At 41.0% G+C, this 72,089-nt stretch overlaps 1 protein-coding gene across 4 annotated transcripts; it reads left to right on the top strand.

Annotated features, from left to right (window-relative positions):
* The first annotated feature begins 33,171 nt into the window (after window positions 1-33,171).
* LOC148025461 (protein CLP1 homolog) lies at window positions 33,172-54,405 on the top strand. Of its 4 annotated transcripts, none has more exons than XM_087692597.1 (10): window positions 33,172-33,491; window positions 51,241-51,309; window positions 51,714-51,854; window positions 51,946-52,069; window positions 52,297-52,424; window positions 52,514-52,570; window positions 53,175-53,309; window positions 53,381-53,595; window positions 53,699-53,732; window positions 53,829-54,405. In XM_087692597.1, the coding sequence occupies exons 1-10, from the start codon at window positions 33,321-33,323 to the stop codon at window positions 53,961-53,963; spliced, it is 1,209 nt and encodes a 402-aa protein (XP_087548723.1). In that variant the 5' UTR covers window positions 33,172-33,320; the 3' UTR covers window positions 53,964-54,405. The 4 variants fall into 4 exon arrangements, with proteins under 4 accessions (XP_087548723.1, XP_087548721.1, XP_087548722.1 ...); XM_087692595.1 differs by having other exon boundaries at window positions 51,946-52,187; window positions 52,286-52,424; XM_087692596.1 differs by having other exon boundaries at window positions 51,946-52,187; window positions 52,286-52,424; window positions 53,688-53,732.
* The last annotated feature ends 17,684 nt before the right edge of the window (window positions 54,406-72,089 follow it).

The raw sequence follows: 72,089 nt of genomic DNA, 5'->3' as shown, positions 1-72,089 counted from the left end.
CATACGTGGGGTCGTTGAGGACAAGTCTGTTGATCTTGTCAAGATCTTGACTGACCAAAATCCTGCAGATCTGCTCACGAAAAGCCTCTCTACAAAGCGCTTTGCCTTCCTCAAGAGGTTGATGGGCATGGGATGAGATGCCGTCTTTCCTCATCCTGTTGTACATGTGTACATGTTGTACTGTCTTTTTCTTTTTCTTTTCACTCCTCACTAGGGCAGATTCACCTTTAATTGGGAGGTTGTTGGGGGTAAAGGTGCCTCCGCCTAGCTGCCTATGTATTACTACAATGACAGTCACCGCCACTGCACACTGCAGGTGGCGAGTGCCTGTCATTGTCACTTTATTCCTTATTCTTTTAGTGACAGTTTGAATAAAGGAAGGCCCGGTCACACATTGTGACTGTTGGAGTTCCCATTTCTTGTCTCTCTCTTTCTTGCTCTTGTTCTTCCGCCACAGCTCTTGAGTCCAAGCTTCGATCCTTCTCTCCCTTTTATGTCCAAGCATGTTTTAGCGGTCCATCGAGAAACGATTCTAGGCATCACCGCCTAGCACTCCCATGGAATGTTTCGAGGTTTGTCGCCTAGGGTTTCCCGAGTCTGCCTCACAACAGAACGTCCACGACCGAACCCACTAGGATCGACTTGAAATTTGGGTTCCTAGTAGACAAAGTCTCTTGATAGCATCCTAGCGTCAGGTTTCAAATATCCTACTTTACGCAAAGATACCCAATCCAAAGCAGATCCATACTGCACTTGGTTCAAAGAGAATGGGAAATGAGAGGGATGCACCGCCCAACCTCTCTACCCATAAGGCCTAGTCCCATTCCGGTCCCCTAAAATGATATGAATTGGGTTCTATTCTAATATTATCTAAAGGTCGTTCATCTATAGAACCTTATGAGAAGCCTCCCAGTTCTTTGGGACCACCCTGCCGTAGGATAGACCCGTAAGGGGTTCCGCCCACCCGCTTCCCTCAATGGACATTCTTTAGTTACCTAATTAAGTCCTATCACATTTATGTGGGACATTTAAAGATAGCTTCCTTAATTAAGCCTTTTAGGGAACATGATTCATTTGCGTAACTTATGGCACTGACACAAAAACAATCCAGGCAAGTTCTTTGGAAGTAAACTTTATATTATTATCTTAACTCAAATATAAGCCTCATCCAAAAGGATGAATTCCGCAACCCGTGGGGATGCATCTTATTTCCTCCAAGTTTTCTGCCCTTGCACTAGTAACAGGGCATCGAGAATCCATTTTTGAGTCACATTGATCGTTTGAGTAGGATCCAAAAGTCAGGAATTTACACCAGAGCCCCCTGGCATCCAAGCATTTTCCTACATTCAAACTGACCCACGGAGAGACCTCTCGTGGTGGGTTCGGTCCATGTTCCCGCCATGGTTATTTGGAACCCCCTTGGCTAGGGTTGGTGACCAGCTGGGGATAGCTTGGCCCCCCCTCCTTGAATTAACCTGATTCATTATTCAATTTTTTGTTGTGAGCTTGGGTCATTCATTCCTTTCACAGACATTGAACCTAGATTTACAAGCACAAACAAACAATGAAGGCAAGTGCTCTCAAGTCATTTGCTAAGGTGGAGCCCTCATCTTTGACGTTAACGTCACCTTTCTTGATCATTCCTACCTTGGCATCATTTTTCATTATTTCCCAGGGGATGGAGAATACGCCCTGCTCGACCTCACTACTATGTATTAGGGTAGAGCAATTTCACTATAGTTTTAAATGATGGCTTCCCTAGGTTACTATCCTTTGTTCCCCTCTATCTTAAGATCTTGGTCTAGGGTTTTGTTGGGTCAATTGGTAATCATCTTTCCCTATCTTAGAACTCTATCGGGATCTAGGTTCACCCTAGGGTCTCCTCATCTTCAAGATAACAGATACTTATATTTACTCTTTTTGCAAGACAACGTAAACCAAGTCTACTTACCATTCCGAGATAGCTACGAGCATCGAATGTAGCTTGGCAAGTAGTCATTCTCCTTGTGGGTACTACATTTGAGCTTCCTTATGTTAGTTTTGGGATGTTTCTATTCTGGAAATGATATACCTAAGCGGGTTTTGGGCTCATCGCGGTTGGCTATTGGGGTAGAGACCAACGAGCGTGTTGACTTCATGTTAATATATGGTCGTAAGGACAAGCCAATTTATTTTGTGACTAAGGTCCTAGGTGGGTTGAGCTAAACCTTGACTTCACTTATCGGCCATGACCTTATTTACCAAACTATTCCTTTCAAACAAGCTCAACAATTCACGTGCGCATTCTAATCTACCTGTTTAGATGCATACACCATTATGTGGTGTAATTGAAGCTATTCATGATGCCATGCAAGTCCCAATGCAAGTCTCCCCTGAGTTGTCAATGCAATCTGAGGTCTCTATTCATAGAAATCCCTTCCAGTACATTTATGCAACTCAAAAGGCATGACTTAATTACTCAAATGCGACTGTACATGCATTCATTGGAAATGCAAGTTAATTCTCTAAGATGGTCTATGGAGTACAATTGACCTAGACGGAATATTTATGTACCCCGACAATCTATGATACATCTGTGGAAGTTAGATCTTATTTCTTGACTTGTTTTCGCTATACCCATAGATACTCAATCTATTTTCGACATCCCATGATTATTAAACCCCTTTTTGGCTACCTTTCAAAATATGCAAACTACCTGATGTGAGGCATGACTTTATTTCTAATAATGCCTATGTTTAAATATTTGATTTCAGTTTTCTAACATGGTAGCGGTAGCTAGTTTTGGAGAGTTGAGTTAGCGTCTTTGCCTGATAAATCATTCGTGTTGATAGTGGCGTCTTTTCTCGACCCTTCCTCTATAGTCGCGACTTTTCCAGTATCTTGGGAGAGCTTACGCTTTGGGGCCATTTTGGAGTTGGAGGCGGCCTTCACTTCCTTCAAAGGACTCCTTGGTGCCGGAGTTACCTACGCCTTGCCTTGCCTTTCACGGTCTCCTTGTCAATTTGAGGCAATCAATGGAGAGGTTACGAGGATTGCAATGGGGGAAGACGGTACTCGAGCCTTTGCTCAAGGAAGAGGTTTGTTCTCGAACCTCTTCTCCTCTCTCTCTCTCTCTCACTCTCTCCCTCTTACTCTCCTTCACTACCTCTCCTTCTCCTCTCTTTCTCACAAGATGGCAGCAAGGGGAGGGGAAAAATGGTGTATTCGAGGTAGGGAAGGTGGAGATTTATAAGGGAAGAAGGGTAATAGGTAGGGAGGAAAGGAAGAGAGGAAATTGTCAACCCTCTCAGGGAGGGGGGTTTTATAAGGGTGAGGTGGGTAAAGATGGGGGGAAAAGGAGAGGAGGTGTCATGGTAAGGAGGTCTTAACTTCTCTCTGTGGTCCTCGGGATACTTTTCAGCTTGTACACCCACTTGCATGGCAAAGCCTTCTTACCCTAACGCAAGGAAACCAAATTCCAAATCTGATTCTTATGCAATGAGTCAAGCTCAGACTGCATAGCCTCATCATAAGTGAGAGGCTCTCCTACATCTGTAACCAGTACATAATACTTGATTGTAACCCGAGAAACCATCCAGAAAACTGTAGGCTTCCTTCCCTGCTACCCTCTCAAGCATGTGCTCAGTGTAAGGTAAAGGATAGTTATCCCTTTTCATAGCGGCATTCACCTTTTTGTAGTTTATGCACACTCGGATTTTTCCATTTTTCTTCATGACAATCACGATAAGTGTTACCCAGTCTGTGTGCTCGATCTCATATATGAATCATGCCCTCATGAGTTTATCAATCTCCTCCTTCACTGCATGGGGGTGCTTGGGATTCATGGGGTAAGGTCGTTGTTTTGTTGGCACTGCATCTGGAACCATTGGGATGTTATGAGTCACGACCCTAGGGTCGACTCCCTTAAGTTCATCCAACGTCCAGGCAACCACGTCAATGTACTCTTGCAGGAGCGCAACAAGTTTGGTCTCTTCCTCCTCCCCCAAGTCATCTGCAATGAACACTGGTCTTGGTTTTTCGCCTTTCCCAGCCAAGTTAACCTCTTTGACTTTGGCGAGTCCCTCGATCGGTTCACTAGTCTGACCTTGTCTTTTTGCACCTAATAGGACCACCACTCTGTCACCCTTTTAAAATTTTGTAAACCGTTTGGGTAGATCCTGTGGTTTCCTCTGCCTTTCCGCTTCTGAGTCCCTTGCTTGCTTCCTGGCCTCCTCTTTTAGTCTCTTGTGCCTCAGGTGGACTGGCAAGTCTCCCTTGGTGCGTTTGACCTTAGAGGGTTGCGGTATCTCGGGATCACTCTCAGTGCTAACTTCCGACTCTGAGTTGAACTCGCATCCCTCACTTGAGGAAGGTGTTTCCCCGGGGAATCGTAGTTTCGTAGGTGAATCTGTCTTGAGCACTGGGATTACCCATGGTTGTGTTACTCCAGCTTGCTCGTAATCTACGGCTTCTATTCGTTCTAGCCAGGATCTGTCACACTCCATTAGCATGACTCCTTTTTCGTTCCGACTGATCCCTTCTTTCCTAGGCCTTAAGTCTGCCCTGATTTGCTCTATCGCTTTTCCCTCCGTGTCGTATTCTGTTGTGTCTACCTCTTCTTCACTCTCTTCTCCCATAGAGTGACAGTCCTCATACTCCTCATCATCCGGATCCTGTCCTTCTGACTGCTCATCATCCCCTAAACTTCCCTCTTTAATCTCCTTGTCGTCAGTAACTAAAGCCTAGTTTTATAACAAGTTCAGGTCATGGACCTTGGTCCATTTCCATTCTGGTTTAGCTAAAAGGTCATGTAGAGGTTTTAAGTTAGCAGTCAAATTGCCGTTCAATTTATCGGTCAGATATTCTACGATTTCCTGAAGCTCTAATTTGTTGTTGGGGATGCGGGATGAGGTCGGTTTGCCTGGGTTGAGTGAGCTTCCTACCATCATGCAGAGCGGCACAACTGGCTCCTCAGTTGGCATGGTAGTGGTTTTAGCAGCCTGCTAATGTGGTCCTTCCTCATCCGAGAATGGTAGGTCAATGGTTGCCAACATGTGCATCCAATCCCTCTCATCCTCAGGGCAAGGAATATATCTAGCGAGCGATCCATAGGGCTTGGTCGTTTGAGTATCGCCTTTTAGCATGGCTGAGATGGCAGCCAGGTCAACAGGCATCGTCGTCCAAGTGTCCATCTCTACCCTCACTGCACTAGTTCTGTTCCCTAGGAAAATCAATCCATTGCCCCAATCCTCTATGACTCGTGCATTCCTCACCCAAGGTCGGCCTAATACTATGTCATAATCCACTCCCTTCATGACAATGAAGTTTACCGAGAATTGCACACCGACAATCTTTACCGGCCAATTCTTTAAGACCCCAAATGGTCTTACCCTCATTCTGTTTGCTAGCGTGACATTGAATCTAGCAGTCTCTACAAGAGGGTTTCCCCATGCCTCTAGGACCGCATGGTTTAGCACACTAACACCGGCGCCTGTGTCTACAATTCCTTTCCAAGTCATGTCTCCTAAGGCTAGGACGGGCAAAACTGCGTGCATTTCAGTGCCTTCCCAAAAAGCATTGATGTGCAAAGACTTAGGATCTGAGTATAGAGTTAGACTTGGGATCTGTGTAACTGCATCATGATCTTGCGAATCATCACCCGCAAGTTCTGCGTGTCCCTCGATCGAGTCTTTTAACTCCTGCCACAAGGAGTGATTTTGCCTAAGCAGATCCTTCAAGCTTAGAGTTATTAGAGTGGATAGCAAGGTTGTGAGGAGGCTACTGGACCCTTGTCTTCCTCTGAAGCTAGCAGTTCTAGGCCATGCATTTTGTCTGCCCTGGTAAGCTTCCCCCCGGCCTTGCTGCTAAGTCGCTCTTAGTGGTGCAGGTATGCTCCCAGCCTGTGGTTTTGAGGGTGAGACTGGTGTGCTAACACTGGAGAAGTCATCCATAGGATCTTCCAATATGGGTTGAGCATCTTCGAGGTGCTTTTGGGCATCCTTGACCCACTCCTTGACATTGGCTATAGCCTCGAGTTGCCGTTTGGGGTGGGGATATTCCCCCACTTCGGCACTCCCTAGCTCCGCTGTCATAGGAGCCGAGGTCTCTGCCTCTGCGTCTGTGACCTTCTTTCCCGTTACCAACGTAGTCATTTCCTCAGTTTTAAGGGTTATCTTCGCATCGGTTTTCTTTTTCCGTCTCCTCCGGCTTTTCTTCCCTATTGAGGTTGCATCAAGGTTACTTGGCCCTGGCATCGATTTTCTTTTTCCGTCTCCTCTGGCTTTTCTTCCCTATTGAGGTTGCATCAAGGTTACTTAGCCCTGGCAAGGAGATGCCTGCTTGTTCCGTTTGAGCTCGCGTCATAGCATGTAGTGGGATGGACATATCCTCACTACCAAAAGTTTCAACTCCAAAGAGCCCCAAAGGCACCGATGGCATGTTGGCAGTGCTCGTTGATGGCTTCCGCCTAGGACAGTCAGGAAACAGATGTGTGATTCCACACTCTGTGCATCGGAGATCCGCTTTGTCTTTGTTAGCTTGTTCTCGCTCTGGGCAGCGCAATGAAATGTGGCCTGGGTGGCCGCAAGTCCAGCATGTGACTAGATCCTGGCTAGGCCCTCCAAAGCCTCTGCCTCGTCCTCTTCCTAAAGCCATCACCGGCACTGGCCGATAGTCCATCAGGACTGGGTTTCCCTCCTCATCGAAGGATATGTACGGATTGACATAGGTCTCTTCCTCATTAGGCTCCTCCACAAAGTGAACAGGAGCATCGCTAGGTGGGTGAGTCACAAAAGGCCCTGGTGGCGTGGGTATACTAGTTGGGTTCATCTCCAACCTAGGCACAACAGGTCTTGAGTCAGTTGGTACTAGAAGAGCTAACTAGGTTCCCCTGCCAAAGAAATTAGGTAGCCTATTACCTAAGTATGGAGAGTTGTACTGCTGCATATATGGGAGTCTCCTTGGCATTCTGCAATGCGCTGCATCATGTCCGAATCGCCGAGATCTAGGATCCTGGCACTCCACTGGGAGGTGATTGCCGCCGCAGTACACACATTGTACATGCGATCTCATAGGCTTTCTAACGAGCTCTTGCAACCATGCAATCTCCATTCTCATCTCTGCCATCCCTTGGTCATGGTCTGCACTCTTTCCCTTGTCCTACACGCTAGCAGTTGCTTTTTCCCTTGATGTCTCACAATGGGAGGCTCAAAAGCTAGATATTTTTTGGAAACCATATAGGAAAACATGTGAGCATTACTTGGGAGAATTGGAGAGAGCTGTGTCGGATAACGACAAACGTTGCAAGCACACCATGACTTGCATTTCTAAGGATGGAGGTTTGGAGACACCTCGATGTATTCTTAAAGATCCTCAAGCAACAAACAAAACCCTACACGTATCCACAAGAGCTCAAATGTTTGATTACAAATCTTGCTTCTCAGGGTCCCTCTGGCTTGCACTATCTTGGTTTTTGGTAGTCCTCATGCTACGTTCCCTGAGTTGATCATCTACACATATTGCCTCCTCGAAGACTCGAGCTAGCACGTCTCGTTGTAAGGTGGAGTTACTTGCCAAAGCCTTGTAGAGCTCCTCGCTCTGAATCCCGTTCATGAACACTGTAGACACTGCCCTCTCGGTAGGTCGCTCATTGACAGGGGTTCTCTTGTAGAGGCTACGCACCTGAGTAACGTAATCCCTAACGTCCTCCTTCTCCCTTTGACTGATATTCATCAACTTAACAATGAGGTTATCCGAATACCCTGCCTCCAAAAACCTCTTGATGAAGAGGCCCTTAAGGCGAGTGAAGTTTGTACGTTCTGCGTCATCCAGACTAGAGTACCAGGTCCTCCCCTTGTCGCCTAAGCACAGGCCGAAGGCTTGAGCTCATTGCGCAGGGTCAGTAAGACCGTTCGCCTCACACACTTGCTCGAACTGCTCCATGAAGCTGTACGGGTCACTGCTAGGTTCATATCGAGCTAGTTGTTTTGCTACTATGGGGATTCTAGCCTGCCCTTTAGCCCCTTGCGTGACTCCCAATCCTGACAGTAGCCAGTGGCTAGGGCAATAGCACTCTGTTCCACGGATGTATTGTCCATGAGTCGCTTTGCCACCAGTTCACTCAACATCATGCCAGCCTCTGCTGCCCGTTCCCTCTCCGCTAGGTCTAGTACTCGTCTAGCCTCGTACATGTCCACGTCTTGTTGCAGCCTTCTAGCCCTTTGCTCATGGTTGTAGGCAATTATACCTTCCAGCGCTCTCTTGATAGCTCTTCTCTCTTCTTCCAGGTTAGCCACTGCTTCCTCTACAGGTCTACCTTGGATCACGGTCCTGGTGAGTAGATCGTAGTCGTGGACCAGTTCCTGGACCGAAGTTGGAAATTCTCCTAAGTCTAATTGGTCTTCCCCTTGGTCGCCTCTTGATCCCGACATTGTTTCTACTTCCAGCTCCACGAGATTGTCAATGAATCCAATCAGCTCCGATAGCTTCCACTCCTCTATCTTGTTGCTTCCCGTGTCTTCGTGTTCTCTCCAGGTACTACTAGTAGGGCGCTCAAGCACCTGTCTAAGTCTAGGGGTCTTCTCCTACTAGTGGGTTCCTTAATGTTATTAGGTATCCACATGTGTTCCTTGTTATTTGAAAGCAGCGGCGATCCTTACTCACACATTGTGCTTAGTGCTTTCGTGGTGCTTGGTATGAAAACAGGCTTTTCTCTTTTCTTGCTGTGCAGGTTTAGTGGAGCACAAGAGTGAAATGCCGATGCAGAAAGCGTTTAATGAAAACTCCACCTTGTTTCTACCCACGTTCTTAGCCTAATTTGAGTTTTCAACTCGGTTCCCGACTATCCTACGGTCTTTCCGCACCCCAAGTTCGATTAGTCTCTGTGGTCCTAATGGTCAAACTGGGTCTTGGGGGTGTTCAGGGTTACATCCCGGGGTCAGGTCTGTGGCAAGGTCAGCAAAAGATCCTTATCTTTTTGTTCTAGCAAGATGGTCCGATTCTGGGAATCGGACAAGGCTGGTCCGACTCTGGGAGTCGGACGGTCCGATTCTGGCAATCGGACCGGTCTGGTTCGACTCTAACAGTCGGACGAGGTTGGTCTGATTCTGGGAATCGGACCAAGAGGGTGGTCCTATTTTCGAAGTGGTTTGACTATGGACTGGTCCGAGTCCAGCTCCAATGTTCCGACTACGATGGTCCAATTCTAATGGGCAGTCTGAATGCCACGTGGCACGTCCGATCGGGTTGGTCCAATTCTGGCAATCGGACCAGTCTAGTCCGACTCTCTCTCAATCGGACGGTCCGATTCTGGGAGTCGGACGGTCCGACTCCAGAACTCGGGTGGTCCGATTCTGGGGATTGGACCACTGTGGGTTGGTTCGACTGCGTTGGTGACGGGCGTGATTTCGGCGTATTTGAATCCTGCTACACTCAATCACCACAGACTCCCCACAACTGATTAGAGCACTAATGGAACACATCGGACTCACCTGAAGCAGCATGAATCGAATGCGCCTAGAATCGGGGTCGCGTTTCCTCATCCTGTGAACTAGAAGCTCTCTCTCTCTCTCTCTCTCTCTCTCTCTCAAGGCCAACTAAAGAAATGAGGTCTGTCCTGGCCTCCCAAGCCTCTTAAGGTCCTTTCCCAGCACTGCAAAACCTTACAGCTAGTTCCATGTCCCTGTTTCACCCAAAAACTTGAATCTGGTCCCCTGTTTTCCTGTTTCCAGCAGCAGCCAGAACCTCTGCTTTCTCTTTTCTTACCCTAATCTAACCTTAATCTAGTGCAAGCAATATGAAAAACAGAAATGCAAAACAATAGTCCTAATCTAATGCTTCCAACAAACCCAAATACTTACTTGTTCCATGGATTAAAACCTCCTAAATCTCCTAGTTATCTCAAGCACTGGTTCAAGCTGCAAACCCTACTTCCATGCTCGATCTGATGCGCGCGGTGCTCAAGGCTCGATTCCGTCGGTCCCGGCAACGGAACCAAAATGGAGGGGAGCTTCAAGCTCTACCCTGAGACCTATGGACCACTTATTGCTCAAGTGTCTCGAACCGAGCGGCCATGACTACGTCTCACATAGCCGACGTGCAATGCCTACCTTACGGGTGTAGTGAGCTTACCTTGATGCTCGATCGAGTACCCTCCTCTTTCTTACACACCGGTAGCTCCACGATCCTTGAGGCAAGCTCAAGCAACCTCAATCCCTCTCCCATGAGCTTCATCCTCCATAGCCACGCGCGAGACAAGAGAAGGGAAGAGAGGAGGAGAAGATGAAGAGAGAAGACGGAGAGCTTCTTCTCCAAGATCCCTCGCTCTCACACAATCACTCCCTCACTCCCTCACACTCTCTCAATCCCTCTCTCAAACACAAGCAAGAAGGCAAGAAACAAGAGAAGAAGAAGAAGAAGCTTTTGCCACACACAAGAATGAGCTTCCCATTCACTTTTCAACTTTATATACATGCCCTAATTTCCATGGGCGGTCATCCCCCTTTTTTACATGGTCGGCCATTAGCCTAGGCCCATTTCCTCCTTTCCCACCATTCTAGTCGATCCTATCCCCAACTAATGCATACAATTTGCACAGGAGTGAGCCTGGCGCTCTTTTACAAGGTTTTGGAAGTGTTTTCACAATTAATGGTGTGCTTTTTATTCTTTTACTCTCCTTGGGCAACTCCAAGAATTCTTGAGGATCGTGCCCGTGCATTTAATTTTTTCCCGAGTTTGGTTGCCATTTAAGGCGCCTTTTCTTTTTCTCTTTTTCCATTTCCCGCTCCTCTGTGCTGCGATAAACACCCTCTCTCATTTCCCTATTATGTTTTCGTCCCCCTCCCTCTCTCTCTCCCTCTCCCTCTCTCATTTCCCCTCCCTCCCCCTCTCCCTCTCCCTCTCTCATTTCCTCTCCCTCCCTCTCCCTCTCCCTCCCTCTTCCTTTCCCATTTCCTCCCCCTCTCCCTCTCTCATTTCCTCTCCCTCCCCCTCTCTTTCTCTCTCTCTCTCCCTCTTCCTTTCCCATTTCCTCCCCCTCTCCTTCTCCCTCTCTTTCTCTCTCTCTCCCTCCCTCTCCCTCTCTTATTTCCTCCCTCTCCCTCTCCCTCTCCTTCTCTCTCATTTCTTCTCCCTCTCTCGATATACACAAATTATACATAAATAAATAAAAAAGAGAGAGAATACACTCTCCCTCCCTCTCGTTCTCTCATTTCATCCCCTCCCTCTTCCATTTCCTCCCTCTCCCTCTCCCTCTCTTTCTCTCTCTCTCCCTCCCTCTCCCTCTCATTCTCTCTCTCTCCCTCCCTCCCCCTCCCCCTCCCATTTCCTCCCTCTCCCTCTCCCTCTCTTTCTCTCTCATTTTCTCTCCCTCTCTCAATATACACAAATTATATAAAAAAAGTAAAAGAGAGAGAGAATGCACTCTCTCTCCCTCTCCCTCTCTCATTTCCTCCCCCTCCCTCTCCCTCTCTTTCTCTTTCTCTCCCTCTCTCTCTCTTTCTCTCCCTCCCTCTCCCTCTCCCTTTCCTCCCCCTCCCTCTCCCTCTCCCTCTCTTTCTCTCTCATTTCCTCTCCCTCTCTCAATATACACAAATTAAACCCTAAACAAGTAAAAGAGAGAGAGAATGGACTCACCGTAAAGATTTGTGGGAGGGTTTGGCGGCTCCTCTTCGTGACGGTGGCTCCTTCACGAACCACGACAGCGGCGGCGACGACGATGACAAGCCTTCTTCCTCTCCCTCTTTCACCCTCTATGCAAAATAGTTGCTCTCTCTCTCTCGCTCTCCCTATCGAAAAGTTTCACGAATGCATGAAATGAAACGCGTTCGGGTTTCGGCCCGCTTTTTTTTCTTGCATCGCTATTAGCATAAAATGTGACGCAAATAGCAACGCCACTATTCTGCGTCGCTGACCAGCATCGCTATTGCTTTGTTTCCTTGTAGTGACAAATGCTGCCACAACCTAGTAGAGTTGGCCCAAGCTTGGAAGAGCAACAACACTATCTTCTATTGGCAAGCCTAACCTCATAGGAAGTGGATGCAGTTGGGTTCATTGAAGAAGAGCAATAAGAGCCAAGCCAGGAGAGGGAGGTGGATGTGAACTTTAGAATGGGACCACACGAAGAAGAGCTTGTTCCATCGCATCCTTCCTCGTAGCCTGAAGAGTAGCAACATGCAGACACCTCTAGAAAAAGAAAGGCGGCATGGAGGGAAAGAAGAAAAAAAATGGTGGAGGAGACAAGGAGAAAATGGAATGCCAAGGGAGTGAGGGCACCCCAGGCACCTATCCCACCATGCAAGGATGATGCCCCGGCAAGCTTCCACGCTAACCTTGTAATCTGGGAGAGGTAAGAAATGTCCAGGAGCCCCTTCGACTTTAACTTCCGGTTCCCCATCACCTTGCGTAGGGTTTTTCCCATTATGGTGGTGGAGAAGGTGATTAACATCGGAAGTAGACTCGGACAGAAATGGCTGGAGGAGAGGGAGCAAACCCAACATTATGGGCCATTGAAGATATTGAATTTTAGCAGAATAAGGTTTTTGAGGTTCCAAGGTCAGTACCTAGCTACGAATGTCAACCTAAATGGAGAAGAAGGGTCTGCGACACCAACTTGGACACTTGGATGGCCTTTATGCCCTACCCTCAAAGGGTGGGAGTGGATTTTGACTCTAGTATCCACAGTCATTATGATTTCCCTATAATTTATAATCCTCATTATACTACATATGAAGATGCCCTTGTCTTCACATCAAAGAACTTGTATGATATCCTAATCCACTTCACCAAACGAATTCTCTTCATGCCCTGACCCTGCCTTTATTACTACTCGTAATTACCTTAAACTACTTAGGATACTCCTTAGGCAAGACCCCACCCCGCAGGACCGCGGCCTCCCAGTACTCCATTTTGATCCTAACATTATAGATAGTTACACGATGGCTTAACTAATGATGCAAGCTACTCTATTACCTTCATTTTACTTAGCTCTTCTAGAGGATATGAATGATAGCCGCTTCACCCATTGCAATCATCCATTCCTCTCCACCACCACCACCCTTTAGATCCACCTAAACCTCAAGGGGTATCTCCAAAGCCGCCAATTCCTTAACAAATCTATTAGGTCCTCTTTTCCACCTCACTCTGATGAGAAAGACTAACTTCTGTCACGACTATGTAACTTGGACCAAAAAAAAGAGAAAAGAGAAAGAAAAGAAGAAGAAGAAAAAGAAAGACAAGGAGGCACAAAGCAAAAAGGCAATCACAAAACATGGAAACGAAAAAAGATATCACACGTAGACACAGCAGAATGCACAAGGGCCAGAGTCACTGCACCTAGGGGTTCTCAAGTTAGGTACGCCCGGTGGCCTCAGTCGGCTAGCTCCGTATCTAAAACCCTAGCCCTTTTTGATTCCCCACTACACATGCTTAGGGCACATCAAGGGTAGGACATACCTAGAAAGGTAATTCTTGCCTATGGTTAGTAGACCCATCATATTAAGCCCCCCTGCACCGCACCTCCCTTATGCACAAACTAGGTCCTTAAGTATGGGACACCAGCGAGGGCTTGTCCAAGGACCCATCTCCCAGTTCCACAAGCATGTGCACCATGCACTCCACGGTAAGGCAGAGACATCCCCAGGTAGTGCACCTTATTTTCTTTCTAGGTACAAACAAAGGCCTCAACCACTGACTCCAGCGGCCCCACCATCCATGCAATACGCTCCCGGCCCCCACCGCGTTAACCAGGTGATTTGTTTCTTCTCAAGCTCAATTCCTATCTACAACCCCATCATCATCAACTCACACGTCTACCCTTTCTCATCGAACCCTCATCAGCTCAAAATCGCAATGTCTTAAGACTAGCAACCACCTACGAGAGGGGCCATTTTATGCGATAACGTTCCCATGAAGGAAAATCGAAGCAGAGGTAGATCGAGGAATCCCCAGTCAAAAAGTGAATGAAGAAGCTCATTTGGAACAACGCAAGAGAAGGCACCCACGGAGGGCCAAATGATGGATCCGACCAACTTTATCTTTAATTTCAAAGATGGATCCGAACATCCGCCTCTCTCCATGTAGGGATCTTTCCAACATGATATTCAATTTCAAAGGCATAAATCCCTCCAACACACTCTCAACCAGGGCTTGTATACAAACTCAAAAAGTCACCTAGCTACCCTAGTAACACCGTCCAACTCATCACCCAATAGTACCATAGGACTAGCACTAAACTAGGAGGGGGTAAATGTTTACTGCAAAGTGAAGGAAGTGAAAAAAGAGGCATCAAGAGAAAAAGCACAAGGCAGAAAAAAGGAAAAGGCACCCTACAAGAGAGTGGGATGGAAAAAAATCTAAAGGCATGGGAACAACCATCATGAATCCAAGATGCAACCATGGAAGCTGCAAGAAGTCAAGAGCAAGAAGGTGCACCATTAAATATGAAGTCGCGGCTAAAACCTCTGTAAAAGAGCATCAAGCTCCCTCCTATGCAATTTGTAACCATGAATGGGCAGTAGGACTAAGCTAGGAAGTTAGGGCAAAGGGAGAAAAGGGCCTAGCCCACAGTCAATCATGTAAAAAGGGGATGGATACCCATGGGGTTTTAGGGCATGTATATAAAGTTCAAAAAGTGAATGAGAGCTCATTCTTTTGGTGTGTGGCAAAATGGACTCTTCTTCTTCTCTTCTTCTCTTCTCTTGCTTGCTTGCTTGTGAGTGCTTGAGGGAGGGAGTGTGAGTGAGTGAGTGTGTGAGGGCGAGGGATCTTGGAGGTGAAGCCCTCCACCATCTACTCTCTTCTTCTTCTCTTCTCTTCTCTTCTCTCGTCTTGTGCGTGGCTATGGAGGATGGAGCTTCGAGGAAGAGGCTTGAGAATTCTTGAGCTTGCATCATGAATTGTGGAGCTATCGAAGTGCTTGAGAGAGGAAGCAACTCAATCGGGCATCAAGGTAAGCTCATTACACTCATAGAGAGGGATAGCGCATCGACTATGTGAGAGGTAGCCATTCATGCTTGCTTGAAATGCTTGAACAATAAGTGGTCCGTGGGTCTTGGCGGTTGAGCATGAGCTCGCCTCTACAAACATCAACCTAAAACTATTGCAAAGCACTAGGAGAACATCAAATGCAAAGCACTGAAAGCATCTCAATGTGAAGTACCTTGCGTAGCTTATCCACTCATCATTAAGATTTACACCAAGGAAAGGTGGTCATCCATCTCTAGAAGACATAGAACCTTTAGATAGGTGTGGAAAGTTATGGAGAGATGCACAACAGTATAGCCTTTGATGAGATCAATGTAAGAGCACTCCTCTTCCCTACTAGTAATGAGAAAAGGCATGTCATTTTTTTCCATATTTTTTCATGTTTATTTTGTTGCATGTTTGCCCCTTCAATTAGCAATTACTATGAGAGATTGGTTGGTTAGAGTGAGTGTAGGATTTCCTTGGTAGCATACTACATTGCTATGCTTGCAATTTGATTTCCTTAAAGCCCAATGTGCATACATTTTATGGTTTTATATAAATTCTATAACCTTGATTGTTTGGTGGGGTTGGAATGGGTGTTTGGACAATAGCACTTCCTCATTATGATACTTCTCATTTGCTAATTGTTAACTATATGTTTGAAGGTTGTGGTGATGCTACTCTTTTACTTGAGCATTCAATGAGTAAATACAATGTTGCAAGGTAGCACTATTTTAGAATATTAATTGGTTAGAGTTGCATTAGTGAGGTTACATTATGCTAGAAAATTCATTAGCCAAAGTTATATTTATTAACATAAGCATGATTTTGCATATGACCCTAGTTTAGAATTTTTCTTCAATTTTTAAAGCTTAAGCACACTCGAGTGTGAATAGCCCTTGAATGATTGCAAAGGGAGCACATCCCTATTTGTAGCAAAAGTTGTCCATGCATCTTCATTCTTAGTAAGTCATTATTTTTCTTCAATATAATCATGCCCATGTAAAGGAAAGATCTCTCTTCTTGGCAGATCTTCTATTTTGTATCCTCCTCCTTATAATACAAAGATGCACACATAGCCATAACACAAACTTATGTGGAGCTATAATAAGCTGATGCCAGGAGGCATATTCTACAGTGGATTCCGTGAGGTTTTGTAGTGGATTCTGTAAAATTTTATTTATTTCCAGGGCTCATACACAAGGTGGATTCCTTGTGCGAAAAGTCGATGGGGACGCCTGTCCTTTTCGGGCGTCTTGTTAATTTAATGTGCAAGTGGGTGATTCCATAACGGGTGATTCCGCAAAATACATATTTAAATTAATAGACGTTTATGAGTTTAGAGTGCGCACTCATAATAAATTAAGGTTAGAATTGAGTTCTAACCAATTTATTTATTTTGTAGCTGAAGGCTGCTAGGTATTCACTTTTGTCAGTTTAATTTTATTTTTTTCTAACAATTGTGAATGCTTCAGTTGATGTGTAGAGCAGGTAGTGGTGGCGTTGGGAAGCACTGGGCGATAGCGTGTATTCAAGTTATTTAGAAGAAATTATTGTTTTTAATGGGCGTGCATCTTAGGCGTAGTGCCAATATTTATTTTGACATGCTTATTTATTGAAACGCATGACATTTATTTATTATTTTATATGCGCATGGACGCACGATTTAAATATTTGTTATTGGACATTGTATTTGGGCACCGCCCGACTCTTTTGGCGTCCAATAGCTTTAATTCTTTAGTGGGACAAAAGCAAACACAAAAGCTAAAGCGTGCTAATTGTAAATTGGGCTATTTTTTGAGCTTGGAGATGAATAATTACATACTTGGTGGAGCGCTCACACAAGGCATGGAGGGAGATTGTACCCAATTAGTCTTTTGCTTGATGTCGTGTAAGCCTTCTCTCTTGTTTTTTATGCAAAAGTAGAGTTCTTTTGTTCTTGGGGACCTTCCGGCGCTCACTACGCGTGCATACAACATCCGATCTGTGCACCACTAGTATCAGAGCAAAGCTGAGATTGAGAGCTTCTAATCGCTTACCATCTCGCGTGAAGGTGGAGCTCTTGGAACGATCGAGCTCTACATTCAATCTCGTGGCAATCCGTCAATACCAGCGTATTCTTTGGTAGTCAAGAACCCCCTGCTACATTGTTGGATCGCAAAGGACCGGCCTCTACAGGCGGAGGACCACATGAGAAGCTTCTTCATCAAGTCTTCTATTCTCAGAAGAAAGAGATAAGCGATTTCAAATTACTATGGTTAAGAAGCTTAATAAGCTTTTAATAAAGCTTAATTTCTCAAAAGCTCACGGTGGCGGCGGTAGGATGAAGTCGACATTGATGATTGCGGCGTCAACATACCGACACGATTTCAGTCGTTTCATTAAAGCTTTAATTTAATAAAGCTAAAAGCTAAGCTTTGCTAAAGCTAATTACTACTCTCCTTCTTAGCAGCTGTTTCTATTGAACTCCTTCCGAATCAATCTCGAACTTATTTCCACCTCTCTGGAAGCCCCTGTTCACACCTGTGGACTGATAGAGCTAGATTCCAGCAAACAGTTTGCAACACGTAGTCTGCACACACGAATATCTTCTTGGAAGATATTCGTTGATATCAAATTTCGTATCTGCAAAGAAGAGATACTACAAAAAGCCATAAAAGAAAAAAGAGAAATAAGCCTTGTAAACTCGACTTTGAGTTACGCTCATCCCGCTAACAAGATTTCGAGTGTGTGAGGTCTTTTAGAATTTTGCAGGATGTCTGATCAAACCATGGAAGATTTTATGGCTGAAGGTGACCTACCCGAACCAACGATTGAGCAAAAACTGGATTTGATGATGATGCAACTTCAAGAGGAACGAAGAGCACGTCAAACTTTACAAGCTCAATTTGGCCAATCTGCAACAATCTACCGTCGACCAAGATGGACCGCAATCTGAAGATCTTATACGACGTACGATCGATGCAACACTTGAAGCGCATCCTATTTGGAAAGAAACAAAGATAAGTAAAATAAATTTCAAATTTCGTACTTTCAATGGGTCACACGATGGAAGGACTGTACTTGCTTTTATCAGTCAATTTGATGATTATTTCCATGAAGAATAGTATGCTGAGAAAGACAAAATTAAGTGCTTCACTAATCATCTAGTGGACCAAAGCATCCCTATGATGGACTGTTGTCCGCAAGAGCATTGATTGTCCTACTACTTGGGAGACTTTCCAAAAGAAATTTTTGTAGAATTTTCTTTCACTCCAATTCCACGAAAAAGCAATCAAACAATGGGATCTTCTGCAACAGAGGGATCGTAAGCCTATTTCACAATATACCGAGCGTTTTTGGAATGCTTTATTGCAATTACGAATGCTTGAAGATGTACCTGAGGCAACCCATAAACGCAAGTTTATGTCTGGCTTACTTGGACATTTTTATGCGAAGGTCAACATGTTCAAGCCAACGACTCTCGAAGATGCAATTTCCTTGGCCCATAACACTGAAGACAAAATTGGAGGACGAGAGAAGTGACCACAACAATTTCAAACTTATGGTAAATTTGATTCAAAACGATTCCATTCAAATTTTCGAAGATTCAATCAAAATCATTTCCTTCCATCTTCATTCCGTAAATCTTGGACACGACCACCTGCTTTACCATCAAACACAAATCCAAACCCTAAGCCATCTCTCCAGCCAAATCCCAGCATTTCTAAACTTCCCACTATTATCAATAATGTATCTAAAGCCAAACCCATAGTCTGTTATAAATGTCATCAACCTGGACATTTAGCGACGAATTGTCAAACCAAAAAGCCAACTGCTCATATCAATTATTTGGGAGCGATAGAAGATGAAGAACATGAAGAAATGCCAGATTTCACGGAAGACGATGATGATATTGGTACTACTTCAGATACTTTACCAGGTATGCCAAATCCCCATTCTTTATTAACAATAAAATGTCTTGTGCATGGTAAAAGAAAATATTGTTTTATATGATGATGGGAGCACACACGACTTTATTTCTACAAAATTGGTCAAAGAATTGAATTTATATACTGTTTCTACATATTATCGCATTAAGGCTGCATTTTTAGGCACTAGATACAATGGAACACAAGAAGTGCATGACTTAGAAATTAAAATTGGTGATTATGTTGAACATAGAAATTTCGTAGTTGTGCCTTTGCAATCTAGTGACATTATCTTAGGAATGCCTTGGCGTCATCAGTACAATCCCGATATAGATTATTCCACGCATTCAATGAAGATTCATTCTAATGGGAAACAAATCACATTGCATGGTATGCGTACTTTCGATAATTTTCCATTACTTAGTCATACTCAGGCTAAACGTGCATTATGAAAAGGTAGCAAATCCTATTTAATATGGGTGAATGAAATCGAAGCTAAAGAAAATCATATGCATCCTAGGCACGCACAATTTCTTTCACAATTTCAAGATTTTTTTGCTGCTGACTTACCACCTGGATTACCACCTATACATCTCGAAGATCACAAGATAGACCTAATTCCTGGATCACAATCACCATGCAAAGCACCATATAGACATAACCAAATTGAAGAGAAAGAAATTCAAGCCCAAATTGAAGAATTGTTAACCGGAAGACTCATTAGACCTAGTAGTTCTCCATTTGGTGCACATGTCCTATTAGTGAAGAAGAAAAACAATACATATCGCATGTGCATTGATTATCGTGTCCTAAATAAAATCAATATTAAGAATAGATATCCGATTTCTAGGGTAGATAATCTTATGGATAAGCTACAAGGATCTGCAATATTTAGCAAGATAGACCTTAAATCTGGATACTATCAAGTAAGATTGGACACATCTAATATATTCAAAACTGCATTTAGAACACAATTTGGACACTATGAATTCCTTGTTATGCCTTTTGGTTTAACTAATGCACCAGCCACATTCAGTCGTATGATGAATCGCATATTTTTGAAGCATTTGCATTGTGTCATTTTTTTCTTTGATGACATATTGGTTTTCAGTAAGAATGAGAACGAGCATTATAAACATTTATCTTTGGATTTCAAATTATTGAAAGAGAATCAATTTTATGCTAATCCAGAAAAAAGTGAATTTTTCCAAACACAAATTGAATACCTAGGGCATATTGTTTCATCTAAAGGTATTAAAGTTGACCCTAAAAAGATAGAAGCAATTTTGAAGTGGCCGATACCTAAAAATGTGCACGAATTACGTTCTTTCTTAGGTCTTTCTAGCTTTTACAGAAAATTTATGAGAAATTTTTCATTGCTTGCATTACCTTTGACAATTTTATTAAAGAAAGGCATTGTGTATCATTGGTCTGACAATCAACAAAAGTCCTTTGATTTACTGAAACATGCTTTAACTCATGCTCCTATATTGCAATTACATGACTTCAATAGACCATTTTTCCTAGTAGTCACTGATGTTAGTGGATCTGGAATAGAAGCAGTCCTTATGTAAGATTCTCATCCCATAGCCTACTCTAGCTGCAAACTTAAACCCTCTAAACTTAAGTATTCTACCTATGATAAGGAATTGCTAGCTGTAGTACAAGCTTTACGTCAATGGAAACACTATTTAATGGGATCTGAATTCATGATCAAAACTTACCAACAAAGCATTAAACATCTCCTTAGTCAACCACAAATATCTGATCGACACATTAAATGGGCTGCTTTTATTCAAAGTTTTTATCCACTCATACAATATCAACCAGGAAAAGAGAATGTTGTTACCGATGCTTTAAGTAGAAGACTGACTATTCATAATATTTCTATGATATCTTTTGACTCTCTTCTCCCTATGAAAGATACTTATGGTCAAGACCCTAGTTTTCAAGCTAATTGGAATAAATTAGTTGCAAATAATTGGATTCCCATTGATTCATTGTCTTACACTGATGGATTTATGTTTTACAAAAAAATATTATGTGTAACTGTTCCATTTCGATCATTTGTTTTGCATGAAATTCATTGTCTCCCATACCAAGGCCATATAGGAACTATTTCTACTTTACATACACTGATTGAATATTTTTATTGGCCACACATGGAATCTGATGTATCTAACTTTGTATCTGAATGCTTAATTTGTCAAAGAGTTAAACGACACCATGGTAAACGATATGGTTTATTAATGCCTTTACCAATTCCAGAACAACCATGGGAACATATCTCGATGGATTTTATCGCTAGTTTGCCTAGCACTAAAGCTAATCATGACATGATTTGGACTATTGTTGATAGGTTTAGCAAACAAGCATATTTCATTCCATGCAAGAAAACATTAACTGCATCTCAATTGTTCTTAAAAACTGTTTTCATTAATCATGGTTTACCAAAAGTTATTATTTCTAACAGTGATTCTAGATTTTGCAATAATTTTTGGATTATTTTGTTTGCTGATTTAGGAACAAAGATTGATTTTTCATTTGCATTTTATCTTGAAACAAATGGGCAAACATAAGCTACTAACAGTACCATTTTAGATCTTTTGCATGCATACACATTTTCAAAACCACAAACATGGGATATACATTTACATTTATTTCAATTTACATACAATAACACACCACATACAGCTACACATAAAGCACCATTTGAAATTATTTATGGATATAGCTTGCCTACACATGTTACATCATTGTCAAACAAAGTTCAAGCTGCTGATGATATTGCTAGTATGCATGCTACTATTTTTTATGAAGTTAAAGATATGATTGCCAAAGCCTAGCAATCATACACAAAACAAGCCAACAAGAAAAGAAAATCTATGAGTTTCAAAGTTGATGATTATGTTTGGTTACAAATTGAAAAGAGAATATTACAAAGTGTTGACAAACACCCTGTTGTAAAGTTAGCTCCTAGATTTTATGGACCTCTCAAGATCATTCACAAAATCAATGACAATGCATTTAAACTAGAATTACCACAACACTGGAAAATCCACAACACTTTTCATATCAGTTTATTACAACCTTTTAGAGACCAATTACCTGTACACTCTGTTTATGAAAACCCTCCTTTGCTAGAAGAAGAAACTGAAATCCTTGAGCCTGAAACTATTCTAGATACTAACTTTATGACCACTAGAACTGGACGTAGATATTCTAGATATTTGGTTAAGTTTAAAAATTATCCTATTGAAGAGGCCCAATGCATGCACGCTCGAGACCTAAGTGCTTACCCCTCACTGTTGACTCCACATTGAGCTACTAGCAATTGAGGATAATTGCTATCCCACCCCGGGGGTATGATGCTAGGAGGCATATTCCATGGTGGATTCCGTGAGGTTTTGTGGTAGATTCCGTAAAATTTTATTTATTGCCGGGGCTCATATACAAGGTGGATTCCTTGTGCGAAAAGTCAATGGGGACGCCTGTCCTTTTCAGGCGTCTTGTTAATTTAATGTGCAAGTGGGTGATTCCATAGCGGGTGATTTTGCAAAATACATATTTAAATTAATAGATGTTTATGAGTTTAGAATGCACACTCGTAATAAATTAAGGTTAGGATTAAGTTCTAACTAATTTATTTATTTTGTAGCTGAAGACTCCTAGGTATTCACTTTTTTCGATTCAATTTCATTATTTTCTAACAATTGTGAATGCTTCAGTTGATGTATAGAGCAGGCAGCGGTGGCATTGGGAAGCACTGGGTGATAGCGCGTATTCAAGTTATTTAGAAGAAATTATTATTATTAATGGGTGCACATCTTAGACGTGGCGCCAATATTTATTTTGGCACGCTCATTTATTGAAGCACCTGATATTTATTTATTATTTTGTATGCGCATGGGCATACGATTTAAATATTTGTTATTGGACATTGTATTTGGGCACTGTCCGACTCTTTGGCGCCCAATAGCTTTAATTCTTTAGTGGGACAAAAGCAAACACAAAAGCTAAAGCATGCTAATTGTAAATTGGGCTATTTTTTGAGCTTAGAGATGAATAATATATCAAATACATGCTTTGTGGAACGCTCACACAAGGCATGGGGGGAGATTGTACCCAATTAGTCTTTTGCTTCATGTTGTGCAAGCCTTCTCTCTTGTTTTTTGTGCAAAAGAAGAGTTATTTTGTTCTTGGGGATCTTCCGGTGCTCACTATTCACGCATACAACATCCGATCTGTGCACCATAAGCACACGTGGGGGATGCCCCACAAGTGTTCTCAACACCTGCAGTGTTCTTCTTAATTTGGTGAGTATTGTATATGATTGTTTTTTGTTGATTCTATACTATGATCTGTGGTTGTTGTCCTTATGCTTTCAACTTGGATGCTCAAATTTTTTTTGTCTTGTGAACTTTATTCTTAATTTGGTGAGTATTGTATATGATTGTTTTTTGTTGATTCTATACTATGATGTGTGGTTGTTGCCCTTATGCTTTCCACTTGTGTGCTCAAATTTTTTTGTCTTGTAAACTTTATTCTTTGTCTTGAGATTCACAATAGTTTATGATTAGAGTTTCGAGCCATTTCATCAATAGTGGTATTAGAGCCATGGTTACGTTCCAATGTACTATTTCAATTGGAGGTATTTCAAACATATGCATGATCCTACCCACATAACAAGTCCAATCATATCACCTCCACCACCTCCTTGTGTCAATCTAACTCAACTTCAACCACCCCCACTGACCACAAGGCCACAAAGCTTGGTCAAACTCATCAATGGTTAAGTGCATTGCCATGTAGCTCTATATGACCAACCCCACCTAGCCATCAATCTCTGCCTACCTTGCCCTTTACTTTAATTCACCTACACAACTATTAAACATATCAAAACATGGATACCATGCTAAAAGTCTATTAGTCGTGCACAATATGCACAAACTCATATCAAAATAATTATTTTACTCTATTAATGCTTACAGGGAGAAGGTATTTATCTCCATAACCAACATCGGAAGATCCTTGTTATGACTCCACATACCCACAAAATTAACAAGAACACTACAATGGGTGCCAGGAATGCTCATGGGGCTTCCCCCATGCATGTTTGTTATAGGTCCACATACTCACAAAATTAAGAAGAACACTACAATGGGTGTCGGGAATGCTCATGGGGCTTTCCCCATGCATGCGGGTTATGGCTCCACATGAATTTGTGTTATGTCTATACGTGTGAAAATCGACATATACATTGGCAGGAATGTGGTGCCCTCCTAGCTCGCACGTATCAAGATAGCCTGAAATGGAAAGGCAGATGCAGCCTCAACGTCTCTCTGACTGCGGCGTCCAAGTAGGGCAGGCCCTCTATCTCCACAGCCTTTAATTCGTTGCCCAGTCGATCGAGGATCTCTTCGTAGATATATTGTCCTGCTGGTCATAGGCTTCTCTACAAGGTGCGCCATAGTCCACAAGATGATGTCCATTCCCCCCACCATGAGTTCAATGCACAAGCTCATGAAGTCATGAAGTACACTATGCCTAGGATGGTCTTGAGGTAGCTTATGGGGATGATTTGCTTGAGCTACCTAAGTCGTCGGTGTTTCAGCTAATGTTTGGCCTACACCAGCTTCGGTCCTAAGGTTGCACAAGTTGCTAAAGATGAGGGCCTATGATGACAAGCTCTTTCCTAGTAGGACCTCCTAGGCCTCAAAACTAGGAAGACCTCTCTTAACTCACGTGTCAATAAAGCTAGCTTGAGCTTGTGAGGGGACCCTAGACAAGGATGGTATTGTTTTCAATGGAAATGGTGGCCTCGGCTGAGGTAGGTTAATCAAAGGAGCGGAAGCAAGGATAGGGCGAGCCATTTATGCCATCATGGCCTGTAAAGCTACAATACTAGTACACATGGTAATAGAAACATAGAGGTCGCACAACTTACAAAGTTGAAGAGCTTGTAGAGGAGGCTAGAGGTAGTGATTACTATCTCACTAAGCGAAGAAGGGGAGCTACAATTTTTAATTGGACAGTGAGAGAAAGATGAACCAACAAATGCAAGGGAGAGAATCCAAACCCTTACTAGACAAGCATTCTATTAATCGAATTTGGAGACTATGATCTTTTGAGCATTCCTTAGGCATCATGGAGATGAAAGGAAGGTCGCTCATTTGTAGCATAGGAAAAATATGGAGGCATGCTAGCTGTGATTGGCAACTAGAGTATAGTAATCTCATGGATAATAGTGGTCAGATCAACATGGAGACAATGGCAACCTTAATCGTGGAGATGGAGTCTCCTGATAGTCACAAAGGGACATGATTCATTGATCATGAATATGAATGACATTGATAAAAACCTTGTGAGGAATGATGAGAATATTGATCATGGCAACCAACATGGCGGGTCGAACAAACATAATGGATGATGTGGGAAGTTTAGGTAGTTCTCAATGGCATCAAAGCATCTTACATGGACCAAAGGTGTAGTTTTACAAGGTATGTCATCTTTGGCCGTATGATTTTCCAAAAATAACATGCCTTAGCCACTCAATATACATTGCACATAGAAAGAGAGCAATGAGCAAAGTGTGACACAAACATAGCCTACCTTTTCATCAGACTCAAATTACTTGGTGAGAGACTTACCTATCATTTACATGCTTTGGTATGCACTTATGGGTTTGCCATATACCCATGCCTCTTATGATCTGCTTGGTACAACCAATAAGTACAACAATAGATTTGACTTCCTCATCATTTGTGCACATTAGTGGCATGAGCATTTCATATGCCCTTCGAACTTATGACCTAATTGATACAATTAATAATTGCCAAGAAAAACATACAATACCATGTTAAAGAATTTGGGAATCTCCCAAGTTCTACTTTCAAATGAGGAGTAAAGATTCGACCAAGTGGCTAAATTTTAGCCCCATATTTGAGAGTGGGACTCGGGGGGATTGCTTATATAATATCCAGGGGAAATTTCACCTTCAAGTAAGGGGACAAGATTTGACCACGTGTCCAAATATTAATCACATTAGGAATTCTCGAACTTTATGAAAATTCCCAAATTCTTGAATATGTGGTTTTAACCTTTAATAGTTATTTCATGTTTGACATGCATAGATAGCAATCTTCTATAACCATTTCATAGTTCAACCCCAACAATATTTTAATTCCTAAGGAGCATCTCTTATGTGCTTGTTTTTCTATCTAAGTGTTTTTCTTTATGAACCTTCTATCATGGCATTACTTACTATCCCTAATTGTGAGCTTCATAGTAACATGAAGGATGTAGTAAATTGTTAAAGAGCTTGGTCATATGTACAACCTTTTGCATTGTGGTCATTGTGGGTAAATTTTCTTTTTACTAGCATGACCAAGTGGGATGCTACATTTGGTTATCCTCTAGTGGAACTATGGGAACACCACATCTTTTAGGAGGCAATAATACTTGTTTTATAAGACTTAATGACCATTGCTTTCCTTTATTCTTCAACATGGTTGTTACTTCAGTAGCATTTACTCAATATGATGGTGTTACCACTAGAGTCAAGCCTATTACCTTATTGATGTTGGGTTAGTGTTGGTGTAGGTCAACAAGCTTTATTTCGGAGTGAAGAATAATACGTGGAAACCAATTTATTGACAAACTAAACACTAAATATATAAGTAAGTTTTCTATTATTTGTCTTGGTCTCTACCATAATACAAAACAGTATAGTACAATCCAATATAGTAGAGTGCTATTACTTCATAAGGAAGGGCACATTCCCCATTAATTATGAATTCTTAGAGAGTATCATGCCGACCCTCCACATTGCTAACATGGTTATAGGTTCTATGTGTGTTAAGTGATTGTGCCTAGTCCCATTATTGTACATGCATATTTTTTTTAATCATTCTAGAAACTTCTTCTTTAACATTTTTCTTTGTTTCCTTCTTCTTTTTGCGAGATACTATGGACATTGATTGCACCTCTTGTTCATGTACTCAACCATGAATTATGATACTTCAATTAATACATAGTAAGTTTGCATTACCGTTTCTCTCACTTGAGCATGTTATAAATGTGAAAATCTTAGCTTGCACATAACACAATATATAATACTATGTAAAGTAAATCATATAGTTATCATTACCAAACTAATAAATATTTTCATGAATTGTTGATTTTTTCTTTAAGGTTTCATTGCCAAGGAATTGTAAAAACTATGTTACATACATGCGAAGATGATAAATTTCAATGGATTCTCATGCATTAATATTATAATATATCTCTTCTAATAATTGTAATAACTAGAATGGACTTAAGTGAATGGCATGGAAGCCTTGATATTGTGATCAATTTCGCCAAGCAATACTCAACCCACATGGAAGAGTCGGGAGTGAAGGCTTTTCTAATGGACTCCTCATGACATGGCGCTAGAGACAATCGAGGCCACTTCATCCACCAACCATGGAGGGAGATTCGTAAACTCAATCTACAGTAGGCATTGTGTGCTAGGACTCCATTAGGAGAAAAGGACGGTGGCTAGGGTATACACAAGGTTTCCTATGAAACCCATAGACAATGTGAGGATCCGATCTCCTTCCGATTTGGAATCAAGGAGAGTCAAGAAAAAGCCTTTACAGAAAATGAATCTCAACTGCACCAGGGTTGCCTTGCCTTGATGAGTGATGTCAAACTAGAGACAAAATTCATCCTCCCTCGGAGGATGATCAAGGAAATAAAAATAGACCCATGTTGCCATGAGAGAAGCATATCTTTGGCAAGCATGAGCAACAACCAAAGAGGCCAATGTCTTATGCACTCTCGCTCCTTCATGCGCTTTGGCCTTGCATGCTGTGTTATGTTTATCTTGATCACTTCTCAATGTTCAATCAACCTCCACCATGTTCAACTCATTGCATTATAGTGCTTGCTTGTAGTCCCTCAGTTGTGTTGTTTGATTGGCGAGCATATCCTTCGTTCTCTACTACTTGACCTAGGAGGCTTGCATGTAGCCCTGGCCACATGGTGCAGTTAATGCACATGAATGCATTGACTGTGCCACTTGATCAAAATTACTACACTCCAATACAAAGAGATACAAACCGCAAGTAAGCATATAAGACCTTCATTATGCACAACTATACCACGTTTTATGATGTGGATACAAGAGGCAAAGGAGGTATTATGCTACCAATATGTGATGATCTTACTCCTGTGTTGGCATTCTTTAGAGGTGATGGTAGTAGTATTGAACCCAAAGTTTTGATCGCAAAAGAGGACTTTGTAGTTTGTTTTGTATACACTTCTAATTAATCGACAACCAAAGTGATAGTGGGAATTTTTGCAATAATAGCTTTAGGATGCAATGAAAAGTTAGAGGAGACTGGAACATGACCTATATGCATGGGGATGAATCGCATGGTTCTAGGCCTATGTTTAAGGAAGAGAGAGAGAGAGAGAGAGAGAGAGAGAGAGAGAGAGAGCTTGTAGTTATTTATTGGAGCCTGTGACCTTGAAGACATGGCTATTATTGCCAATGATGGAGAGAAACTTAGCTACACTTGGCATAATTGACATACCGGGCCTTCACAAAGAGGGGCGAGACTCAATAGGTTCTACTCTACCTAGGATGCTTGGTGGATTGGGGGTAGAATGAGGTATCAAGCATTGCAATAAATTATCATGTTTGATCACATGCCAATCACAATTTCTTTCAAATTAATCCTCATTAATGGTAGCCCTAGAGGCCCTCCCCCCTTTAGAATAAATGTCTCCTTCTTAGAGGGACAAGCTCTTGTTGGATAGGCTCTTTAGGGCTTGGGAGGAGGCTAGGGACCTTCCACTTTTGCTAGACTATAGGTGGCTAAAATGCCAGGTAGACATGGCAGATGCAAAAAGGCATGCAAGAGATCTATCTCTGTATTGACTTATCAAGCTAGATTAGCTATCTTGGTGACCCTTAATGAATGCCCCAATGATGATCTCATGCAAAAGTGTCTTAGAGATATTGACAAATTTATTAGGAAGTCATAGGAAGCTACAGTGCAAGCAATTAAGGTGCAACTAAAGGGATAGTGGGAGGTCTTTGGAGATGGCCCTAGTGAGTTTTACTTTGCCAACCAAGCAAAAAAAGGAGTTGATTACATGTGTGTAAGATAAGACATGCAACTTGCTTTATGAAAAAGGACAAACAACTCAAGTCTTTAAGGAGCACTTGGCCTCAACAATTGGTGTTGAACCTTTGTACATCCCATAATTGAAAGGAGGCTCCAAAAATTCCTAAAAGAGGTGGTTTCCCCCTGTCCCTTTTGAACAAGCTTTGCTTTTGGATAGGCCGTTCTCATTGGAGGAAGTCAATGAAGTGGTCTTTAGCTTCAAAGTGGACAATTCATTGGGTGCTGAGGGCTCCTTATGAAGGATTTCCAAAAAAATTGGCAAGTTTGTGGAGAAGGTCTTGTAGCCCTACGTAAGAGCTTCTAGGAGTTTGCTTGATGCCATGGATGTAGGGGTGATCAAACTTATCCCCAAGTCACAAGATCGCTCCAAACCAACTAACTAGCATCCTCTCACCATGCTCAACTTCTCATATAAAGTGTTGGCTAAAGTACTTGCATTCCAGGTGAAGAATCTCTTTGCAAGAATAATCCATCCAAAGTAGTTTGGCTTTGTCAAAGCTAGACTCATCCATAATGCAATTCTGAACCTAATCTTATCTATGGATCTCTCACTCAACAGAGTCATACTAACTTTGTTCTCATAAATATGGATTGGCACAAGGCTTATGATCGTGTAAGCTAGGCTTTTATTTTGTTTATGCTCTTGACAATGAAATTAGGGCTAGTGTTCATAAATCTAGTGGCCTCTCTTTTCAAAGACGCCTCCACAACCATCAACATCAATGGTTTTGATGGTTCTCAAACCTTGTCTAAAATTTTCCTCATGATAATGCCTCTATCATTGAGGGGCTGACAAGGAATTTGTTTCTAATTTATCGGAAATATATGTTGAGTTTTCAAAGGTGTTTACCTCTAAAGTCAATCATGCTAAGTTTGAACTTTTTTCCTTGTCTTGGAAAGATCCCAACAAGTGGATTGTTGAGCTATGCTTTCAAGTAATGAAGCATGGGGAAATGGTTAGGTACCTAGTGGCCCAACTAGTATTGGAGTCATTCTGAAGCAACAATTCAATTGGTTTCTCAACAAATTCCAGTCTAAGTTGAAGAAGTGGGTGGATGCTCCATTCTCCTTAGTAGGGAAAGTGACAATTGTCAAAGAACTTGCTTTCTTGAACAACAGTATATATGGGCTCCCTCCTGCCCTTCAATCAAGTAGCTTGGGACAAGGTTAAAAAGGCTATCATGGGCTTTCTTTGGTCTTAACAAGATAGGAAGTTGGCACCTCAAATAAGCTAGGATGTGCTTATTGAAGACAAGAGATTGGGAGGACCTGGCTTAAAGGATCTTGTCCTCAAGTCACAAGTGCTAATAATTAAGCTAATGAGGAGGATGGTGACTAGCAATCGTGGATGGTCATACCACACAACTAGATTGTCACCTCTAAAATCCATGGCATGACTTGGAATGAGGCTCATTGGCTAGACCTTATAGTTGGAGTGTAGACACATACTAGAATTCTGCAATCTGATGTTGCCCAAGAAATAGTCAGTACGTGGCAAAGGGTGATTGACAATGCCGCATGGAAGTACAAGGGGGGTGAGAGGAGGGGACTTCTCATTGGAGCGGAGCATTTGGCTCTCACCATTTGCCTTTGAGCCAGAGACAGCCCTAGCTACCAAGGATGCGAAAGCATCCAAGTCATTATTTAGCAAAGGTTTAAGGGTCTGGGCGGATTTGTGGGACCCTAGTCCATGGCAATGGTGGCTGGGCATCCAAGTGGTTAGCAAAAAATTTGGACTAAGTGAGAGAGAAGTCAACTGGGTGGAGAATGTCCTCCTACAAATGAGGGAGAATTGGCCCTCCTCTCTTGCAAGAGTGAATGATAGTCCTCTTAAAGATCTAGTATCGCCTTCATGGAAGCAACTGTGGGCTTGTTAATCTTGGAGGGATTACAAGGCTGCTTCTCCTACAATCTTGATGAACATGCAGACCCAATGGAAGAAGGAGTTCCCCTTAGCCAAGATAACCAATTGGAAGAGGAGAGCCAAGAGGCTCTAGAGGTCCATCTCGTCCTACATGACCAACTTTTTGCATTGACTTATGTTGAAGAGGCTACCTCTATGTGTGTTGAGAATAGCAAATGATGCTTGCCCATAAGTGGCTTTGTATGAGAGATATGACAAAGATGCATGCTCTAGAAGCTCTAGGAAGAGTTATCCAAAATCCCATAAGCACAGAGAAGAAAAGTGGTACTATCCATAAAGCTATAAAGGCATGTACTTGACACTCATTTCAATGTAATAGTACTATCATTCTGTGTCACTCAAGATTATGTTTATGAGTCCAAGTTAATCTATCTTGGAACCTAATTCACTTGAGTCATTATTCTTTATCTCAATCATGTTTTATGTTTATAACCTCCGTCCGCCATAGTTAGCATAGCTCTAGATCTGTGTTTGTTAACATGGTATCAGAGCCATGGCGAGCTATGACTAGCTTCATTAGAGTAGAATCCTTCTTTAGCCCTATTTTATTATGAATGGATAGTAGGAGTTGAACCTACCTTAAGGCCCTTTGCCATCTCCATACCTTAGGCTTATTCTTTATCTCATATCTTTCTCATTGGTGGATTTTAAGTGAAGAGAAGGACGGCTGGCTCCACACTGGAGATGTGGGTTACGTCGACGACGATGGGGAGGTCTTTATTGTTGATCATGTCAAAAAGATCATCAAATACAAAGGTTACCAAGTTCCACCCACTGAGCTGGAAGGTTTGTTGATTGCTCTTCTGGGGATCCACAATGGTGCAATTGTCCTAGATCCTGATGGGTTGGCCGGAGAGCTGCCTGTGGCGTTTGTGGTGAGATCTAGCGGGTTTGATATAACCGAGGAAGAGATTAAGCAATACATTGCAAAGCAGGTGGTCTTCTACAAACGTATATGTAAAGTTTACTTTATCGAGGCCATTCCCAAGTCCTCGACTGGGAAGATACTAAGGAAAGTTTTGAAGCAGCAACTAGCTAAGGAGGCGACCCAAAGGACTAAGGTGGCATCCCAACAGTAGTCCTAATTACTCTCCCTCTTATTAAGAACCTTTACTCCATTGATTCTTTCTCTATATCATAAAATTTTTGGTGTGAGGACGACCGAAATCGGGCCTCAAAACCCTCCCAATATTCATTTTTGGTAATGCGCCTCAAGCCCTCAGATCAAGCTAAGCTAGCCTTGCCTCATCCCATCTCACAACATTCAAACGCATAAGCGCCCCTTTTAACGCATGGCTCCCTACAGGCTCAGCCATACAGGGGCTGTGTCGACATCACAAATGCTACCACCCAGTTCCTGCTTCCTCTCCTCGTCACAGCCCAAATGCCCAGTATCACCTGAAGCAACTCGCCGCCGCCTGCAACCCTCAACATTATTATTCACTTCGTTCTTTTCTTCCTAAAGGCTAACATTAAGGTTAAAGCCCTAGCCTTAAAGGCCATTCACACCAACTCAACCTCTCTCTCCCACACTCACTTGTTCACTCCTACACTTCTCCAAAACTAGCCCATTCACACCTTCACTTTCATACTTCAAGACTGAAATCTGTTTGCATTGAAAAAGGCCAATAGAACCCGACATGCTATGTATCCCAAAATTTATGTCAAAGAGAGCTTGCCAAGACAAGGCCATGAATTCATTATTGTATCCATTTGTAAAAGCATTAAGCAAAAATGAGAAGTACCACGCATCAACAAAGGGACAAGAATCACAACAAAGGCAAAGAGCATGAAGACCAAAAAGGAGTTCAAGAAGATTAAAGACTGCACCAAAGAGTGCAAAAGAAACACTAAGAAGATGAAGAAAATATTCTCCGCTGTTGATAACAAAATCTTCCTGTAGTGGATCTGGTTGGTCCACCTCGATGCCTGCTCATGGAGTCTAATTAGCATGCTTTGTGGAATTGGAATCAAGTTTGTACAATTTGGAAGGAATAGAGTAGTCTTTAGAAATGGGAGCACGATGTGGCTTGATTTGAGTGTGCCCCGCTTGAGGCAAGAGATTCTCGGTGTTCAAAGTACTCTCAAGAAAAAAGGCTGGGTGTTTAAAACTTAATATACCGTGTGAGCGCATTTTAAAAAAGTTAAAAAAATGTTTGCTTTGTTATCACTCTTAGTTCACACGTGTCTTGTAGTTTTTCTCTCTTCGGAGTGCGGGGGAAGGGGATTTTATGGGCGCGCGGAGAAGGGCAAATAAAGGAAGTGCAGAGGGGCAACGTTTCTGGGCACGCCAGCGCTTGCTTGCTTGCCTGCGTGCGTGCATCCTTGTTGTGTTGTTTGTTTAGGTTGGGTAGCGGGAGAGAGAAAATGGCTGATAACAAGCCGCGTTTCAACCTTGCGAGCGAGCATGAACTCAGGATTCAAGTAGGCAGTAGCTCAAGCGTAAGTGTGCGCCTCATCGATGGCACAGCTGAGATCTTCGGCACGCCGCTTTATCCCAACCGTTGGACGGACCTCCCTCGCGGACACAGCTTCCCGGTGAGCTCGCCTTCCTTCCCCCTTCAACGACTAAAAGGGAATTTTTTTTTCTGTGTCTGGTTTATAGACATGCATTTTGTCCGTTTCATTATATCTTCATATGTGTCTAGAATCCATAGTTATTCCTTATGCACCATGAACTTCGGAATATCTTCCCTACCATCGTGAATCAAAATTTGATGAAGGGAGAGATTATTTGAAGTATAATCACCAGTGTATTACAACCCATGGGGAAATAGGAATGTAAGTCTCTCTTTCATGGTAATCACTCTTATCATCATGAGTCATTTCTTTATTGGAAAGCAAGTGAGAGTCAATACCCCAAACTTTCACATCATATGCATGGAAATTTTCTTTCTAGTTGCCAGGGAAGGGGTTTATTCTATTAGGGACTGGCTAGATAATATCTCATGATTGCCTTTATGACATCTCATGTGGAGCACACGGTGCCTTCTCACAAAGTTAATTGCTTAACCATTTCTTGTAAAATTGATCACTTGGGGGTGGAAGGAGTATAAAATTGAGAATAGTGTTCAAGAGATGATGGAAAATTCATGAGAAACCATAATTAGTTTACAAACCAGAATGTGAAAGAAGGTTGTCTTGTTACAAAAGAGAGAGTTTTTATAATTATAAGCTTTTTTGATGCAGTCGTTACATTTGGCTTCTTGTAATCTTAATGGTTGGTGTATATGGTAACTTTCAAACTTCTTTTGAGTTGAAGATATTTTGTGTGGGTACTTGTAATGGGCCAAGAGGATGTGATTTGGTTCATTCCAAAGCATAATAAAGTGACATCTTGCAACTTTAGTTTGGGTATATGAGATGGATACATTGGCACAATTTCTTTGAATTGCCTAAAGCAGCCTACTATTGCCCTTCAAGTAGCAAAAAACAACATACCTTTGCTTTTTGTTCTATAGGGTGTGGAGTATTGAGTTGTATGTTTTTAAGCTCAAGGGGGCTATTTGGCTTTAGAGAACCTACTATTATTCAATGTGACAATCAAAGTGTGCTAGTAAAACTAGCCTTCCTTCTCGACTAGGGTGGTAGATGACCCGATTTTACATAAGTTGCAGTAAGCAATGAAATTCATAAATCTAAACTTTAAACTTTATTGAATAATCTTGGATAGCCGATACTTGATTGGCCCCAATAACTGGTGCCCCTTGCGGTACTTCTTTATTTTGTATTGCTCTAAGTTGAAGTACATTGAGATATGGATTGATCTTCTTCAAAGCTCGTTATAAATAACCAACAATAACAATAATCAATTTGCACCTTAATTTGATTGGAGATTGGATACAAATTGATCCTTGGGCTCTTGACCAAATCAAACGGGAATGGGCTAACCTTGTAGATTAGCTAAATTCTCAATTCACAGTTGTCACTTTGAGTATGGGGTCTTTAATTATTGGGCATGGATCTTGAGGTGGCTGAGAAACCCTAATTGTTGTTGTAAATTAGAATTTAGTAGCACAAATCACTGTTTCTTTTCATTAGGATCTGGAATATGCTCAGAATTGATGAGAGAAGATCAAAGAATGAGAGAGATTCTTTTGAACAACAGCTTTGATGGGGATTTTGATGGTGCCAATTGTGAGAGTGCGCAACAGAAGAGGAATATGAGAGAGAGAGAGAGAGAGAGAGAGAGAGAGAGAGAGAGAGAGAGAGAGTAGGAGATGAAGGAAGAAATACTCCATTGATTGAATAGAAAAGCTGAATAAAAGCTGACAACAAAGAGAAGGATTGATCAGTCCCTGCGCGCAGCCCAGAGTGTTAGTGAGGGCACCAGGTTAGGCTGATGAAGATGGCAACACCAAGTTAGAGAGTATCGGAGTTGGAGAGTGCAAAGCTTGGAAGATAGAACTCTGGTTGTTCACGTGCAGCTCTGTAGGTCCTAGCTATGGAAAGCCAATCTCTGCCAACAATTGACGAAGATAAATTGCCTCTATCGCTATAAAATATAAAGCTCGATACTCAGCCTTTGTAGAAGAAAGAGTCACAATAGGTTGCTTCTTGCTACTCCATGAGATAATGTGGATCCAAGAGAGAAAGCATAACATGTAGTGGATGTCCGAAAATCCACATCACTTGCCCAATCGAAGTCACTTCATCTAGAAAGAGTAACCCCCTCTCCATACATGGTCCTGTAGAATCGATTCCCTTGTAAATAACAAAGAATATGTAGAGCCGCTCTCTAGTGATCCTTAGAAGGAGTCTTCATAAGAGAGGACAACAAACACCACAAAAGAGATATCCAACCAAGTGTGGATAAGTGAGATAAGGGAGCTAACAAGGCATCTGTAAGAGGTAGCATCTGCAAGGGGAACTCGTGTTGGCAAAAGCTTGGACTCAAGGTCCATGGGGCGAGAAATAGGCCGTCTCTCGGCCATACCAAATTCTAGAAGAAGCTCAAAGATGTGATTGTGTTGGGAAACAAAGATGCCTTGGGACATCTGATAGATCTTCAATCCAAGAAAAAAGTGAAGGATCCCTAGATCAGTCATGTCAAACTCCTAGTCCAAAAACACCAGAGTGTGATCATCCTTTTGGGAAGCGCTCCCTAGAAGGATAAGATCATCCACATACAAAATAATGAGCACACAACAAGCACCCGCAATTATACTAAAGGTTGGGGTCATGAGCCGATGGCTGGAAGCCATTGTGAATAGAGAAGTGATCAATCCTCTAGTACCAAGCACAAGGAGGCTGCGTTAAGCCGTAAAGGGCCTTCCGCAATTTGTAGACATGGTCCTCCTCCCCCTACACAAGAAAACCTGGAGGCCGTGAAACAAATCTCCTCCTCAAGCACATCATTTAGAAATGCAAACTTGATGTCCATCTAGTAGACAAGCCAATGATGGTGTGTAGCAATAGCCGTGATAGTACGAATAGTAGGCATGTGTGCCGTGGGAGCAAAAGTCTCAACAAAATTAAGCCTAGCCTGCTGCACAAACCCCTTGGCAACAAAACTAGCCTTATGCTTGTCCAAGGAACCATTAGCAAGATACTTGGTCTTAAGGCCCACTTCACACCAACCACTTTTCGCCTTTGAGGAGGCGGTATCATCTCCCAAGTCTGATTCCGCTTGATAAAATCAAGCTAATCCTGTATGGTGTGACGCCAAACATCCTATGCAAGAGCCTTTTCAATTGTAGTAGGCTCACGATCCTAGAGAATCTGAGACATTAGGGCATAGTTCACATAGAGTGAATGATCTCGTCGGGCCTGTAAATGGGCTGATCTACGTGGGTCTAGGGTAGGAGCAAAAAAGTGCGGAACACTTGTATCCTATATGAGCCTTTGATACCACCTAGGAATGTGGAGAGGTTCATCTCGCTGTGAGGGAGTAGAGGAAGAAGATGAGGCCTTTGGAACCTGCAAAGCATCTGCTTTGGGAAAGGGACTCCCCTCCACTAAGTGACGGTACATCCCCATCAGAAAAGGGCTCCCCAACTGTCAGCGGATCATCCCAAGGGGAAACCCATGGGGATAGGGAAGGAGTAGGTAAATTCGAAGAAGCAACAACTGTCAGAGGTGGTGGGGAAGCTAAGGAGGGAGGTGAAGGAGGAGGAGGGGAAGAAATTGGTGATGAAGGGTGCTACGAGAGAACCTCGTAAGAAGAGGTGGAATTGAAGGAGGGAGCGGATCCTTTGTTGAAGAAGAATCATGTGCAATAGAACCATCGATTAGATCCTCGGAGGCGAGGCCTCATCAAAGATCACATCCCTGCTCACCTCGATCTTTCATCATTGGGTCGTAGAGCCAATAGCCCTTCATGGTGGTGCTATAACCCACAAAAATAAGCTTTCTTGACTTAGAGTTGAGCTTTGTGAGCCTCTTCTTCTTGTCCACATGGACAAAGGCATCACACCCAAAGATGCAAAAGTGAGACACGGAAGGCTTCCGATCAAAGAAAAGCCTTGTAGGGAGTTATGTCTTGCAATGCCGAAGTAGGGGATCAATTGCAGATATGAACCGCAGTCGCCATCGCCTCAGCCCAAAGGGAATGAGATAATCCCCGATACTCCAACATCGGGCCATCTCCAGCATGGTTCGATTCGCACACTACACCACACTATTCTTCCATGGTGTGTTCGGATGGGAATACTCCACCTGAATACCGTGATCCTTGCAAAATTGGGAGAAGAGGTGAGAAGTAAACTCTCCATTGTGATTGGCTCGGACACTACGAGCCTTGTAGGTAGTTTACCTCTCGGCAAACACCTTCCACTCGCAGGAGGAGGATTATGCCTCACATTTGTACTCTAGAAAATAAGGCCACACTTAGCGACTGAAGTTGTTGACAATTGGCATCAAATACTTGGCCTTCCCAAGGGAGGCCGTGCCATAGGTCCACAAAGGTCAATGCGCACCAACTCCAGTGGTGAAGTAGCCCTCCTAGTGGCAACTTGCAAATGTGGTTGCCGATGCTACTTGCCCCTCAAGCAGCTAGGGCAAAGGGCGTGAATCGGAGGGAAACTTGGAAGTTCCTCCATTTTCCTCCGCATAGCTCGTCAAATCATGTCCATGTTGAGATGCCCATAATGAGCATGCCAAAGCAGCCCAAGCTCAAGGGAAGTCCTTGCGGCTAAGATTGTGAGCATATAAAGCCCACCCTCCTATGTGCTTGCCCAAAGAGCCGCTCCTATAGACTTGTCCTCCACAATCACTGCATCTTGGGTGAAAACCACACGGATACCTAGCTGTGTAAGACCATAGATAAACATGTTAAAACCCAAATCCGCTTCATAAGGACCGCCTCTCGAGCAATAGAGGAATAGTCCCTACACCACAAGCGGGAACTGTAGAATTGTCACCAATGGTTACGGTGCCCCCTAAGGAACTCACATCTTGAAGCCAATCTCGATGAAATGTCATGTGGGAAGAGACCTCACTGTCCACCAACCAAGGCTTCTCTTGAGAGGAAGAAGCAAGTGCGATATCTTGCTCAGCTAACACATGCACCAAGACAGACTCCATCGTGGCTGGGGTAGCCTTTGACTCAATGGAGTCTTTGAACCCCTCCTTAGGCTTCAGATGAGGGTACTTCTGCCAGCACTTCTCCTCGGGATGAGTGCCCTTTTCACAATATGGATTTGGGCTTTTCTTCTGATCCTTCTTTTCCTCCTCCTTATCCTCCGTCTTCTTGGCCTTCTCTTCTTTTTCCTACCACTTGAACTTGTAGTAAATGCCTTGGTAGAGCCGAATCCACTGGCTCCAACCTCTCTGAGTTGCTCATCATGCTCCATGACAAGCGGATAGAGTTTCTCCCAAAGAAGCTGATTGCGGGTCCTCGAGGTAATGAGGCTGGTGTAGAAGACACAGACATCATACTTCGGAGATGGCAGTTGAGTCAAGAGAATCATGGCCATATCCTCTGATGAGTTCATTTGTTCGAGGGATGCAAGCTCACCCCTCATGTCCTTCATTTTGTTGATGTGGTTCTTCATTGAGGAGTCATCAACACTGAGCATCTGCAACTTCTTTTCAAGGGAGATCTTGTGAGTAAAAGTATTCTTCTGGTATAAGGAAGCTAGCTTTTGCCACACCTTTGCTGCAGTTTGTAGCTTGTGAACATGAACAAGAAGAGTCGTGCAAACTCATAAAGAGAAAGGATTGGGCTTGAGAGTTGAGCTGATCCCACAAGGCAGCTCAATCAAGGGATGTCCTGTTGTGAAGAGACTGTCGGGGACAAGGAATGGGAACTTAGATAAGGTCCCAATAGTCGAAAGAATCGAGAATACACTCCACTTTGCACAACTAGAGGGAATAGTTTGAGCCATCCAGCTGGTCTTCTTTGGGGAGAGAGGGCAAGACTGACACCTGATAAGGAGGAACAAGAGTCTGAGGCCGCATTGAAGGGGCCCTTCGAGATAGGTGCACAGAACGGGGAGGAGATCGAGGGGGGGGGGGGGGAGAATGAGGAGGTGACTTCGAGTGACAATAGTCGCGCCTCCACTCAGATGAGTGATGAGATTGGATCTCCTCATTTGAGTCATCAAAGCTGTTGAATCGTTTCGGATAAGACATTTTGCACACACACAAGACATTTGTCCACAAGATTTCCCTTGAGTAGAAGTTGTGGATGCCATAGAAACATGAAACGGGAAACGGGAACGGGGACATGGACGGGGATAGGAACACCAAACCTAGGGAACGGGGACGTGGGAACGGGAACGGCATTTAAAAAATTAAAATTCATGAAAAAAAATTAATATTTCACTCATAATCCATGTGGACTTTGGAGTGTTAAAACTTAAAACCAAGGTATATAATCCACAAGGACAAATCATTTTAAGTTTTAACTTTAAGATATCATGGATCATTCTAAAACTACTTATTAGAAATTGAATTGCAACTTACAAGGCTCAAGAGGTAAGCTATTCAATTATAAATAATAAAATCCATAGTATATATGCCAAAAATGATAAAACAATGAACAATGAACTAAACTTTAAAGTCTAAGCTAAAAGAACATGCTTATGGTCCCATTGCCAAAAAACTTAAAAGATTACAAATATGAAATTGAAGTCTAATCTTTGAAAGAACATGCTCATTGCCCCAAAAAAGACTACAAATATAAAGTCTAATCTCTAGATTGAAGCAAAATGCGGTATGCCAAAATAGCCCAAAGGGCAACTGCAAGACTGCAAGACTCAAGTACAAATATAATATCGGCATGGCACAACTGTCAACAGCCCAAGTGTCACACTGTCATCAATGATTATAATATCATATACAATGTAAATGTATCATGTATCATGAGACTCATGATAAGTAAACTAAATCAAAGATCATGATCATGATCTGAGGCTGCTCTAGCTACTCCTGAAGTGCCAACCTCATCATCATGTGTACCATGTACCATGAATTGCTGCATCTCCCTCAACATCAGCATGTGTCTCCTCTTCTTGCTGCATCTCCCACTATGTGAATGGATCGGGCTTTGTTGTCATACTGTTACATAACATCCTCAAATTAGTACTAACGAATACTAGATCGTTTGCCCTCTCCACACCAAGATGGTTCCTCTTCTTTGAAGTAATGTGAGTGTATGTACTCCACAATTGCTCCAAACAAGAGGAGCTAACTGACTGACTCAAAATATGGATGGCTAATTGCTGCAACTTAGGACCATTTGAACCATAGTCCTCCCACCACAAAGCTACCCCAATTTTACAGCGATCCTCCTGTGTATCCCCACAACCAAAAGAACCTTGAAAGGTCCTATAACATGAAAGGTGATCTCTGATCTTTTGTCTAGTGCCATGATCAAGCACTAGACGAGACAATATAAGTCTCCATGCATCCATAACCTCAGTGTCATTCTCCTGACCCTTGCCCTGGAACTTAGGATCCACAACAAATGCAATTGCATGCATGGGTGAGCTATAGGAGTTCCACCTCGTCACAAGTAAATGGCATATCTCCTCATACGCCTCATCATTTGGTGCTAACTCCTGCAACTTTTCATTCAGCCTATCCATAGCCTCATATACCTTGCCAATGCAAGGTTGTATAGCATCCATAATCCTCAATGAATGTACAATAGGTGATACTATAGCATCTATCCGCTTTACATCATCCCAAAAAGTGGAGTTATTTGCTTTCTCCAAGCATAAGATACCTGTAGGAGTTTTTGCCAATGTTGATGAGGTAAACTCATCACTAAGAAATAACTGCCTCAAGGCACCACTGCATTCTCTTAACTTGCCTAGCATCAAGAAGTTAAAGGCAAATCTGGTATCAGAGTATTTTAAAAGTGTCTTCTTCGACCGCAAAGAAAAGTGATGGCGAAGAAACTGGTGATTCAAAACAAAGCTAACCATTTGAGCTCCTTGCTCTATGACAGGTGCAATCCATGACAGGTTACCAATATCCTTTAGTAGGTGGTTCAAGCAATGAGCCATACAATATGAAACTGTGATATGCGGATAATATCCTTGGATAATAGCACCTACTGCTCTATTTGCGGGCTCTCCATTTACAACATATCCCACAACATGCTCTGGGCCAATGAGCTCAACACCTGTAACCCACTCTGCTGCAAGTACATCTGCTGACTTTCTTGTCCCCAATGCATCATGTGAAGATATGAAATATATTTCCCCACGAGAATAAGCAACCATACTATGAATGGATCGCTTGCGTGTATCACTCCAACCATCAGCAATCAAGAAAACTCCATTTTTAGCCCACATGCTCTTTCTAGTCACTGCTGCTTGCTCAACAAGGCGCTTTTCCTTGTCGAGCAAAGTGGTGCGTAAGGTCTCTGATGATGGAGGTACATACAAAGGGCCATACTCACCAATCTTCTTGCACATCAATTTAAAATACTTTGACCTGGCTGCACGAAATTGAATGTAACATGCCACTGATGTATCCACCTCTTCCTTCTTCTTGGGATCCCAACTAGCATCAAGTGTGCTCTGTCTACGTGCAACATGTGGCGCTGTTGATGCCATGGCCGATGCAATGCCTGCAGTAGGTGTGGAGGTAGCACTTCCTGATACTGACCCTGCTCTAGATACATCTGATGGGGATGGTGTCACAAAAGTTGCAGGGTCAACTGCAACACGTTGTGGTCTAGATGCAAGATAAGCTTGTTGACCTGCTACACAGTCACGAAGCTCCCTTTGCTTCTCCAAGGTCACATTCGGACAAAATTGTACCTCTGAATGTGGCTCATGTAAGAGATGAGCTCGGACCTGATTATGCATAAATATTAAAATGGAACAAGTGGCAATTGGTATTCCATATTTTAATATTTAAGTAACTTTGAAAAATTAAAATACAAATGCTCGGCTCAATGGATTATCTTGTTTGCTCCACTAGTTCGCTTGTACGGGTAAAGCTTGCAAGTCCATGGTCCAGATCCTCCACCACTCAATGGGCGGTCAGCATTTACTTCTTCCCACCATGACCAATCATCGGACCTTCTTTCTCGACCACCAACCCGACGAGCAGGGCGGGAAGATGAAGCCATTTCAGGCTGAAAATTGAAGGCTCAAGAGTCGAGAGAAGGAAAAATTGAAGGCTGAAAATTGAAGGCTCGAGAGAAAGGAGAAGGCTCAAGAATCAAGACTCGCTCAAGAGTCGAGAGAGAAGGGAAAAGGAGAGAAGGGAGAAGAAGAAGAAAAGAGAACTTGGAACTTGGAGAAGAAGGAAGACTCAAGAGAAGAGGAGAAGAAGGAAGAGAAGGGAGAAGGTTCAAGGAAGAAGGAAGAAGAGAAGGGAGAAGTTTAGAGAAGATAGAAGGAAGAAGAGAAGGAAGAGAAAGAAGAAGGAAGAGAAGGAAGAGGTTGGAGGTGGGAGGAGAAAGAAGAGAAAGAAGAAGAAGGAAGAGAAGGAAGAGAAGAAAGAAGAAGAAGGAAGAGAAAGAAGGCGGTTGGGATTGGCACAGGCTGCAGCGCAGCACAGAACGGGGGGGTGCAGGCGATTTGGAGCGGGAGCAGCGGCACTGGGCGCAGGCGATCTGGAGCGGGAACAGGACGCGGTTGCAGATCATCCAGGCGGGACTAGAGGGCGGCCGGCCGTAGGTAAGTGGTGCCACGTGGCATTCCCTGTCCCGTTTCAGTAGGGAATGCAGTACGGAACGCGTTCCCTACTGCGTTCCCTGTCTGAAACGGGACAAGGAACGTTCCTCCAATTCAAAACGCGGTCCACGACGGATTTGTGCTGGGGACGGCGATTCCACGTGCTGGGGGGCCGTTCCGGTCGTCTCTTGTCACTAAGGTGGATGCTCAATCTTGATGATTCCTTCTCTATGAAGGAGCACATCACGAAGATGGAGGACATGAGAGGTGAGCTTACCTCTCTTTGTCGGATGATATCCTTTGAAGTCATGTATATGATCCTTCTCGCTCAATTGCCATCTCCTTGGTTCAATATCTTCTACATCAGCCTTATCACTTCAAGGATCCACGAGACGCTTATGGGAGGAGCTTTCACTGGTTGTCTCGGAGCATGACGAGCGACTCAAAGAGGTTGGGGCAAGTCATTTTGGCTCCACCAAGGCCTTTACTACAATTATAGGTAGAGGGAAGAAGGAGACGTAGGCCAAGGACAAGAAGTAGGAGGACAAGAAGGATGAGAAGAAGGAGAAGAAGCCCAAGTGCCCACATTGTGGGAAGGGCACTCATCTCGAAGAGAAGTGTTTGCAAATTATCCCCATTTAAAGCCAAAGGAGAAGGATTCAAAGGCTGCCCCAGCGAACGACACAGTCCATCTTTGTGCATGTATTTGTCAAAGCGGATACATCTCTTGCTTCTTTTGCTCACTAGAAGCCTTGGCTTGTTGATAGTGGTGCCTTTTCTCACATTACCTATAGATAGGATTGGCTTTAGGATCTGAGTGCCAGAGGGGGCACAATCATTATTGGTGACAACTCTATCGTTGCTATTCAAGGAGTGGGAACTATTCATTTATTGCCAACTAGACAGGCTTCTTTGGCCAAAGTTCTCTATGTACCGGATTTAGATTTTAACTTATTGTTTGTTCTTGGTCTTACATGGCTTGGTATGCGTGTGGTATTTTCATAGGATGCAGTGATATTGGAGTGCTTCTAAAGATGCCGTTCTTTGGACAGGATCTCGGGAGGGTGCGCTTTACATGCTCATAGCTTTAGCTACGAGGTCTTTCCACGAGCTTGGGTTGCTTTGGCATGCTCATTATGGTCATCTCAATTTTGACGCTATACGACGGGCTTCTTAGAAGAAGATGATGGAGGGACTTCTTGATTTCCCTCCTATGCACACTTTGTGTCCTAGCTATTTGCGGGGCAAGCAACATAGGGAACCTTATTTCTAGGTTGCTACTCGGAGAGCTTTCACTCGCCTAAGTTGGTTCATACCAACCTTTGTGGACCTATGGTCTCCCTTGGGAAGGCCAAGCATTTGATGCTACTTATAAACGACTTTAGTTGTTATGTGTGGCCTTGTTTTTTGGAGTACAAAAGCGAGGCATACTCTTGTTTCCGCAAGTGGAAGGTGTTTGTGGAGACACAAGCTACCTTCAAAGTTCGTGGCGTACAAGCCAATCACGGTGGAGAGTTTACTTCTAACCGCTTTTCTCGGTTTTGTAGGGATCACGGCATTTGGGTGGAGTATACCCATCCGAACACACTTTTGGAGAATGGTGTGGTGGATCGTGCGAATTAGACTATGCTAGAGATGGCCCGATCGATATTGGAGCATCGGGGTCTTCCTCATACCCTTTGGTGTGGGGCAGTGGCTACTGCGGTTCATATTCATGATTGTTCCTTGACTTATGCGTTATAGAACATGACTTCCTACGAGGCTTTCTTTGGTCGGAAGCCCTCGGTGTCTCATTTTTGCCTCTTTGGATATGATGGATTTGACCATGTGGACAAGAAGAAGAGGAAGAGGAAGCTTGCTCATTTCATGGGATATAGCACTACCACGAAGGGCTATTGATGGTTTTGTTATAAGTGATTTTTTGTCATCAACTGACCCTCTCCCACCCTCAGTTTCTCTACTTCTTTCCATGTTGCCTCTTAGCACTCTTTCTTCGTCTTGGACTCCTCCTCCTCCTCCTCCTCCTCCTCCTCTACCCTCTACTCCAACTTCCCTTCCACCTTTGACGGATGCGACTGCTACTTCGTCACATACTTTCACCCCTTGAGTGTCCCCTTTGCTATCTTCTAGGGCTGATTAGCTGTCAGAGGGGGAGCTTTCTTTAGATGAGGAGGATTTACCTTCCCTTGGTGAGGGGGAGTCCCTTTCGCAGATAGGTGCATTGTAGGTACCGGAGGCTACTCAGTCTCCCTCGTAGTCAGATGAGCCTATTCGGATTTCTTGTTGGTACTAACAACTCATGCAGGATTCATGTGTCTCTCACTTTTCTGCTTCTCCTACAAGTCCACACAAATCAACTCGCTTACAGGCCCAACAGACTAGTTCACTTTGTGTGAACTATGCTCTTATGACGGTCCACTACAGGTTATGCCTTCTCCCTTGGATTGGAAGTTATCTTGTGGAGCAGCAAGAAGGAGCCTACTGTGGCTCTTTCTTCTATAGAGGCAGAGTATTATGCATTATGTTCTATAGGTCCAATGGACTAGCTCGCTTACAGGCCCAACGGACTAGTTCGCTTTGTGTGAACTATGCTCTTATGATGGTTCACTACAGGTTATGCCTTCTCCCTTGGATTGGAAGCTATGTTGTGGAGCAACAAGAAGTAGCCTACTGTGGCTCTTTCTTCTACAGAGGCAGAGTATTATGCATTATGTTCTATAGCCATGGAGGTGTGGTGTGGCTTCTCCACATGTTGGCAGAGATTGGCTTTCCTCAGCCTCGACCTACGGAGTTGCGTGTTGACAACCGGAGTGCTTTAGCTTTGGCCAAGAACCTTGTGTTTCAGGCTCGTAGAAACACATCGAGGTTCAGTATCACTATGTTCAAGAGCAGATTGTGGATTCCGAGTTAGCGGTGGCCTATTGTCCCACGGAGAACAACGCATTTGATCTCTTCACGAAGCCTTTGCCCCAGGCTTCTATGCTTCATCACATGGGGCTGTTGGGTCTTTCGATACTCCTAGGATTTGAGAGGGGGTGTTAGCTTGCCTATGTTAGTTATGTCAATTTGTCATCTCTTGGTTGTGAGCTCTTGTTAGAGTTTGATGGGGACATAGGACCTTTGCAGTTTAGCTGCATTTTTCTTTATTTGTTGGCTTCTTATGTGCATTCCTAGGTTAGTTATTGCTTTCCACAGTCTGCCTACACTTGTCAGACATTGTCATTGTTATTTGGGATCTTTTCGGGGTCTCCCCTATTTTTCATGGCATTTTTTCTTTAGTGACCAGCATTGAATACTGGTTGGCCAGCTTTTTTGGCACCTATTGATGCAAGTCAGCCAGATTTTGGCATTTATAACTATTTATAGCTAGTCTCCCCACTTGGTAGACATACACGTAGTCTTCAGTCTTCCCTTTGCAGGTGTACACTCTGACTCTATGACTCTCTGTGCTTGGTGCTGCCATTGTCATCAGCTTGATCTAGTGCCCTCATTGATGCTTTGTTGCATGCAAGGATTGATCGGTCCATCATTATTATATCAATATTCTTCTTCAGTCAGTGTAGTATTCTTCCTTCATCTTTAGCTTCCTCTCTCTCTCTCTCTTTTTTTTTTTTTTCGTAAATCTCTCTCTCTCTCTCTCTCTCTCTCTCTCTCTCTCTCTCTGTGTGCTTTTTGTTCGTGTTTCTCTTCCATTGCGCACTCTCACAAATGAAGAGTAAGAATTTTCCAAATTCTTTTTGGATCGATGCTATTCTTTGTGCCGCTTATGTTTTGACTAGGTGTCCCACAAGGGCTTTGTGCACCATCACTCCTAAGGCATGGATTGGCTCAAAACCCTCTCTCTCTCTCTCTCTCTCTCTCTCTCTCTCGTATGAGGAGGACTTTTAGTTCATTGGTGTATGCTGATGTGCTTTCTTAGAAAATGCACAAGTTGGATGATAAGGCTTGTTTGCTACTTACTTATTGGGTATAGTGCTGAAACCAAAGGGTACCGGCTGTATGAACCTTCTACCGGCAAGATTATTATCAATTGAGATGTTCTTTTGGCTGAAAATGCTTCTCATCCTTTGTTGAGCTGTCAAAAACAGCCTATTATTGATACTTCAGACATCTTTAACAGCCTATGACCACTTCCTACAATGGTTCCATGGCTGATCCTTCCATTTAGCCTTCATTTCCACCATCTATAGGTTTGCAGTAGTTGAATTAGCCTGATTTACAGCCACAACAGCAGCTCAATACCTTGTCCCATGAGCAGCCCACTATTGATGATGATTTGGAGCACACAAGGGTTGAACTTCAGCAGCCTCAAAGAGTCCCCCATTGGTTGCTATACACTCTTTGGGACAGTAAGTAGTCTCTTTGGTTGCTTGCACATGAGTCTTCACTCGCAAAGAACAACATAATCTTCTTATATGTGCATTAGTGGCTACAACATGCAATGAAGAATCTTTATGCTACAAAGATGCTTTTCCAAATCATTGTTGGGCGGAAGCAATGAAGGCAAAAATTGACATTAGAATGACATTTGGGAGCTATGCGACTTGCCTTTGGTAAGTGTGAAATAGGTACCAAATGGGTTGATAATATTAAAAGGAGTTAGATGGTTCAATTGACCGGTACAAAGCCTACCTAGTTGCTAATAAGTGCTATGTCCAATAGCAAGGAATCGACCTTGAGGATACCTTTGTTCCTATCTCTCGCATCCTTGCCGTCAAGAGTCTTATTGCCCTTGCTACCCACTTGCATTGGGAGGTGCATTAGCTGGACATCAAGGTGACATTTCTCCATGGATATCTCACTTAAGAGATATAAGTTTCACAACCTCTAGGATTCGAGGTGAAAGGCCTTGAGCACAAAGTTCGTCTCCTCAAGAAGGCTATGTTGGTTTAAAACTGGCTGCATGGGCTTGGTATGCCCATATACATTCTCATCTATTGCATCTTGGCTTCTAGAATAGCCCTATTGAGACTACTCTTTACATACAACATTAAGGATCTGATTTTATTATTCTTGTACTCTATTTGATGACATGCTTGTCATTGGGACCAATGCTGGTCAAATTGCAGCATTTAAGGTTGATTTACAGTAGACCTTTGCCGTGACAGATCTTGGTCTACTTCATTATCCAATTTGCCACCATTGAGGGGGGCATTATCATGACACAATTCAAGTATGTTGGACAGCTTCTTCAACGCTTTCAGTTTGAAGACTGCAAGCTTGTGTCTACTCCTTTGGAGCCAGGTTTTGGATTCACTTCTAATGATGGTAGCGGATCCTTTGACACTACTTTATATCAGGATGTTGTTGGATGCTTGATTTATTTCTGTCATATGAGACCTAATCTTAGAGTTTGTGGCCTTCTAGTTGAGCAGCTTTATGCGCAACCCTTAAGTACTTCATTGGCAGGTAGTGGAGCATGTCTTCACGAACTCTTTTGATATCTTAAAGGCACCCAGGATCTTGGCCTTTTCTACAAGGTTGATGCTTCACTCTCTTTGTGTGGATATTGAGATAGTGATTGGGTAGGATGTTTAGATTCTCACGTCTCTCATAGTGGCAATTGTTTCTTCTTAGGTACATCTCTTGTTTTTTGGTTCAAGAAACAACTATAGTTGTTACTTCTTGTTGTGAGGTTGAGTACAGAGTAGCGTTCATCACAGCCACAGTGGCGTGTGTTTGGCTTTGCAAGTTACTAGTAGATCTTCATTTGCACTAGATGGCTTTGACACTTATCTATATAGACAACCAAAGTGCTTTGGCCATTGTGTGGAACTCAATGTTCCATGCCTGCACAAAGCATGTAGAAGTTCATTATCATTATGTTCATGAATGGATGTCAATTGGAGATATAGAGTTGTCTTATGTACTCATTGAAGACAACTTGGCAAATCTCTTCATGAAGGCTCTTCCTCAACCAAGGCTTTAGTCTTTTCTGCAAGTCTTGAACTTGATTCTGTTTATTCCATGATTTGTTATACATTGTATTGTCATAGTTTGCTATATCCCTGCCTATTTCATGAGGGGTTTTTGGTTCATGATTGGGGCTTCTTAGGCATTTAAACTGTTGTTAAAAATGGTTGTTGCCCCTAGTTCCTAGATACTAAGTGATACTAGGGTCAAGGTTTCAGTCAGGGTTTTCTATGATGGTTAAGTTGTTTAGGGTTTCATTTTATTATGAAAAGATGCTTTGTGTGTCATTAGCACATAAGTGTGGCATATTCACTGTGGTTGCCTTAAGTGTTGTACTCTCTCTTATTCATTAATACATCACTTCTCTTTTGTGATCGAGTATAAGTGTGCATTGATTAATTCATTCATTCTCTTCAATTAATTGCGCAATTACTTCACACTTGGGCCAACTGTGACCAGCCACATTGAATGTGCTTTAAGTTGTTTCCAATATTAATTGGCGTTAGACTAGCATTAATTTGTCAATGAATGCCTAGTCCTAATATCATCATAGGACATTTTAAAGGCCCATTTAATGCCTTAGGCCCAAATTGACACCAAGCACTCGCAAGTACTTGTCCAGCATAACTTAATACAACTTTCACTAATGTCACCCACTGCATAATTAGGGTAATTAGGTTGTCACCATGATTGACTTACTTCACTTGTGCACCTCATATGTGCACAACTTAATAATGTCAAAGTGGACCTTGTTGCATCCGCATTCTCATAGAGTAGCATTCTTCTATGCATCTCATTGTATAGAGCACCCTTGAGAACATTGCTTACGTTGGATCTTGAGCTGTTTCCATTGGCACTACATATCTCTACACCCTTTTTCCTTTGTTGGTGACACCCTTGTGGGTGGCTAAGTGCATGGTTTCTTTTTTGTGATTTGTGAGCCAACCATCCCTTTTCCCCCTTGGGTAGAAATTTATCCAACAAAAAAAGAGAGCCTTAGTGCCCAAGTTTTGGTCAGTAGACTTAAATCCTTAGGGATGTGGGTGTTAACTCTTTTCCCTGCGAGCAGCCATGTACCCACCCAGAGTTCTTAGCATGATGTGAGCAGTGGGTTGCACCTTACGCTTCGTTGCTTCTTCCTCTTCTCATAGGTGGAGTTTTCCATCTTTCAATCCAAAACAGCTTCTTGCTATGCTTTCACATCATTTGAGATTATAGTTTGCAAGCTGTCTACAACTTTAGAGACAATAAGCACAAACTTAGTGAATTATGTGAACAATCTGACATCTTCATCTTGTCCATTGCAAAGACTCGCACTCCTTGTGTTAGTGCAACTGTAGTCAATTTGAGTAAGTGGCAGACAATCAATGATCATATCTCCGCCCAAGTACTGGCTTCAGATGCAAACTCCACCATGGATGTGCACCAATTCGGAGATTCTTCTGCCTGTGCAGAATTTTGAAGCCTTCATTTTATGATTTGGAAAGAGCACTGCCCAAGTGCTCCCTGTCTGATGAATCATGGAACTTTGGGATAGTGAGTTTCTTACTATTGCAGTTTTCTCTCTCTATCACGACTCTTTTAAGAGGGCGACTCGTGGCTACTTAATCAAGGCGATGTTAGCTCTCTGTTGAGTTTCATAGTCTTTGCTATACCTTGGGAGCGGTAAAACAATGTAGTGGCTTTTGTACAGGTTTGCAAGAGGATATTCATGTGTTTACACTTATTTTCCTAGTCATATGCTTGTAGATGTGGGCTTGGTTATACTGAAATTTAGGTAAAGAGGCGAGAAAGTGAAATAAGGTTGTTTTGAGTTGCATTTTCCCTGTTACTGATCCTGTTCACCATGAAGCTTCGGGATACTCAGTTTCTGGCTTGCTCTTTCAGTAAGACCAATTAAGAGAGGGGACTCTTGCCTCGAGATAGTAGCACTATTTTTTGTTTTCTGTGCTATGTTCATAGATTCCTCGGGGCACCAGAACCTTTTCCATTTTGTTTGGTGCTCTGTTTGTAGACTCCTTGGATGCACTATGAAATGGCCCATTGAGAGTATAGGTTTTGTCGATGGTTATGTATGGTTTTACAGCAGGATATGTCATTTGTTTGCTTATGTTTTTCTAGTCATTTTCCATGTTAGGACTGTGATACTGTAAATTGACTAGGAAAGGCTTGCTTATGGCCAACTTGCAGCAAAGAGGAGGGGAAGTGAAAGGCAACTGTTTTGAGTGTATACATTCCTTGTTTGTCTTGATTTATACTTGACTGGCATGAACAATATCTTGGTCTTTGCTTAGGTGTACACTTGGAATGGAGCTGTCATTGAGATGGCCGGAAATGCAGAAAAGGTGCATATCACTAATGAGGTAAACATTTCAACTAAGAGCTTGCTCTCTCTCTTATTCAGCTGGTTTCTTTGGAGTGCCCATAGGAAGATTTGGTATGATGTGACCTGGTTTATTGCATTTCTAACAAATTGAAGGAGGCTTCTCATTTAGGAGTTGAATTCACAATGCTTTACCCAATTAGTATGATCAAAAAGTAGTTTTTGCATTGTGATTACCATTATTCAATGGCCTCTACAAATTGCTATGGCAATACTGAAGGATGTGGGTGGGTGGATGAGCACTAAATCATTTTCCACAGTTGAAGTGTTAACCCAAATAAAGCATTTTGCTCATAATTCTAGAAGTATGTGGCGGTTTGGACATTCTAGTCTGACTGACTTGAAAAGACAGACCTGCTCCTTTTGGTTGGTTGAGAATTTCAGACACCAATGCGAAGTTACTGGGACGCCCATTCAGTCTTAGAGAGCAGGCGTGCTTGGGCTCGTGATGCAGATGCTTCCACTTTGGAGCAGTCAGAGGTATCAGCCTTCACTATGGCTAATTCTGCCTCACAGCAGTCAAAGGTATTGCATAGAACAAATGGATGTGGATTTGGTTGTATTAGATGATGTGTTGAGAATTTTGGCTTGAGGGTTATTGATTTTGCTGCATCAGGGACCGCGTGTAATTTTGGTAGGTCCAACTGATTCCGGAAAGAGTAGCCTAGCCAGGATGTTATTAGGATGGGCTACAATGCAAGGTTGGACACCCACCTATGTTGATCTGGACATTGGTCAAGGTGCAATCACTATTCCAGGGACCATTTCAGCTATTTCTGTTCATTCACCTGTAGATCCTGTTAAAGGCATTCCTCTACGTGCACCACTTGTTTACTTTTATGGACACACCACGCCGAGGTGCCATGAACTGTTGTTGATTTTTCAAAATTGAATTTTAGTTTTCAGGATTGGATCTTGCGCTTTTTTAGCGATTGTCTGATTGCTTTCTGTTGCAGCATCAATGCAGAGTTATACAAAGTGTTAGTGAAGAGACTTGCCCATGCATTAGATACTCAAATCACTGGAGACTTGAAGGCACATGCAGCTGGTCTTGTCATTAACACCATGGGATGGGTTGAAGGCTTGGGCTATGAAGTGAGATTTTATTTATTTTTGTGATCAAATCAGTTAAGCCCTTGCTGTTAGAGGTCTCTGTAGCCATTGACTCAAACTTGCATTTCTAGTTGCTCCTGGACACGATCGACAGCTTCAGGGCAGACATGGTTTTGGTTCTTGGTCAAGTAAGTCCAATTGACCAACTTTTCAGGAAACGGATCTTAGTAACATGATTGTGCTATTGTGATTTATACCAGGAGTTATTTTTTTGATAAATCTGTGCTGGAAATACAACAGAGTCATCTTCTCTGAGTATTAGAAATAAAAAAGAGGATAGATTCCAAGAGACTTCATATTAACAGCACTATTATGCCAATATGATGCTTAAATAGCTTTTTGCATGATATATAGTCTAAATTCATTCTTGTTAAATAGAGCAAATGATTTCATATGGTGTGATTTTTTAGCCTGCCCAACTGAGAGTGCCACATGTGATAAGAAACAGCACAATGTGACCTAAATCAAGGCTTCTGGAGCTGCTCCTGATCATGAATAGCTTTTGGGGCTTAGGCATTGCAAGTTATCTCAGTAGTGCCACCATATTTTAGTCAGGTTCGAGCCAAGGTAGTTAGCAAAGAATATGGTGTCTTTGAGAATTAACTCAGCATCATCTGGATGCCATTTTGATCTCTGTATCTGACATAATATCCATTTGTACATTGAGGCTGGAATAGGAGGCTCCATATGTCTTGTTGTTGCATACTGAAACCAGCATATTTTTTGTTACAGGAAAATTTATATATTTCACTAGTAGATGCTTTCAAAGGGCGAGGCAGGATGGATATCTTGAATCTTCACAAGTCTAGTGGTGTTGTCACAAGAAGCCCAAAGTTCAGGCAATGGACAAGGAATTCCAGGATCAAGGTGAGTTGTAACTGTTTTTTAAATCATGGTACCTGTTTCTATAGGTAACTTATGAAAATATTTGTTTACAGGAATACTTTTTTGGTCTGTCAGATCCACTTTGTCCTCATTTAGCTTCTGCTGAGTTCAACCAGTTACACATTTTTCGCATTATCAAAAGAAACCAGGATTCCAGATCGTCAGCGACTGATCCAATCTGTCTGAAGCCTGTACAAATCGATTCTGATCTTATTTATTCAGTACTCGCAGTCTCATTTGCAAAAGCTCCTGAACAACTGATTTCAAGGTAAGCATTCCATGTTCAAAGCTTATGATAATCTGCATGGAGCTTGAAGCTTACTGTGACAATGTTGCTGACTGCTCTTTCATTGTCTCTAGTAATGTTACAGGATTTATCTACATAACTGCAGTGGACATTCAAAGGTGGGGTGTAAAACCCCAGGGCTATTTTCAGTAGTATGTCTTACCTTGCAAAATGCCATACGTATCTGTAGCTAACCTGAAAGTAAGTGTTTGCAGGAGGACATTATCATATTTTGCTCCTTGTGCAAATCCATTCCCAGGCAATTTTCTTCTCACAGGCTCGTTAAAGTGGTTGGAGTGAGCAGCCAAGGAAGTTTGTTTCTCTCTCTTCCCCCTATATGGGAGTTCTGATGTGCAATGTCCCTTGCTCAGATGCACAGGGTGCAATGCACTCTCATTGAGTCTGACTGACTTTCTTGATCACATTCAAAGATGACCAAGGTGGCATATAGTATTCTTAACTGTGCCAGTATCTGGGAACAAATTGCCGTTCAGGTTGGTGTACAGTATTGCAAAGAAATATGACATTGTAATAGAGTTAAAATGCCTTAATGCTTTAGCTAATATTTAGCCTACTAGGGTTACGTATAAAAGGCTAAGATGTAACTTGCAAAGGATCTTTTGTCGTTTCTAACATTTCATATTTGAGGTCTCAACCTCCCACCATCTAAGAGGGTGCATACTCTTGGCCACCATAGAATTGGGTTGCATACCATGCTGTAGCCTCTCATCAACTGATTCTTAGCCTTTAATGGTAATGTGATTTCAGCCTAACTACCTTGGCTATGGTTTCTCGGCAATTTATTCTATTTCCTTGTATTTTAAGTTAAATTGTTCGCTGTGGGAATTAGCTTTTTTACATCAGTTTGTAATAAATCGAAAGATGTCTTAGCCAATATTTAACATTCTAGGGTTAAGTATATTAGGCTAAGTTGTAACTTGCCAATGATCTTTTTACTATTTCTAACATTTAATATTTGAGGTCTCAACCTTTCACCATCTAAGAGGGTGCATACTCTTGGCAACCATAGCATTGGGTTGCATACCATACTGCAGCCTCTCATCAATTGATTCTCAATCATTCATGGTTATATGATTTCTGCTTAGTCACCTTGACTATGGTTTCTTGGCAATCTTGACTATGGTTTCTTGGCAATTTAGCCTATTTTCTTGTATTTTAAGTTTAATTGTTCGTTGTAGGAATTAATTTCTTTACATTGGTATCAAAGCAAATCTTTGATCCAATGGGAAGGTAATTTTCAAGGTGAATTTGGTTATAAGATTGGGCGCAAGGTATTTGGAGGACAAGAATTAGTCATAGGATTGATACAGTTAAAATCGTGACTAGTTAAAGTTCTTTACAGCAAGTCAAGACTAAATTTGAGGATTTTGAAAACAGTTTGAAGGAAAAATGGTGGTTGGGAAGCTATTTTAGTAGGTTATCAGATTTTGGCTCATTTTGAAGGACATATGACAAGAGGATAGCTATAGGACATTAGAGGGGATTAAAGTTACCTCTACTTTTTGAAAGTAGGGTTTATATTTTTTTTCCTCATCTCTCTCAAGCTCTTCTTTGAGCTTCAAGGGTGGATTTTCTTACATATCTTCTCTTTTATATCAATGACTTGAATATTTGTCAAAGCCTCATTCTACTTGACACAAAAAGTATGGTCATAATCATCCTTGGAGGGCTTGATGTAAAACAGGGCCAGGTATGACCATCTTTTTCTTTGTCAATGTATAGTAAAAACCTTTGTCCTAGGAAAAGAAGGTTCACTGAATCTTTGCTGCCCATACAATATTATCAAATCCATTGACTGGTCAGGAGAACCCTATAAAGGGCAAGGTATGGCCATTTTCTTCTCCATCAATGTGTAGTAAAAACCTTTGCCCTTGCAATCCCTAGCAAAGGCTCAGTTGAGTGGAAGAAGTGAGCTTAATTCATGAAAGATCATCAATTTCGTCACGTCCATAAGTCTTTAGGAAGGGGGCTTTGAAACTATGTGAGAATGGGAGAAAATCTTGCTTTGCTTGATGCTTGTTAACCAACTTGTTGTCAAGGCAAAGATCCTAGGGCTTGACAATGACCTTTTGAGTGAGTTTTGAGTAAAGCTGTTCTCCTTGAGCTTCTATGATGGATCTGCTTTTATATATCCTTGTTTATGCCTCAAAAGCTTGGATGCTTATCAAAGTCATTCTTCTCAACAAACGGAGCATGCTTTCTACCATTGTTAGGGAGATCGAAGACAAGGGAATGTGGCTATTGATCAATGCAGTATACACCGTTAAAAGGCAACAAAATAGGTTGGGGATAGCTATGTAATCCTTGATTTGTTGCTGGAGGGCTTCTAGGGCTCCATGCTCTATATGACAAGCAAAAATGGAAAAAATTATCATTTTGAATTTTCTCTCAGAAAACCCTATTGTACAATAGTACAAGACCTTGGATAGCATTCTTCAGCTCTATTGTGAGCTTCAAAGGTTGGATAAGGCAGTTGAAGCTTGTCTGGTTTAATGGACCAAATTGAGAGAACTTATCTTGGTACTTGATGGGAGGGGAGTTGGGTATCTTTATGTAGCTATATCTCAAGGGAAAGGGCAAATATAAATGGATAGGCCTCAGCGCAACAGATCAATAGCTCCACTTAGCGCATCTTGTGCTGATTTTGTAGGCTTTAGCAATAGTTTCGTTCTTAAAAACCATCATGATTTCAGCGTATGCTTGTTTCAATGCTTAGCAAGCTAGAAGAAACAGTGGAGATAGAAGAGCTTGTGAATGCTTCCAGTAAGGCACTGGTATAGGAAGATACATTTGGACAATCATCATAAACAGGATGTGTTGCTCAATCAAGAGGGAAATGCTATTGATCACTTATGTAACAAGTGCTTGATGAAGCACTATTGCAAGTATTGGAAGGTTGAAAGTCTGAGATTAACAAAGATGTAAAGATCTAGATACATTAGCAAATCTGATTGTATGTAACCTTCATTTATCAACACCAACTCCTCGATATTTGAGCCAGCTCGAGACGTCTTATCTTGATCACATGCTAGTTAGTGTGGCCATTATCGCTAATAGCGTGAGGAAGGTTTGTAGGGAATCAAAAGTACTTTGTGGCAATTGGTGAAGGTTGGGCAGTCCGTATGCTGGAAGCACTTATAACATCTATATGATGTCAAGATCAGTTTGTAGAAGATTCTCCATCCATCAATAAGAGGTTTGCAGGGCTTTAGTAAGGACTATTCAGTGAATCAGTTTTTCATGACTTCTTGGTTTCAAGACATCCAGATTAATATGACAAGCAATGCTCCCTTAGGTTATGACATAACTTCTACATTAGTGTCATTGTATACAAATTTGAATGTTGCAAAATCTATATGCAAACTGAATTTGGGAAAATAAACAAATATGAGAGGTGGATTATTGAGACAAATGTATGACAAAGAATACTAGGGCTTGCTAACCAATTGAATACACTACTAGTTGAATATCTACTTCAGTCACAACTGGATGATGAATTTGGAAGAGATTATTTTCCCTGCTTTGGCAACTTGCAACTGAAAATAAACAACAATGAGCCACCATCTTTCTATGCATTTGGAGCAACTATGTAAGAACAAGTATACTATGCAAACAAACAACATGCTTATCATGAAGATTATGAAGAATATGCATGGCATGAACATCATGAAGAATATGCCAAGCATGGACATCAATCTCATGATCAAGAGTATTATAAGTTACAATCTTCTTGTCATGGATATTATAGACAACAATATGATTATGATTCGTAGTTGTATTATGACCATGAGTACAACGAGCATTGGTATGATCAACAACATGCATATGACAGTGATCAGAACTCAATATTGAGTTGTAGTATGCAAGTGATGGTCATAACATTTTTGGATAGCAATAACATGTCAATCATTCTGCTTATGATCAGCCTCAAAAGCGAGGACACTCTTGCAGTCATTTTGGACACTCTTACATGTACGAGAATTATGTGGGATAGTCACAGGGACTTGGGAATAGTTCCAACTCTTCTGATATGCATACAAATGGACAATAATACATGAATGGGCAGCAACATGTATATGATCGTGATCATGGATATGAGTAGCATTATGCTAGTGGACATCAGAAGCATGTTGATTAGTACTTTTATGATGATTAGCTATCCTATAGTCAATATTATGATGATAATCAACCATTTCCTAGATATCAACATTATGCTAGTAGAAATGAAAGTGATCATGACTATGGAAAGCCATTCTATTATGAGAAGTATGACAATCATAGTGGCCAGTATGGTGTTATTCGAGGAAAACTCTTAACCAGTGATGATATTAGAGTACTACATGCATAAAGCTTATGCTATAGATGTGCTGAACCAATATATTCTAATCAAAAACATATATGCAAGAAAAGGAATGCTAAAGTGATGTTGGTTATAGAGTTTTCGGATAATGAAGAGGAAGCTGAAGAGATTGAAGAGGAAGTGGGCTGTAAAGTCCAAGGTTCTTTACAAATCCTTTGAAGTTGATCATGATGCCTATTAGCTTTCGAACGTACATCATGCTAAAGACCAAGTGAATATAGTAATTGAAGAGGGACATGTATAGGAGCTTAATGAAGCCATATACCAATCTATGGACTCTAATGACGTTTTGATTGATGACCTTATTTTTCCATTTGATCCGAGGGATCGTGAGGATGCTTCTTTGCTTCCATTTGACCCGGGAGGCAATGATGAGATATTTTTTTCTGTAGTGGGAACTTATGGATGTGATGACTATTTTGATGGTTGTCCATTTGACCCTGGAGGCATATTGGACTCTCGTGATATTCATCATTGGTGGGTTGTAAACAATGCTTACAATATTGATTCCTTAGTATATTCAATCATCCTCTCTAAAGCTTCATGATTCCTTCAAAACAGTGGGATTATTGCAGTTTACACGACATTCAATAGCTTGATGTGTGAATTTTTTGTTATGAATTACATGGTCCTTTTTGGCAAGATTATTAAATCCTATGTGCTGAATAGGTTCCTTATGATCTTTTTCTATCCAACAAGACTTTATTTGTGCTATTTGGACTTTTCTGTCACAAGTTATGGGCAACTTTTATTGGTTGCCATGTTTTATAGTCTATATCAATCCACTGACCTCTCTTGGTTATTTCCATACTTTGAAGGACCCTTCTTTGTGGTATGAAAACTTTTATTTCAACATGGTTTTTTTTTTTCTTTACCATGGGTTTACATGCCTACAAGCTATCTTTAACATATTCATTGTACGTTCTCTAAATTTTCCTAGCTTTGAGGACAAAGCTTCTTAGGAGGGGATGGGTTGTAATAATGCAAAAGATGCCTTAGTCAATATTTAGCCTATTAGGGTTAAGTATAAAAGGCTAAGTTGTAACTTGCTAGTGATTTTTTGCCATTTCTAACATTTCATATTTGAGGTCTCAACCTCCCACCATCTAAGAGTGTGCATACTCTTGGCCACCATAGCATTGGGGTGCATACAATGTTGCAGCCTCTCATCAATTGATTCTCAGCCATTAATGGTAATATGATTTCAGCCTAGCCACCTTGGCTATGGTTTCTTGGTAATCTAGTCTATTTCCTTATGTTTTCAGTTTAATTGTTGGCTGTGGAAACTAGCTTCTTTACATTTGCTTTATCTTTATCAAAATTCAATTTTGATGGCATGGCTGGATACTACATACTGTCCTCTACATTTCTATAGCTCACACATGGAAATTGGATACTTCTACTTCAAGATATAGCTAAATTTGTATTGCAGTCTGTTTTTGACAGCCTACAACAGTTTGTTCCACTTATATGGTCCCTTTTTGTTGACTTGATCTTCTTTAGCATGGAGTTTTATTTTAGCATGATTTCATCTATTTTAAGCTATTCTTGTACTCATCCTTGTATCTTGTCTCAAATTCAACTTTGAGGACAAAGCTCTTCTAGGCTAGGATGGCTTGTAATAGAGTTAAAATTCCTTAATGTCTTAGCCAATATTTAATCTACTCGGGTTAAGTATAAAAGGTTAAGATGTAACTTGCCAAGGATCTTTTGCATTTTTAACATTTTATACTTGAGGTCTCAACCTCCTACCATCTAAGAGGGTGCATACTCTTGGCCACCATAGCATTGGGGTGCATACCATGCTGCAGTCTCTCATCAACTGCTTCTCAGCCCTTGATGGTAATATGATTTCAACCTAGCCACCTTGGCTATGGTTTCTTGGCAATTTAGTCTTTTTCCTTGTATTTTCAGTTTAATTGTTCGCTGTGGGAGTTAGCTTCTTTACAAACACCGTGTAGTTTAGATGGTGTATAGGGTTCTGGTCTGCTAGAAAGAAACATAGTTCAAATCGTACCCTTAGGAACTATAGCCTTGAGAACTGATTGGCCAACAAATAGACGTTTTACATTCCTTTTACTGTTTTTTCCTAACAAACATAATCATGTCATATAGCAATTGCCTAGATTATACATAAATGTTCTCTCACTCACTCACTCGCTCACTCACTCACTCACTATGGATGTCAGAGTATCCTTGGCATTTGACCTCGGATTAACGTTGTGTGAGACTTGATTGCCTAAAAGATGTCACAGAACTAGCCCTTTAACAATCGATATTGTTCAACTTGTATTTTGAGTATTTTAATTCATTTTGTTGCCAATAATCTGTAATTAGTCATTCGAGAAATCTTTATAAATTTACTTGGTTAAACTACATGGATTTCTGAACTTTTGTGGCTTCAATTTCTATATCATGAGGCCAAGCCAAAAGGAGGAACATTGCACCATTTTTATTTGAAGTAGCAAAACAAGAAGCGATTTCTTGCCTTTCTTATAATCACAAAATTGAAGTGTGTCATGAAAGCTTAAGCATCTAGTCTTAGGAAATGACACATTTTTGCTAGCTAGGTGTATAATGGATTTATTGGTCTTTCCATTGGTTTTGTATCCAAGCATTTGTTGGATGTTAGTCTTAAGAGGTGATCCTTTTGACCTTTCTAGAATACTTCATATCTCATAGCGTTATTAGGTTTCTGGTCTCGGTTGTCCTTGGTGCTTTAATTATGGCGAAAGGGGTGCGTTCAAGATTCTAGTTTACTTGTGCATCCTTGGAATTGGATATGTGCATCTTACAATCGATTTCGTTTGTTGTTGTGCAATCAAGTGGGGCAAACTTTCTATTCTGGGTTCTCAAAGCTTAAAGATGAGCTTAGGCTCTATGGTATTTTGCTAGACATGTGTGCGAGTGTATGCACATGTGCATGCTTAAATGAATGCACTCTCCCTCTCTCCAAAAAGAAAAGCCTAACTAGCATGCTTGTAAGGGTATACTATAGTAATGGTTGAAGTGCTTTAGTTTTTTTCCACACAATTATGGCTTGGTTCATAGAGAGGGGTAGTCTTTTAAATTTCCATGGCCACAAGAACTAGTACTTTATTGGTACTTCGTTCCCCTAAGCCGATGGTCACAATTTCTCGGGTCTAATGTTAACACTCTAACTTTTGCCTTCCAAAAATGATCCAAAATACAAAAAAATGAGCTTTTTTGTATATGCATGTAGTGTGTGCACATGAAAATTCTTGCACACGGGATAAAACTTCAAAATAGATGTAACTTTTGATTCACAACTCAAAATTCATATCCAATCAAGCCTTTAGAATTGTAATAATAAGCTCTAATATTCCATGTTCCCATAGTAAGTACTCGAGTAATTTTGAAAAAGCCAAAACTTAATTTTTATGAACTTTGCCTTAAGTAATCTCTACCAACATTTAAAAGAAAAGCATGGTTTTTATAATCCCTATACATTTACAATCTAGAACCTTGTTTATGTGCAATAAAACTTGCATTATAACATTTAGAATACCAAGCTGGGTACATTACATCCACTTTCGTCCTACTTAATAGGGAATGTCAAATGGTCATCTTAATAGTAATTTGATGCTCATGTAAGAAAGACCACTTTGCAACCAATCAAAGATGAGATTAGCTAACACTACACTTCGTTCATAGAGAGTGTTTGTCTTTTAAACTTCTATGGCATCAAGGATTGATACTCTTCCAAACTCCATTCTCTTAAAACAATGTTAGCTTGGATTCTATCTAATCATATGCCATTGTGGTCACTTGCTTCTAATTCTAGCAATAATGTAGAAAGCCAACCAACTAATTAGGTCCACTTGTCAATTCGTGGGATGGGTCCTTGAGGCGTCCATCTTTCTGCTTTCCACCTAATAACTCAATAATCTTTATTTGTCTAAATAGTTTATGCTAACATTGTGTTTTAATATATACCAACAACTTTCTTAAGTAATCCATTACACATGGTTTATTACACAATTTCATTAAGCACAAAAAATTAATCAATCAAAATTGGTAGGATCAAACTGTCGATAACTTTGGATTTGTCTTTTGGCCCACCACTTGGAATGCCCTAAGGGAGTGCATTCCTTGTTCTAAGTAGTTGACAAGGTGAGGAGGTGGTTGGTAACCCCTCTTGAACCCAATACTTAGTCATTTTGCTTCTATGAGGAACATCGCATAGTAGGGTTGGGCTTCCATTATCTCGCCCACAATTCTAGGTGATTATTCATAAATATGTAGCTCACTCACCAGTGACTACACGATCCACATCATTGGGCTTGTTCTACTCCAAGGCCAGAGGGGCACCTTGACTATATCACAATCGATTCTATAACACTTAAGAGGAGCAAATGGAAACAAAAAACAAATCATCACAACTTAGCATAATACAAAAAAAAAACAATGCACTTTCCCTTACTATATGAATATACTTTTCTCTAAACAAGATTTAAATCCTTGGTTAATACTTATCACAATAAACAATGTGAACTTGGGCTATGATAATTTGGTTTTGAGGTGTCGAAAGTTGGTTATTGGATGGAGCCACGATTTCCATCTCTCCATGTTAATTGTAGAAGTGAAAGGGAACGTCAAAAGAAGCAAGACAAAGTCAAAGCAAGAATAATGATTATTTTGTGAGGCTTCATTACATTATTTTAGTTACTTGTAATTTATTCCATGTGACATTTTATTATCACAATATTTAGTGAGAGATGAGCTCAGTCCTATGTAATTTGTACTATTTCGTGATAATGGATTAGTCAACCCACAAGGGATGTGAGGGTTGCAAATATGTAACCCTATTCACTTTAGTCTTGAATTAACCTAATGTGGGAGCTCAAGAGACGGAGTAGTCATAAGCTATAAGAGTGGGTAGGGTGTCCAACTTGGGTGAAAACCCCTAACCCTAATTGAGAGGGGCATAAATTCTAACCCTAACCCTAATTGAGAGGGGCATGAATCCTAACCCTAACCCTAGTTTGGGTGGAAACCCTAAACCTAATTTTTCATATGTGTAACCAATCCTTTCAATTGCATTAGTTTTAGCCTTTGTTGTTCTGCATGTCCAATACATTTATGCCATATTTCAATGTCTATAACCACACTTGCCTTTAACATACATAGCCACATTTATAATTACAATTCTAGCATCCAAAGTAAACATGTTGTTGTTTGTATAGGAGAGGAGAAGGAGCCAAAGGCTAAAGGCTAAGGAACACAATGAAGAGGTACATTTACTAATGCCTAAACCTATACACATCATAGGGAAAAGAGGGTCACAAGAACTTCAGTGCACATTGTTTTGAGCACTGCACTAAGGCTTCTTATATCCCAATTGATTGAGTACTTCCATGCCATTGTGAGAGTATAATTTATTTGCACTTTTTCGTTGAACTATACCTCATCAGGCCCTTTGAGCCTATACTCAATAACCCTAGATACAAGTGCTCATGGGTGTATACCATCATTGACCACACACCTCTTTGCACAACACATTGGGAAAATCTTATAGACATGAGGAATCCTAGATAGAGAGAGAAAGAGGGTAAATTGAGGGCCTTGTAAGGTCTACACTAGCTATGAGTTACAATTTTTTCTAAATGATCAATACCTTCATTAGAGTGCTTGTGAGGTTGGGTGAAGAGTGAAGTTCCATTTTCCATCAATGGGGGGTAAGAATTTAGAGAGTAAATGCCTAAAAATTTGATCAAAGAGCCTATGTACACATGAATGTATGAGGCATTGAGTATGATATAGGCACAACACCTTCAATGCATTCAGGCTCCTTGTATAAGCATTGAGTGCTTACCATGCTATGCACCTATACCAATAATATCCAATGCAATGTCATCTCCCATTTTAATAGAACCTATAATAGTATTGTAGGCATAGAATTGATGATGATGTGGGGTAACATAAAATAAAGCCTCCGAATCAAAAGGCCAACATGGAGAGTAAGAAGATAGAGAATCAATCAACTAAGAAGCATGAAGTGATGAAGTAGAAAGTATGTAATCATTTGAGTTGTACTCCCAAGCATTTACCTCTTCTATCTTATGGAACAATGCTATGATTATTAGAAGATTTGGCATTATCATGCACTTTCTCTTTGCATTTTAATTCACACCCATTGTTGCGCATCTTATGGCACTATGGCCATAAGTGACCTTATTGCCCAAAATAGTGATAAGTAAGAGAGGACTTAGGACCACAAGACTTACTGGGTGATTGCCCATGAGACTTAAACTTGCCCTTGTTAGGCCTGAGTCTCTAACATGATTATTATTCCCATTACCACCTTGTCTGCATCTCACTGTAACTGCATGAGAAGTACATATTGCATCAATATTCTTCATGTTTACTTCAACTATAAGAAAATAATCCTCAATGTCCTTCAACTAAAAGCCACCTTCAGGAGGGTTTGCACTTATAGTAGTGTGAAATGTATCCCAAGTCTTAGGTAGTGTAACAAGAAAGAAAAGGGACTTAACATTCCTCAAACTTAAGGCCTTGTGAAGTAAGCTGATCGAGAATAGGATGAAACTCATATAAGTGAGAAACATAAATGTCCATCTCTTCATACAAAGGTCCCTGAGTTTCTTAAGCTAATATAGCTGAGTTGCAAGACTCTGCATATCATAGAGATCGTAAATCTTTTTCCATAATGCATAAGCACCACCCTCAGTCTCAATGATATTGACGTATATCTACTTTGACATGACAAAATGATGATAGACTTGCATAGCTCATCAAGCTCTTCATATTACTCTCCATAATAAAGTTTAGATTTATGCCCTCTAATTTCAATGGTTTAACTTGCTTCTTTTGCACCAATGCCTACCAAATCTGACTCTTCCAATACTACAAGTCATTGCCATCCAACTTCTCTATGTTGAAGATAGCACTCTCATTGGAAGCATTTGACGCACCTAGCATTATGTCTACCAAATAAAGAGAGTATGTATTTTTGTAATAATAGCAAATCATCCCCAAAACCAAGCCAAAAAGAGTATAGTAGGAGGAAGACTAAGACAATACACTACTATCCACAAGTAGGAAGCACTAGAGTATTGAATACAAGTGTCTACTATCCAAAGAACTGCTCAAATTTGATTTTCAACATGGCTATCTATAAAAATGTAGTAAATCAACATGCAATTGTAGGCAAACATACAAAAGAATAAGCTACCACTGCCAGGAAGTTTTGGGTAGTAACTGTGATATACAATGCAAGTATAGCAGTGTATTAGAAACCATTAAGTACCAAGGACTATCAAAACATATAATATGTTAGGTACATGGATGCATACTACAATGCATGTCAAGCATGTATCTACCACTAGCAATCCACTAATAATAAATGGCACAAGTTGTCCAAATCATGGTAAATCAGCCCATAGTCATAAACTCTGCAATGATAGTATATGGATAAACTAAGAGATCATAAGGGAGTCTCCCGTTGACTTAAATGAACCACGCTTTGCATAAAAAATACAAAGTACTCCTATTGGAGTAAATCTAGAGTATCCAAAGTAGCAAAGGAAACTCAATGCATAGATCTCATAGCATCCACGTATCCAAAGTACATGTATGCATCTGGAAGCATAAACCTTCAATGTGTCTTCAAGCCCACAAGTGAAAATCGCTAAAGAAAATAGTCACTACCCAAATGCAACCAACCAAGTTTAAGATCTAATCAATCCAAGAAGGTACATCAAACCATAAAGGAGTTACAAACTTGGCACATAAGAATTCGATGAACCATATGTATTCAAATACATGCTGCTCACAATGCATTATAATAGAGATGCTTTGTTTGCACAATCAATGGTTAAGCATATGCACTTGAAATGGTGCTCAAGATCAAGTCTTCAATGTTGGGAGTAATTTTCAAGAGTCAGAGCACCAACCAAAGACATAGACTGATGCTAAGAACAAGACAATCAATAGGCAAAATTTATGTTGGTTACTCATGTGGGTTCTACTATTGGTGCTGAGCTCAAGCTTATTGAAGAATGCTCAAAGAAATGTCATGGAGGGTCTCAACAAGCCTTGAAGGTGTGGAACTAATTGGAGAAGCAACAAGACCATTGATGTAGACTTCAATGTATGGCTACCATGAAATATTTAAGAAAGCTCTTTATCTTGGGCGGAATGCAATCTTGAAGAAGCTCCTTGAGTGCCTACTCTGATACCATGGAGCAAAAGTGTAAGCATGAGCATTAGTAAGAGAGAAGCAAGAGCTATAGAGGTTCAAGAGAGAGTAAGACAATATGTGGGAATTCGAATAGTCACAATATCTGATCCGCCTTCCCTTATTCTATTGTCATATAATGAATAAATAATAAGGTGATAGTGATAGGTGCCCACTACCTAAAGTGTACAAGTGTGTGGGTAGTAAGTATGAGTAAATGTAAGTGGCTAGGCATATGCAACCTTTAGCCCGAATAGTAGCAAACTTGAAATAAGAACTAATGTGAGAATAGTGAAAAGCCTCAAATCCAGGCTCAAAAGAAATAGAATGTAATGGAAGATAAAGTCATGATGCAACAAGGTGTCGTGCTCCTCGAAGACTTCTATATCCAAACTTGTGGTGGCAAACAAGCCTTATAAAAACAATATAGGGCTACCAATTTCCATAGGTGTATCACTAGTTATACTTGCATAAAATGATAAAAGACATGTGATTCCTAGTAGAGATACCAATCCCATAAGTATTCTAAGACCAATCAGCCCGGTAATCAATCACCTTCCAAGTGGAACTCTAGCCCATTATGTGAAGAAACCATTGCAAAAAAACCTTATATAAGTCCTTATGTCTCCTATGATGAAGAGGAAAATTCAATCTTGATGGACTACACCATTGAGATGATGGTCTTTGGGCACAAAAAGAGGCCATGGAATGATATAAACTAGATAAGAGATCTCTTGTTAATATTGTGATCTATGTTGAGATAGCAAGCTCAACACGAGCAGACATTGATGATGGAATGTCTAGTTAGATGGGTTTGTACATCTACACTTAGTACGTTAGTGGTCATTATGATCCTCACATGGCCACTAACTTATTACTTAGTATATTTGGTAAGTTGCACCTACCTACAACTGGCATAGTTATAGCACCAACCGATTAGTATAGTCAGTTATGCATTGTTTAACTTAGTAGGCCACTTTCTTTATATTGAAACTTATCTATACTTTGCATACATTTTATTGTGTGTGAAAAAAAGAAAAAAACCAAAAAAAAAAGAAGGCCTCCATGATCTCTTGTTTTGTGTTCTTGAGAGCTTTCTCTTGAGTGTATGGTGTGTGTTTGACGCAACAACTCAAGCAAGTTTTCCCACAATACGATTTGTGACATGGTATTAGAGTGAATTACTAAGAGAGACTGGTTTTAAAGATTGAAGTAAAGAAGAAAAATCAAGGATTTGAGCAAGCAAGCAATTGATAAGAAGCTCTTCCATTCTTTCACTCTTTCTCTTAGATAGTGCTTATGGAGGCATTAGAAGCAAGAGAGAGCAAAAATTTTAGATTGCTGTGAAATTTGGTGTGCAAGCAAAGTATTGTATATTTTTCAAATAAGCCCTTTCAGGCCTACAATTTTGGTTGTGTCAACCAAAAGTAGATGCACATGTTACAAATTTTGAATTTGTAAGCTTTAAGGTGCTTTCCTAGCATGTACTTTTGAATAGTCAATAAAAAAGATAGCTTAATATGTTGCTATGCACTTGTGAAAGGTTGCAGAAGACTTGGTTGCTGTTTTATATCAATGTTTTGATATTGGTAGATAACAATGAAAATCCTATCGAGAACCTGGACAAGAACAATAATCCATCATAGAAGTTTCGTGTGACGAACTTCCTTATTGGAAAATACTTCTATGAGTTTGTTTTAGGTGAAGAAAAGGAGCTAAGTAATCTTATGACTACAGAAGAATTAAAGACATGGAAAGATTGGAATGTAAAAGATTAAAAAAAAATGAATTGGGTATTTGTAGTAATTGATAACATTGTATTGGGATATATCAAAAATGTAAAAAATTCACATGCATCTTGGACAATCTTCGAGAATATATTCTAAGTAAACACAAAGGCATGGAAGATTCAACTCAAGCAAGAGTTGAATACCTTGAAGAAAAAAAAGATGTTTATAAATGAGTATGTTTTGAAGATGAAAAGCATTGCAGATGCCTTAGCAGCTACTATTGATATACTGCTTGATGATGATAATTCGATTTCATCTACTTTGGGTAGCCTTAATAATGAGAAATAATAAAAACTGTTTGTCACTTTTATGTATGTACAAAAGCCATTTTTAAATTTTAATGAGTTGGTCTCTCTTATAATCATTGAAGAGATCAATATGCAAGGTAAATCATTTGAAAGAATGGTGAACATGTCCAAGAATTTTACTCAAGTTCAGGAAGAAAACATGGCAAATCCTCTTCAAGAGAGACAGTAGTATGAGACGTATTGGTGATAAATAGCAAAATAGGTTAAATCAACAGTTTGGTTAAATGTAGATTTCAGGAGGTCATGGAAACTTTAGAGGTAGAGGGAGCTCTAGAGGAAGAGGTGGATGATAGAATAGAGTATCTACAAATTCCGGTATTGCTTGTCATTATTGTGGTAAAACAAATTATATTGTAATCCAATGTTATGCTAAGAAGGATGATATCCACATGGTGGTAAATTGCAATAAGGAAACTATGTATTGTCTTCACGATAAAATAAAGTCTTGTTATAAGAAAGGAGATGCATGATGATGTATGGTATGTTGATTCAAGTGTCTCTAATCATATGACCATCCATGTTGAATAGTTTGGAGAGATGCAAGATTTATAAAATCTAAGTTATGTGCAAACATGTGATGATTCATGCTTCCTAATTTTACATATTGAAAAGTTTTCCTTATCCTTGTAAGATGGTCAGACAAAGAGTTTATTAGATGCTTTACATATGACATCTATCACAAAGAAGTTAGTATTTGTTGGTCATATGGTAGAGTAAGGATTGTAGGTTTGAGTTAATACCAAAGGTTATTTTATAGAAGATTTTAATGATAAGTACAAGTTGATCACAAAAGAAAGTAGAGTTGGTTGCATGTTTACTTTAGATGTTGAAATTCTTGCTATGAATGCTACGATGTATACTAAAGAAAAATGAGTGGTCATAAACATTGAAATATGGCACAAACATATTAGACATGTAAATGTACAAAGGGTGAAAGTAATGCAGTCCAAAGGGTTGATTTGCCTACTTTTAGAGTTGCAGAATTGAAGCATATTAGTTTGGTAAGCAGACAAGACAATCTTTTTTGCATGATAGAGATGTGAGCAGGAATATATGTGATGTTGTGCATATAAATATTTGGAGATTTACATAGAACATATCTTTTAGTGGTAGTAAGTATTTTATTATGTTTATTGATGATTGTTTAAGAAAGATGTGGATATATTTTATAAAAGAAAAGAGTGATGTATTTGAGCACTTCAAAACTTTCAAGACAATTGTTGAAAAATAAATAAGCTTGAAAGTTAAGTGCTTGAGGTTACATGGAGGGGGAGAGTATTTCTCTCATGAGTTTAGCGACTTCTTGAGATGTCATGGATAAAGATACATTTTACTTGTAGGTATACCAAATAGCAAAATGGGATTGTAGACAGAAAAAATAGGCATTGCAAAAGTTGCATGGGCATTGATGGTGGTTAAAAAGAATTTACCAAAATATTTTTGGTCTAAAGATTTTCATACTACTATCTATATTATGAACAAAACTCCCGGACTATAGTTCATGGAATGATGCCCGAAGAATGCTTTTCAAGCAAGAAGCCTGATGTGCCAGACTTAAAAGTGTTTAGTTGTATTGCATATGTTCATGTGCCAAATGAGATGAGAAAGAAGCTTGAACCAAAGGCTAAAGAATATATTTACATTGGATACTCTTTATAGCAAAAAGGGTGTCACTATTATAACCCACTCACATGTGAGTTTAGATTGAGCAAGGATGTTATTTTTGATGAGATGAGTGGTTGGTATGCATCAAGTGGTGATATATTGGATAATAATAATGACCATGATAACTATGTGTAAACAGAAAAGAAAAAATTACGGAGCCGTAGTGGAATAGAATCATCATTTGGTACTACATCTATGGTTAGCCTTTGGTCTAGGAGACTAAGGAGTAGTCCCACATCTTTAGGTCCATCTACAAGTGTTGCAGGTAAAGACAAAGGGAAGAAAAAAGCATTAGATGACAATGATGTATCTATTAGTTATTTAGGATTTGATGGAGATTCAAGTGGTTTAGAGAGTTTGATACCCTATTAAAAGATTTAGTTTTGAAGGTTATGTAGCTCACCATTATTCTTATATGGTAAAGGTGGTTGAGGATGTTGAGCTCACTTCTTTTGAGGATGTGTTAGTCATGCTCATTGGGATGCAATAATGGATGAGGAGATGGTTGCAATAGAGGTCAATAAGACTTGGGATCTAGTACCATTTCCTAAGGGAAAGAAATCTATTGGCGATAAGAGGATCTACAAAATTAAGCATAATATAGATGGTTCTATTAGCAGGTATAAGCCTAGGCTGGTTGCAAAAGGCTATACTTAAGCATATGGCATAGATTATGAAGAGACATTCAATCCAATTGCTAGGATGCCAACAGTTAGATGTGTGATTGCTTTGGAAAAAGGTTGGAGTTTATAGCAAATGGATATAAAGAATGCCTTTTTGCATAGTGAATTGCAATAATAGGTATATATAGACCAGTAATAGGTTATGAGGATTTAGAGCATCCCATATATGCATGCAAGTTAAAGAAGACTCTCTATGGGAGCTGAAGCAAGCACCTAGAGCATGATATGACAAGATTAGAGAGTATATTGTCAACATTGGCTTTTATGTTTCTAATGCTCATCACTCATTTTATGTGAGAAAGGGAGATTACTGAAGTCAAGGATCTTTTGAAGAAGTTTGAGATGAAGAATTTGGGTGAGCTAGAATATTTTCTTGGCATTAAGGTGATAAAATGTGATGATGGTATATGGCTATTCAATAGGAAATATGGCATGTATATGTTTTCCAAGTGTGATATGACAGCTTGTAAGCCTCTTTTAGTGATATTGGAGAAAAATGTGAAGTTGTGTGTGTTGATATTGAGGGTGAGATAGAAGACCCTATTATGTACATGACGATAGTAGGGAGTCTAAATTACATGAGTATCACAATGTGAGACTTGAGTTATGTTGTTGGACATGTCAGTCAATTTATGTAGAGGCCTAGAAAGCCTCATTTGGATATATTTAGACACATATTGAGCTATGTGAAGTCCACTTTGCATTGTGAATTTTTTTATGAGACAAGTAAGGGTATACATGCGTTTGGATACATAGATGTAGATTGGACTAGTAGCATGTCTAGTAGAAGATCTACTAGCGGATCCATGTTCTTCCTTGGTAGTACAATAGTTACATGGATTAGTGAAAAGCTACCTATAGTTGCTCTATTGAGTATAGAAGCTAAGTACAAAGGTGCTACTAAGGCAGCATGTGAGGTGATATGGTTGCAAAAGTTATTGGGTGATTTGAATATGTAGGGAGATGGTCTAGTTGTCATTCACTATGAGAACATGAGCAGTATATAGTTAGCTAGGAACCTAATGTTTCATGCTAGAATAAAATGCATTGAGGTGCATTAATATTTTATGAGGTAGAAGGTATTTGTAGAATAGATTGACTTGATGTATGTTAGCACACAGGATCAAATATAGTTGACATTTTCACAAAGGCATTGGATGTAGAGAAACATAAAAAATTTCGAAGCTTATTTGGAGATATAGTTGACCTTAAGGGGGAGTGTTGAGATGGCAAGATCAACATGTGTAAACATTGATTATGGACTACTTGGTTAGATGGATCTGTATATCTACATTTAGCACGTCGATGGTTATTATGATCCTCACACACTCGCTAACTTATTACTTATTGTATTTGGTTTCTTGTATCTATCTACAATTGGCATACTATGTTGACTCACGAGGAAGCTCACTCAAACTGGAAAATGGA

The sequence above is a fragment of the Lygodium microphyllum genome, chromosome 14 (genome assembly GCF_053477565.2).
Source record: "Lygodium microphyllum isolate KBCC chromosome 14, Lygodium_microphyllum_v1.1.10, whole genome shotgun sequence".
Lineage (NCBI taxonomy): Eukaryota > Viridiplantae > Streptophyta > Polypodiopsida > Schizaeales > Lygodiaceae > Lygodium > Lygodium microphyllum.
Note: the sequence above shows the minus strand (reverse complement) of the source record. Positions and strands in the feature narration are given on the sequence as shown.

Excerpts from the sequence above, each read along its gene's own strand:
- LOC148025461 (XM_087692595.1), top strand. The coding sequence starts at position 33,321 with ATGGCTGATAACAAGCCGCGTTTCAACCTTGCGAGCGAGCATGAACTC. Across the intron at positions 33,492-51,240 it reads CTCGCGGACACAGCTTCCCG|GTGTACACTTGGAATGGAGC; the intron begins GTGAGCTCGCCT and ends GTCTTTGCTTAG. Across the intron at positions 53,596-53,698 it reads CCTGAACAACTGATTTCAAG|GATTTATCTACATAACTGCA; the intron begins GTAAGCATTCCA and ends GTAATGTTACAG.